At 40.4% G+C, this 72089-nt stretch overlaps 1 protein-coding gene across 2 annotated transcripts; it reads left to right on the top strand.

The window, feature by feature from the left end:
* The first annotated feature begins 20530 nt into the window (after nucleotides 1-20530).
* LOC127573161 (uncharacterized protein C8orf48-like) lies at nucleotides 20531-56588 on the top strand. 2 transcript variants are annotated; one of them, XM_052021120.1, is made up of 6 exons: nucleotides 20531-20678; nucleotides 21976-22273; nucleotides 30053-30202; nucleotides 42338-42570; nucleotides 52083-52235; nucleotides 56442-56588. In XM_052021120.1, exons 2-6 carry the CDS (start codon nucleotides 22012-22014, stop codon nucleotides 56547-56549), a joined length of 906 nt encoding a protein of 301 aa, XP_051877080.1. In that variant the 5' UTR covers nucleotides 20531-20678; nucleotides 21976-22011; the 3' UTR covers nucleotides 56550-56588. The 2 variants fall into 2 exon arrangements, with proteins under 2 accessions (XP_051877080.1, XP_051877079.1); XM_052021119.1 differs by having other exon boundaries at nucleotides 20572-20785.
* The last annotated feature ends 15501 nt before the right edge of the window (nucleotides 56589-72089 follow it).

The following is a 72089-nucleotide window of genomic DNA, read 5'->3' as shown; positions in this document are numbered from 1 at the left end:
AATAATAAAATTTGTGATTTGGACTTTATATTTCACTTCACGTTGAGCTCCTACACCTTCTCCACTGCTAAAGTTTTTTTTTCATTTTAGTTCCTTAGGTAAAAAAAAAGCTATACACTTTGACATCATTGCAGGTTTCATGCTTCTCTGATTTTTCTCTCTGAAATTTTATATAACTGCACTCTAGTGGTTTTAATTGCTCTTATATCTTTAACTGATTCCTATCTCCATGAAACCAGTAGGCACAAAAAAAATCTTCTGCTTTCTAATGAATTATCAATCTTTGGAGGAACTATCCTAGATGTTCCACTCACTCCCATTTTTGCCTTTTACTTTAAATAATTATCCAATTCCATTCCATCATTCCTCTTCATTCTTCCTACCAGTGTCAGTATATACCTTTTTATGCTGAATTTCATCTGGTGTATGTTCTCCCATTTCCCCCAGCCTTCCATGACCCCTTGAAGTCTATTACCATTTTTCCCGCTGTTTACTACAATTTCAAGTTTTGTGCCATCGACAAATTTTGAAATTGCGTCCTGCAACAAATAGCCCAAGTCTTTAATATATATTGAAAACAGAAATAGTCATGAGAGAATGGAGAACTCAGTTGCAAGCCTCTTTCCAGTCTGTGGTGGTGTTTCCCAAGCTATGGAAACATCTCTCCTTTAGCTAATTTTATATCCATGTCACAGTTTCCTTCTTTTTGTCCCTCGGACTTCAATTTTACCAATGAACCTATCAAAATAATCAACAGAAGTATATTGACCAAATTACTGCTTATATTATGATCTTGTCAGAATGGCTTTTGGTCCTTTCATTACTTCACCTAGATTTTATTTATTATTATCCTCAGTGCTCAGTAGCTATTGTTTGTCAGGGCTGATTCCAATGCTTTCCTCGATCAATGCTTTCCTCGCTCAATAGCACTTGCAGTGCCCACTGGAAAATGATCAGAATTGTGATGCCTGTTATAAAGTCCTACTACACCCACTAAAATTGCCTGTGAATTTGGAACTAGGTGCAAAGCCCAAATGTCCATAACTGGGCTGATGTGCTCTCTTGCCATGAAATTGATGCCTTTTGCATGTATTTTTCTCTTTCTCACTTCAGAAATGCTACAAACACAAGACACTTATACCTCCTTAGTATATTTTGTTCTATCATTTGTTAGAGGGAATTTAAATAAAATGTACACTCAGTTCTGTGACTGATCCCTTTATGCCCTCTAGAGAATTTCTTTGGCATTCTAATCGCATCAGCAAGATTAGTGAAGCCAAGAATCATGCAAGAGGTAGCCTGTTTCATCCTGGAAACTTAAGCCTCTATATCAATAATCTGATTACATGGAGAGCCAACTGCAGATTTTTTCAGTGTAACCACATTGTATGTGGTACTCTTTCACCACGAAAGCATGCACAAATGCAGATAGAGAACTCCCAAAGGCAAATGAAATCTTCAACATGCTGTCCGGCACAATTATTCCCTCATAATAGTGCCAATGTATCAAGCTGAGAAAGCACCCTTCTTTTGAAAGGAGTGGTAAGTTGTCTACATCCCTCAGCTGATCTACTGAAGAGTCAGACATGATCCCCAGGCAGCAGTTTCCTGCTGCTCACACCGCGCAACTAGTATCTTCTGCTCCCTTGTGCTCTCTCTCCACATTACCCGCCATCACACGTTCCATTTCTCTGACGGCAGGCACGGTAGTGTGGCAGTTAGCGTAATGACATTACGGCGCTGGCGACCCAGGTTCAATTCCGGCCGCTGTCTGTAAAGAGTTTGTACGTTCTCCCTGTGTCTGCGTGGGTTTCCTCCAGGTGCTTCTGTTTCCTCCCACATTCCAAAGACATACAGGTTAGGAGGTTGTGGGCATGCTATGTTGGCACCAGAAGTGTGACGACACTTGCCAGCTGCCCCCAGAACACTCTTAGCAAAAGATGTATTTCACTGTGTGTTTCAATGTACATGTGACTAATAAAGATATCTTATCTTATTTTATCTAAAGCATGCTTTAGTACCTTTTAAATTCTTTCAATTTTCTTTTTCTCTAGAGATGTAATCATTTAATCCTTATTAATAGACTCTACCAATTTTCTTACTACTTAACCAAACTGCCTATAATTAACTGGTTTAAATCAGCTTGCCTCTTGAAAACTAAGGGCCACAATGACCACCATCACATCTTTGCTCCTAACTCAATGCTGGCCTGAAATTCGAGGACTGTGGCAAATTTCTCCATCCTAGGCTCTGGGTTTTGTCCTCCTCTAGCCAAACTATCTTGATGAAACCTTCATTTCACAAGGTTGAGTTATGTTGATTGAAATGTATCTCAAATTTTTCATTTAAGTTATTTCTATCTTCAAGTGGAAATATTTTTGTACTTTGCACTTACTTATAGTTAAGTTGAGGGTCTTTTCTCCTGGCTTTGCTGAAGGTGTTGGCATCAGATGCAGTATGGTTTCCAAGTAGTGACAAGCCACAGTAACTCACCTACTTTATTACTCTGGACAGTTAGAGTTAGCACACTTCTGCAGAGAGGGAGAATCACACAAGTTTGGTCCTGTATTCAATCAATTTTCACATGCATATATTTTGCAACAGAATGTGGAGTTGGGATCCTGGTTAATTTTCCACTCTTGAATCTGGGAATATTGAATGCTATCCCCTAAGGTCCAACTGCTATCCTGGCTGAAATAACATTGCTTTGCAGACTTAGTATCAAACCCAGCCACACAGCAGGGCTCAGTCCAAGTTTTTCATCTATAACTGTTCTACAGGCTCATTGACTACTTTCTGAAAGGACTGGACTGAAATTGAATGAGGTAGGCTGTACTATTGAATGGTAATGTTCTGCTTTGTGAATCGGCTTCTCAAATGGGATATATCCCAAATGGATTTTCCTACACGCAGAGAGGAAAATAGTCTGACGGCAAGCAACAGAAGAGCATTATTGGCCACATTCCAATGGGTAATAGTAAAGTCCCCTACTTACTCAAAGAATAAAAGACAGGGATGTAATCTAAAAAATTCAACCAAAAATAAACTACCAGTCCCTGTATAATTGACTGAGTACAAAGGAACCTCTGAAACTAGAATATAAAAATGAACTGAGAGGAAATAAATGAAGTACCAGCATGAATGATACATGAACTCAATATTCAATGTTTCCATAAGCAGAAAATATTTTCCTTATCACTTTCTGGAAATTGATTATATGACCAGCTTGGTTGTGTTGTGCCTATAACAGGACATATATCTTGTACCAGTTGCCAGAGAGTTATAAATATAAAATGTGATCTTGATCATGACTGTAAGAACTGTGTGTGTTTACATATATTTCAGCAATTTTTCTCTGCCAACCTTTGCTGCTACTGTTTTGAAGTGACTTTGCTCTGGTGCAACACTTCACTGGTGCCAATGAACACCACCTCCTTGTTCCTACCCATCTACCAACCACCAATAACCACCATCTGCATCATCTTTGCCAGTGTGTTGCCCAATTATCTATTATTGATGTATGAGGCTGAGGAGGGGTGATATTGAGCTATGTATTCATGGTGGGGGATTGTTATTTTGGCTAAACTTCAACCTGGTTTCATTACCATCCCCTCCATCAACACCCAGCCCTCACCTAAAGCTATCAGCTCTGGCTGCAGATGGCACTTGGCACTTAGTCACATGACCTTATACCTTTAGTTGAACCACTCAGTCAAAGAACATTTTTTTCCATTTTATAACTGGAAACTTTGTGTTTAAAAGTATGATTTTTTAAACATGCACCTTTCAATGCCCCCATGATTTTTCTTCCTGTTTTGCCCACAGGAGTGTTCAGGAGATCAATCTCTCATTCCAAAAGGAAGGTATTGGTATTAGTTTATTATTGTCACATGTACCGAGATGTAGTGGTTAGTTTTGCAGAAGTGTGGAGGGGTGACAGCTCCCATCTCCACATACCGCTTTGTTAAGAGGTTTGCTTGATAGCAATCAGCAGTCAGTCTCCCCCTTCCTAACTCAGATGTGTGATGGCTCCAACTGACAGCAGTTTACTTCATTCTGACTAGGGTTCAAAATTGGCTTGTGTCACTCAGCCTCTCACAGGATGAAAAGAATAGATCCTTAAAATATATTTGTATTTGTTTAAATTACCATGAAAATGATACTAATCAAAAAACATGAAACTGAAGCTGAAATGGTGGTGCCTTTTTGTTAGGTGCACAGAACAGTCTGGTTGCTATGACAATAGACAGTTGGGCCTCCACATAGGAGGTCCAGTTTGAATACTAATCTCAACTGATTCTCCCTTGTTTCCCTATGACCTTTGGCAGCTCAGACACTCCCTCTGGTGACTGAACCTGCAGCACAACACACAACCTGAAAATCAAAAACTGCAGATTCTGGAAATCTAAAACAAAAACAGAATCAAAGTTGAGTCTTGTTTCTCTTCCTGCAGATGCTGCCTGACTTGCTGGTATTTCCCAGCATTTTCTGTTTTTGTTGTAATATGCAACCTGGGCCACCTGAATACCCCATCTAGCACTCAAACACTGGGTAAACGTAGTCCACCATGAAATTTTACTTCCATCTTGTCTGAGTACTGGTATCCTGACCTCCAAGGTCATGTGTCTCTGCGAACTGGAATCGATGTTGATCGAAGGATGAGTCAAAAGGTCATCAATTCAAAACTACCTACAAGAGAAAATGGATCCCCACTGCTGCTCGAATAAGCTAAATTCACATTTTTCTCTTTTCTGGTATGGCTGTTATATATGATTATAATGCAATTGTGGCTTTATGTAAGCTCAATTTTGGCAGTAATTACTTGCTACCACATTCTAGGACATGTTATTGTTAAAAATGAGGAGGCATTAGATGTCTTAGTGGGTTTAAAGGGTCCTGAGGAGCTGTATCCAGGCTGCAATAGGAAGCAAGGGTGGAGGTTTCAGGGGCTCTTACAGAGATTCTTAAATCTTCACTGCTGCAAGTGAGGTACCAAGTGACTGGAGGACAGCAAATACCTTTATTTAAGAAGGGCAGCAGGGTAAGCCAGGTAATTATAGGCCTGTGAGTCTAATGACAGTGAAAGGAAAGTTATTGGAAAAAATTGTGATAGGCGGGATTAATCTACAATTACAAAGACAGGAATTAATCAAACATAGCATGATTTTTTACGGGGAAATCCTGTTTGGCCAATTCAATTTAATTTGTTGAAGAGATAATAAAATGTAGCAACGAGGGCAATATAGTTGATGTAGTCTGCATGGCCTTCAGTAAGGCCTTTGGCAAGGTCCCAGATGGGAAACTAGTCCAAAAGGTTGGAGCCCGTGGGATCCAAGGCAAGTTGGCAAATTAGATACAAAACTGGCTTGGTAGTAGGAGGCAGAAGTTTTTGTGTTTGGAGGTCTGTGGTCAGTGGTGTACCAGAGGGATCAGTGTTGGGATATCTACTTTTTAGGGATCATGGGATAAGCTCCCAGTCACACTGGATGATTTGTTTTCCTGAAACTCTTTATCAGGTAATGCTACATGAATTTCTAGACCATTGTGTTTGAGAGTCCTTTTTTCTATTAGCTTCTCTGTGCAGACCTAACATTTATGTAGCACCTCTCACAACCACAGTCTCTCTCAAAGAATGTTATAACTGATGGAAAACATATGAGGCTAGCCATTTTTGTATTGTTAGAAATCCAGCAATCACGTTATATATAAGATCCCACAAACAATAAGTTAATTAAAACCAGATAAATTGATCCAATGATCTTGTGTGAGTTACGTATCGGACAGGACTGAAAACAGTTCCTCTGTTCTTAAAATTAATGTCATGGCATCTTATATGCCCACTTAGAGGGTGGAGAGGGCTTTGGTTTATCCAAAAGACAGGCATCTTCAACAGTGCAGCATTCCCTCACCCAGAATGGAAATGTTGCTCTTACTTCAAAATCCTGGTATGCTCCATCTGATAGCATTTAATGAGCTCCTGCAGCAAATGGACTGCATTGGTTCAGCATTGTCAACCACCACCTTCTCAAAGAAACTAGGAATGTGTTGCAAGCAACAGCCATCATTTAACGGTAGCCCCATAGAAGTTCTATCAGAATGCTGCCCTGGTACACCCCATCCTGATTTACAACAGAGTTTAGAACGCTATGGGATGAATTGATTGAGAACTTTGAAAGATAGTGACAGGGTATTTAGGAAATCAACCTTGCCTTTGGTTGACACAATCTTAAATTTAGCATTTGCTTGAATAAAAGTGACCTGCCGGGCATTGGGATATCTGACTAAGGTGCATTTTCACTTGGGCTGTAACATATTGTGGAGGAAAGGCTGGAAAATGGAAATAAAAGAAACAGGAGGTGATGCATCACAAAATGGATGAGTGTGCTCAATAATTTTGAAGGCCAATCTCTGTTCGAACATTACTACACAGAAGATAGAACAGTACAGCACAGGAACCTGTCCTTTGGTCCAAAATGTCTGTGCCGACCCTGATGCCAAATTAAACTAATCCCATCTGCCTGCACATGAGTCATATCCTTCCATTCCCTGCACGTTCATGTTCCTGTCTAAATGCTTCTTAAACATCACTACTGTATCTGCTTCCACCTTCTCCTCCTTGTCCCCCCCACACCACCACCCCCCCCCCCCCCAGCAGCCCCAGCAGCACATTCCAGGCACCTACTACTCTCTGTGTCTAAAAAAGCTTGCCTCGCACTTTAAACTTTCCCCCTTTCATCTTAAAGTTATGCCCTCCAGTATTTGACATTTAAACCCTGGGAAAAAAACCCTGACTATCTACCCTATCTATGCCTCTCATAATCTTATAAACTTCTTTCAGGTCTCCCCTCAGCCTCTGACACTCCATGTTTGTCCAATCTCTCCTTGTGGCTAATACTCTCTAATCCAGGTAACACCCTGGTGAACCTTTCCTATACCCTCTCCAAAGCCTCCACATCCTTGCTGTAATGCAGTGACCGGAACTTCATACAATACTCCAAATGTAATCTAACCAAAGTTTTATACAGCCGCAACATGACTTGTCAACTTTTATCTCAATGCCCGACCGATGAAGGCAACCATGATGTACACCTTCTTTACTACCCGATCTCCTTATGTCGCCACTTTCAGGAAGCTATAATTGGTTAACACACAATGACTAGAGTCTTAAGTGAAGAATGATTATGTGGCTAAAGAATTCCCAGAGAGCAATTGCAATCCCACAAGAGTCAGAACTTTCAGGAGAGGGGGGAAATTGGAGGCAAAACACAAAAGATCCATAAGGTACTTGCTCATGACAATGTTGTTTTCCTACATTTATCACCGTGGCTGAGATTGGAGTTGTCATGCTTGATCACAATATTTCGGGAAGTTTTAATACATGATGATGAAAGCTTGTGTCACACTGGGCATTCCTCAACACTCTAGCTGCACTGTGAAACCCATATCAAGCCTTGTATGGTTCCAGCAAAGAGCTGAGACATCCTTTGGGAAGAGGATTATAATGTTTTTATTTAAGGCTAGACAGCTGTATACTGTCAGAATGAAGTTTAAGTACACAGAGACTGAAATTGACTGTGTGGACATTTATTTATTTTGGTAGATTAATTCTGCAGAAACTCCGAGTAACTTGAGATTCAAATAGAAACAAAAATTACAAATAGCATCAAACACAGCTGGGAACTTACAATAAAGAGTTCCTACACTTTGTAAGTTTTTTACAGGATTTGTGCATCACTGGCAAGCTCAGCACTTATTACTTATCCCTAATTACCCTTTGAAAATTGAGAATGAACTGTCTTCTTGACCGACTGAAGTCTGTCTGGTGAAGGTACTCTTACTATGCTGTTGGGTAGGTCTCTGCAAGATTTTGACCCAGTGACAATGAAGGAACTGTGGTGTGTTCAATCTAAGTGAATCACAAAGATGACCAGTGGATTTACAACATGCAAAATGTTTTCAAGAAAAGAAGAAAGATCAGGGCCTACATAATTCCAGTGCGGTAACAAACAATCTGCTGGAGGAACTCAGCAGGTTGAGCAGCATCTGTGGGGTGAAAGGAATTCTTGACATTTTGGGTCAAAACCCTGCATCAGGACTGAGAGTGGAGAGGGAAGATAGCCAGTATAAAGAGGATAAGATAAGATATCTTCATTAGTCACATGTACATCAAAACACACAGTGAAATACATCATTTTTGCGTAGTGTTCTGGGGGCAGCCCGCAAGTGTTGCCATGCTTCCAGCTCCAACATAGCATGCCTACAGCTCCTAACCCATACATCTTTGGAATGTGGGAGGAAACCGAAGCACCTGGAGGAAACCCACGCAGACACGGGGAGAACGTACAAACTCCTTACAGACAATGGCTGGATTTGAACCCAGGTTTCTGGTGCTGTAAAGCGTTATGCCAACCGCTACGCAGGGGCCAGTAGTTGATTGGTGGATTGAGGAGGGGTGAAGGGCGATGGGCAGATGGAGCCAGGTAGGGGAGTGGGAGGGGTGGAGTTAGGAGACAGAGGCAAATGGATGATTGATGAATGGATGCAGACAAATAAAGGCAGATGGAGCCAAGTAGTGGGAGGGGAGGGTGAAGGTACATGTGAATCTTTGCCTCATCTGGAAGGGATGTTTGAGTTCTTGGAAGGTAGTGAGGGCACTGAGTATCAAAGGGATTATAAAGGAAAATAGTCGATGTGACCCTGCCTATTTAGTGCTACCCGTCAGAATACATTTCTGCCATAAAGAATTTAGTTTTTTTATTATTTAATCTTGTATATCCGTGGACTCCACAACTTTTCCATTCTCCTAGCTCTGTACTATTCTCTTCAGCTAAATATTTAGTATGATATTTCACTTCTTTAGGTTGAATAGTTCTGAGATCAAATATAGTCCTCCAATTGCTGTCCAGGTCAGATGAGCTAATTTAGCAGATTATTCTGCTTATCCCTAGTAATGGTCACAGATCCAACAGCCTAAGTTATGGAATATTTTACAGGGTTGAGTCCAACCAAGGAGCAATACAACCTGGGCAATTGTTTCAAAAATCCATCAGTAAACAGAAATGAAAATATCATTGGTGTGGGGCTTAAATAACTAAAATGAAGTCTGTGGCTTATGACTTCCTGTGTCCTGGGTTTGTCCTCCCTTTCCCAATTCTCATAACCTCTGGACCCATTTATCAGTTCCCACACTCCCCATCCAACACTACCTACTCAACCACCCCAGACTTGCTTTGCCTGATTACCTGCTCCCTGTCCACCAGGTAGGCACTGATTCAAATGTCAAGTTTTGTTGAAAGTCCAAGCCTAAAAGGGCTGCAGCATCAAAGTCTCTTGTGTTTTGATGTGTAACTTGTACACATCCAAACGCCCTACACACCCCAAACTTGCCGTGACATAACATCAAGTCAATGGACCTGTCCTCTCTTTCTAAGGCAATAGATTAACATATTTTCTGTACTTTAAACTTTTAACTATTTTTCTACTTGTGGCTTATTTTCATAGATTATGCATTGCTGATACAAATTACATTTGCCTAGAGTACATAGAATTTGCAACAAACAACAGGAAGCACAGACAGAAGTGTTACGCACATCCATTGCGATCTTTATTGAACGTAAGATTTTCTCCCAAGTGTTACTTCTTGTTTAATAGTTTTATCCCTTCCTTAACATGGTACCTGAATGGCATGTCCTCTTTGCAATATCAAGGCTGAAGGAATATGCCTCAGGCCTTTCAGTTACTGTTCAGTTACTTTAATAATGGCTTGGGGCAATTCAATCCCTTTATCTAATTATTAATCCCTTCTTATGGAAGCATAGCTATGTTATGAAAGTCTGCCTGAGAAGATCGAGTCATGACTCTGCCTCTTAACTTTCCATTAACAACCCATTGGTGGTTTTACATGTTGTGTCACAGAACCCTTCCAAGTGAAAGCCCCAATTAAATATTGCAATTGAATTACTTTCCCTTTGGTTATTTATTTCTTCTTTTTCTCCTAAGGGTTTATTTCTTGCTGAATATATAGAATGACAGTTGCCCTAAGCAGCCATTCACTATGTGTGGCCATAGACAGCGAGTGTGTCAGTCTATTTCTCAGTATGGGAACTAAATCCAAACCTGTCTTGTAATATCCATATGTGTGCAGCAGTTAGTGACAGAAAGCAATGGGGGAATGTGCCCTTGTCATCACTTCAGTGGTTATAACTGAGCCAACACTCAGTCGACACTCATTCATGCAGAACTACTTGAGCCCAGTGTCAGTAGGTATCTGGCATCCACAGAATGGGAACACAGAACTAGTCAACTCCTTGGTGAGAGAAGAGAAAAAGGGAATAATTGCCAGCAAACAACAGAAGGACAGCACATGGTAACAGTACATTCCAGCTCAATTAATCCCTACCATTGAATCTCATTTCATATCAGCTCTGAGTTACAGAAGGCCTCAATAGACCTTGACCCAATGATGTTCACTGTGGGTGGCCTTTAATTCGTTCAAATAAACAGAGATCAAGGGCAGGGAAGCAAAACATTCAAATAGTGTTTATTGTGGAACTGTGGCTTTGAAATACCCAATCTGTCACTCAGTCCTTTAAAACACATGAAGCATGCTGTTGCATTTAAGTACTGATGTCTTTATGCATAGCATTGTTTATTAACAGGAGCCTGTTACAGCAAGCAACCAGTTCCTGATGATGTCAGCTCCTTTTCAAGCTAGTGGTAGGGCATGGCCAAAATGTAGTTCAAAGGAAACAAGCTTGCTGTATGTTGACAGTCTCTATTGTGCCTACAGTGGGATATAATACAGATGGTGACCCATGTTTGGTACTGCCTCAAATACTAGCTTTCAGAATCTACTGCACTGGGCCTTGGAAACTGTGAGAGATGACGAGTTTGCTTTCTTAATACTGGCAACTGTTGCAAATGGCAAATTTTGATTTCCCATCCATTAATCTGGAGTGCACTACTGATGTCTTTGCAGTCAGATCCAATTGCAGATTGCTTCCCCAAAATCCATTTTGTCCATCATGTAGGTGCTTAATATTCTGTCATCTTCCAGCTGATGGTTCATAGAGCAGGGAAACAGGTCCTTCGGCCCAAATCGTCTATGCCGATGATGTTCCCTGCCTGAGCTGGTCACATTTGGCCCATATTCCTCTAAACCTTTCCAATCCATGTACCTATCCAAATGTCTTTTAAACAAGGTAATTGTACCCGCAGTAAGTATATTTACTAAATGCTTCAGACAAATGGCAATTACTTGCATTATGTAGTCTCTTTAATATAGAAAATTGTCCCAAAATATTTCACAGAAGCATTATTAGACAAAATGGATGCTAAGCTAAATAAGAGAATAATTTATGGATGAAAGCTTACATGGATAGACTAGAGTGGAGCTAGATCAGCATGATCTTATTAAATGGCGAACCAGACTCGAGGGGCCAAATGGCCTACTCCTGCTCCTAATTTGTGTGTTCATATTAATCCTTAGAGGAAATTCATGAGCATAGGGCTTAAGGAATTGAAGGGAAGGTGGGATGAAACAAGGGAAATACACAAGACCTACTGAGGGTCACAGTCAGTGGTACAGCAGTCCAACAATGAAATTCAGATCATTGATAAGCTGCGGTCCTATGTGAGTGTAGTCCCATGGGTGGTATGTAAGTATTTTGTTTCGAGACACATCACATGACAAACTGTAACATATCAGAATGTTTGAAACTGTTTCAAAATAATTGGAATTAGTAAATATATTCAGAGATAAAACAGCATTTAAATCTTTAAAATAGCACAAAATATTGATGTTGGATATGCTTGTCGGGTGTTGACCATAAACTGTTGCTCATTTGATTTTGGTACAGGTACAGACAAAACGATAGTTAATGGCAGATATAAACAAGAGTTTAGAAAGATGTCCAAGGCCATTGCCAATTGAATCAATTCTGCTCTGGGGCTGGTGATTCATCCAGATCAGATCTGTACCATATCAAGCAGGACAATCTCTGGCAGCCTTTGGATTAATCAGTGATATGTTTACACTTGTACAGGATAAGTGTTGGCCACTTGCCTTTTCAGCTTGGAACAAGAGAAGGCCTTTGACATGTTCATGATGGAGAAATTAGGGTTTGGAGAAGGAATTTGCAATTGGATACGACTGCACTACGCAGACATCAGTGGTACGGTCCAAATGAATGAGTAGGAAAGCCACCCTGTTTCCTCTATCTTGCCTGTGTATTACTTCAAACCTTTTACTGAGTCCATCAGGAAGAACAGATGATGATCCCAGGCAGTGAAAATATTCAGGTCAATACATCCTTGTACATTGGTCAGAAGGGTCATTAATCTGAAACATTAACTCAGTTTCTCTCTCCACAGATGCTGTCTGTCCTGCTGAGAATTCCCAGCATTTTCTGTTTTTATTCCAAGACCTTGCTTGGCTGGTAATGAGAAGAGCCTTTCCTGCCAGACCCTTCTTGCATATTCAGAGTCACAGCACCACCAAACACTACCCTCACGAAAGCCATGGTGGGCACAAGACTGTCGGTTCATCTCCTTCTGGAATGTGCTTTTGCCAAGAAAGTATGGAAAGGGAATGTCGGGCTGTTTGTCAAGGTCCATCTTGTACGGCTGTGTAATGCAGGACTCTCTGTTCTATGGGCTTTTCCCAAGAAACAAACACACACTGATATTAGATGATTAGCAACTCAGTGAAATATGCCCTCTGGTGTGCCCTAAACCTGCTGGTCTTCCAGTGCAAGGAGCTGTCCAAGACAGTGTTGAGGACTGCCACATGCTGTGGTCTAGGACGATGTGCTGAGGGGGGTACTGACGCTTGGCGCAGCCACTGCAAAGGCTCCAAGGAGAAAGAAGCTTAAGGCCCTACCAGAAGTCCAAGGGGCTGGAACTTGTGTAAAAAATGGCACAGATTGTTTGCTCAATGAACGTATGTAAAGGAAAATGAATTCCTTGTCTTGTATTGAGAATGGCAATATGTGAATGTACTGTATCGTATATGTGCAAATTTTATGAATAAAATCATATTAAAAAAAATTCTACCACGGCCTCATGGACAGGACATCAAGAGAGTGGAATGTCTGAAAAATTCACATCACCTATCTACTCTTTCTGCTTTGTTCTCAGTGTCTAAGACAAATCATATTTTCCTGTTATGATATGTTGACCTCATTAAACTCCATCCCAATGAAAATAAAACTGAATTTAAAAAATGACTGTGAGCTATAAATGCGAAATAATCAGATTTTTAAATCCCTAAACTAATTTATTTTTTGGACTTCAAATCTACGGTTACAAATCATTAATATGGGTTGCTTCATTGTGTCTTCTAATTTCATATTATTTCAGAATAATAGCTGGTTACAAATAAGAATTTTGGGCTTCCATTCATGTCCACAAGGAAATAAAATAATTTGATAACTCGTAAGAGTGGTGTGGTATCAAGTTGGTACCTAATTAATAGAAAATGTGACCTGGTTTACTCACTGCACAGTTTATGAAAAGCGGGTACAAGAGTTGAAACAAACAGTTCTCAGAACTTTAAAAAATATTTTTACTTCTACAGAGTGCTGGATTTTCTTATATAAAGAAGACCCTGGAGCTGTTGGCTTTGGTTGAGGATGAAATATTCAAAATGAATCAAAATGTATATTAATAAAGTAATTGGTGAAATAAGATTAACAATTGATTTAGGCTTAACCAATCTACAAGATCCATATTAGAATCACTGACCAAGAGATTCCAGTCACCCGTCACTTTAATTCTCCATCCTACTTCCACTGTAGTTCCTCTGTCTTTGGCCTTCTTCATTGTTCCAATGATGCCCAACATAAGCTCGAGCAACAGCAACACGTCTTCTGTCGGGGTACGGTATTACTTTAACAATTTCAGGTAACCACCTCTTTTTTATATTCTCTTCACAGATATGGATAAACCTTCCTGTTTCAACTTGTTTCTTTTTTTTCTTCTGACTAGATGCTGCCAGGTTTTACAGTAATTGTTCAGAATCAGAATATCACTGACATATGATGTGAAATTTGTTGTTTTGCAGCAGCAGTACAGTGCAAAGACATAAAAATCAATAAATTACAAATAGTTAAATAGTTCAAAAAAAGGAATAATGAGGTGGTGTTCATGGGTTCATGGATCATTCAGAAATCTGATGGTGGAGGGGAAGAAGCTGCACCTGTATCGCTGAGTGTGGGTCTTCAGGATCCTGTATCTCCTCCCTGATGGCAATAATGAGAAGAGGGTATGTCCCAGATGGTGAGGGTCCTTAGTGATGGATGCTGCCTTCTTGAGGCACCGCCTCTTGAAGATGTCCTTGATCATGGGAAGAGTTGTGCTCCTGATGGAGCTGGCTGAGTCTACAACCCTCTGCAGCATCTTGCAATCCTGTGCATTGGAGGCTCCATATCGGGCTGTGATGCAACCAGTCAGAATGCCCTCCACCATACAGCTATAGAAATTTGCAAAAGTCTTTGGTGACATACCAAATCTCCTTAAACTCCTAATGAAGTAGAGCTGCTGTCTTCTTCGTGATTGCATCAATGTGTTGGGCCCAATGTGTTACCTTGACAACTTTGGTCTGCACCTTATGACACACATTCTCTCCGGTTCCCTCCCACATTCCAAACATGTACGGGTTAGGAAGTTGTGGGCATGCTATGTTGGCGGCAGAAGCGTGGTGACACTTGTGGGCTGCCCCCAGAACACTTTGTGCAAAGATGCATTTCACTGTGTTTCGATGTACTGTACATGTGACTAATAAAAGATATCTTATCTTCTCTCCACCCTGACTATCTCTGCAATCTCTGTATTCTCACTTTGCCAGTTCTGATGAATCCTTGGCTGGAACATTGACTCTGTTTCTCAATCCACAGCTGCCATTTGACCTCCTGAATGCTCCCAGCATTTTCTCCTTTATCTTGGCTTGTTTTGGATGGATTAGCTTTAAAAACTCACATTTTTCTGCTCTCCCAGATCAAACAAAAAATTGCAACACTGAGGATGATGCATTGCAGTGTTTCTCTGTCCTTTTGCTTCCCCTTCATACACCAAAACAAACCATTTGCACTGCTTACACACAGTGAAGTCCCCAGGTTTCTCTTATATCCTGCCTGTCATTCACAATGTTGCTGCAGCAACAGCTTTTGGCCCTACGCTACGCTGGCCCTACCCTGCCCCTTTTCTGCAGCCTTCTCTTCCCTTTCTCAGCTCTATTTCTCTCCCTTTGTCACCAGTCGCATTCTTTTGGGCCCTAGATTTTGTTCAGCTTCTTGCAGTCCAGTCCCACCCTGCATCTGATGCCTTCAATAGCTGGTTTACTTTCTAGGCAGAGCTAGGGAAAGGAGCTGCTCCAGTGCAACATTCAAAAGGTGGAGTTGTCCTGGGCTAGGAGACACCTTGCCTTGAAGATTCAATTCCGACTCCAGGATATATGACACCAGACAGATGAACTATTCCATGGGTATCACATTCCACACACTTACTCTGATGCGGGTAGGGTGATCACATTTACAAAATGATAATGTTGGACTTATGCTACTTAAAAATAACTGTGTGCACAGTCTAGCCAATTTTATGGGGCTGCTGTGTTTTGGCCTGTCCATGTGACAGTTTTATGGCAAGGCATATCCTGTTGACATGCAGACCCTGCTACAAGGAGCCAATCCATCTTCTGACCATAAATTCTAGTACAGGGGCTCCCTGGATTATGAATGACCTGACTTACAGAAATCCAACTTTACACAAATTCTCTTATAGATTTTTAAATTTTAAGCTCATAATAATAATAATATAAAATGGTTTATGGCATTCATTAATGACTGAATACAGCATATATTCATTAGTTTAATTATGGGAAGTGTTAGGGTAATTATTCAATGAAATGAAAGAAATGTAGAACAATACGATATGGGTTACTATAGAGAACGGATGTTCCTGACTTACGGAGAAATCGGCTCATGGACAGTTCTCATGGAATCATAGAGTTATACAGCATTGAAACAGGCCCTTCGGCCCAACCCATCCATGCCAACCAAGAAGTCTACCTCAGCTGGTCCCATTTGCCTGTGAGTGGCCCATATCCTATAATTGGCAAGGTGGAAGTGAGTATGGCCAGGTTTCTGATGCTGGTGTTGAGCGATCAGGCCCCTGTAGGTCAGGAAGCAGGGAAGATTTGGCCAGTTGCTTCAGATGTTGCTCCAAATTCTGCCAGCATTAGTTTCACCAAATGTCTGGCCTTGGACTGCAGCACTCAAAGCAACTGGGCACTCACTCACTCAGACAGAGAAGGAGCTTCAGGTGGAGGCTGGCCTCCAATACTACCTTCACTCTCCTGTCTGATACCACGGAAACGCCACTTCTTCCTCCTGCAATGAGCAAGTGGAGGGAAGTATCTTTTGGAACTTGGGGTCTGTGGAACACATGGCATCTGTCAGTAATTCAACATGGGACAGTGACTGGATCCTTGTAGTTTGGATTGCCTGACCAAAGATGGATGGCTGGTCTCCCTGAATTAGTGCAAACTATCTTGGGGAGGTTTAGTTTCCTGAAGCCTCTAATAAGCGTTGCTTATGATTGTAGGCCAGGCACCCAAAATCGTGTTATACTTGGCCCTACTAGTTCTGTCACAGGTTTTAATCTTAGTGCCCGAGTGTTACTGATACATTGGTGAAAATCAATTTCTAGACTGTATAACTGTTTAAGAAACCTGACCAAAGATTGATTGGTTGCAAGCAGGAAATGGGCAGTCAGTATGCTGATTTCCTCAATAATGGGAAATATTTTTAAATGAAAATGAATTTATCTGGCACTGTGTATACTTTTTTAAATTTTTGTGGAAGCTGCTTTGTACCTGTTGTTAAAGCAAGAATGGTCTTGTATAAAAGGGTTACCTACAACTTGAAACATGTTTGCCATCTGTTGGTCACAAGAAGAACTGCAGAAACTGGACAAAGCTGAAGGAATAAAGAACAGTAGACCTTCAGCCTGCTTTGCCAATTAATATGGCTAGGGTTGCCAATGCCAACAGTTCCCTATTACAAGAGAAGACCTATATTCAAATAGAAAATTGGCTGCTGCCCTAGTTTGCAAGGGTCGCTCTTTTTCCATATTTGACCATTTTCACACACAGGCTTTTTTTGCAGTTGCTGTTTTAAGATTTTGATAATACTTCCCCCAGATTCCCAACATGCATCAGGCTTTATTAACATGTGATCTACTTCACTGGGCAAAACACTCTTGAATATCAGTGTAGAATGGTTTTCATTTAAGATTGCTGTGACAATATTTCTCAGTGACAAAATGAACATTTAGGAAGAAGTGGATAAACAAACGTTTAGATTGGACGGGGAGGGAGAAAGAACGTCCTTAAGATGGATACTGTCTCTGATATTTATATCTTGCCATGAAGGCAATAAAGAACCATGAGGGCTGCTAATCAAATGGCACTTGAACCAACCAGCATAACCCTAACCTTACCTCAACAATGGAACCCATGGACCACCTCTTGCACTACCATGACTTTGTCTCTGTATTTTTTCTTTTTATTTTGCACTGATGTCGTGTTTTGCACAGTCTTTTTTTTCTCTTCACTGTCTTGTATAAATTATGTATAATTGATGTATAATTTATATTCTGTGTATTGTCTGAACCTAGGTGCCTGTGATACAAGGTTTTCATTGTACCTGCACCTCACCGTACTTCGGCATGTGAGCCAAACTTGATTTGATTTGACTTGACTGTCTGGGTTTTGTTTATTTTTACCATTGGAGAAAAGGTTTTCCAGGCTTATTTTGGAAGTTCTCTCCCATTTCTGATTCTTTCTGAGCTCCCATTCTCTCCCCTGCCTCTTTGGATTTCCCCTCATTTTCTTAGCTCCCAATCTCTCCCTGGCCTGCTCCAGCTTCTGGCTGCTGTCTTCAATCTGCTCGGGTTTATGTTTACTTATATGTCAGTTTTGTCCTAGAAGCTGGGAATCATTTCCAGGATCTTTGCTCCCTGGTGAATCAACTATCCCTCAAAATCTGGCAATTATTCCCAAGGTCTTTGTTCTGAGTCATGGCTAGTACTTGATCTATGATCTTCATACCCCTTGATTCTTTTAGAGTCTAGAAGTCCATTGATCTGAACTTCTTATATGTTCAATGATACTTAATACTTAAATGGGTGATCCTTTTATGATATAGAGCTATACAGCATGGAAAACAGGCCCTTCTGCCCAACTCATCAATGCCAACCAAGTTGTCTAACTGAACTGGTCATATTTGTCTATATTTGGCCTATATCCCTTTCAACCTTTCCTATCCACGTACCTGTCAAAATATCTTTTAAATATCATAATTGTACCCGCCTCTACCACTTCCACTGGCAACTTGTTCCATATACACACCAACCTCTGAATGAAAAATTTGCCCCTCAGGTCCCTTTTAAATCTTCCCCTTCTCACTTTAGAACAATGTCCTCTAGTTTTAGACTCCCATACATGCCTCCAGTCTGAAAAACAACCCCCTACCACCACCCTCCTACCATCAAGCCAATTTTGTATCCAATTGGCTAGCTCACCCTCGATCCCATGCTACCAAACCTTCCAGACCAACCTATCATGTGGTATCTTGTCGAAGGCCTTGCTGATAAAGTCCATGTTGACAATGTCAATTACACTGGCCTCATCTATCTTCTTGTCACATCTTCAAGAAACTCATTCAAATTCGTGAAACATGATTTCCCACACACAAAATCATGCTGACTATCCCTAATCAGTCCTTGCCCTTGCAAATGCATGTAGATCCTGTCTTGCAAAATCCCCTCCAATAACTTATCCACCACTGATGTTAAGCGCACCATTCTGTAGTTCCCAGGCTTTTCCTTGCAGCCTTTCTTAAGTAAAGGCACAACCTTCCAGCACCCCACCCATGGCTATCAATAATACAAATATCTCTGCTAGGCGCTCCACAATTTCTTCCTGAGCTTCCCACAAGGTCCTAAGATACACTTGAGCAGGCCCTGGGGATTTATCTACCTTTACGCATTTAAGGCCTCCAACACCTCCTCTTCTGTAATGCAGACTCTCTTCAAGACTTCACTACTAACTGAGACCTCATTATTATCCTACTTGTAACTTCATTCATGGTCAGTAACATTAAACAAAAATTTACATTGTAGAGACAATACATTTTGTTGACATCTATGGAATTAAGGGAAGCAATCATCCTTTATAAATATTTAATTCACACTTGCTCATACCCTTGAGGACTGGCAGATGAATTAAAAAAACATCAGGTCAATTAATTCCTTCAGTGAATATTTTTCAAAATTATTATTTTATCTGTAAAATTTGAAAATATATAACACAGTACATTCCATCAGTTAATCTGATAAGCAAAAATTGCAATGCATTTGCTCTTTGAGCTTACAATCATGTGTTCATTGCAATATACAAGACATGTTTCGGAAAAGATAAACAACAGTCAGAAGTTGTTTGGTCACATTTGTATGCAAACAATTGAGTCAAGGATGTGAATAAATGTCCATGTATAAGGAACGAGGAGAGCTGCCAAGGGTTTCATGTGGCATAAAATGGAACTTCTGATGCATGTTGGCATATAATTGTGAGTGGATGGCTTAGAAATTCCTTGGGAGTTATTTCTAGTTTGGGAGGTTTCCACTGCACTCCTCGTGGAGTAATGCTTGTAAAGAGGGGGAGTAACCTGAGGAATTTCTTGTTTGTGATGTTTCACATACTGTGGCTTCCTTGGAAAACATACCAATCCATCTACACTTCAAATGTTGAATAACAAACATGATGTAAATTGTTTTGGTGATGTTGATGGAAATGGGATAACATATCTGGAATTCTTACATTTCATTAAATCTTGCCATAGGATCTTTACTAGTTATATGACTCTTGATTCAACTGGGGGAAGGTGCCTTTTTCAGTATTACACTGAAAAATCAGGCTGGGCAACGCACTCAAATCCTCACATGAGACTCAGTGAAAGAAATCTGCGTTTGAATGGGATATGATGACATCAGAATGTTTCAAAATGTTTCATTTCCATTATATTAGCAAAGTTATTATTATTACTTTTGGGCCATCCATAGCAGCTAATTTTAGCCCAGCAAAGTCTACAAGTGTGCCAAACCATTATTAAATAAATTCATAGAATAATTGCAAAAAGGATTTTGGAGCTACATCTCACGCAGTGGTTAGTAAGAGGGATTTATTTACATTCTCGAGAGGCATGTGGGAGTCTAACTGTTCCCATGCCTTGATACAGTGAAGGAAAACTCTTTTTTAGTCTGTAGGAAAGATTTTCTGTGTTAATATTGAGACATAATGCACAACGTCCATTTAAAGCTGTTCTTTATTCAGCTGATTGTAAAATCAAATGCTTTGGTTGAGACTCTGGGGAAATTCCTCCCCTTGAAATAAATAAGGAATGGAACATTCCTGCTGCTGGTGGAACTTTGTGCCAGTGTGAGGTTGGGGAGAGAGTGGAGCTGCTCAAACACATACACAGATATTTATGGCTGAACTTCATGTTTTCAGCAGCCTGAGTGAACTTTAGACGTACAGCACAGTGCATAATCCCCCAGTGAAGGTGAAGCAAGCCACCCCCTGTTTGTGAGGGCCTGAGGGTCGCAGTTCACTGAGCTGAGAGGTGAGGAGAGATAACGCGCCTGTTACCAAGACAACACCTTCAGACCACAGAGGTTTGGAGAAGGGAACGGAGACAGCAGTAACCTCTTCACATCCCTGCATTTGTGTGTGAGTGTGTGTGAGGGAGCAAACAAACCATCATGGTTAAAAACAAATTGTATTTTCATTAGTAGTTTTTCAGGCCTATAATTCAGGCTTCATTGATTTTGTTATATTGTAGATTTAACAGTTAATTGTACTCTGTTCCTTCGTGACACTTTAGCTAACATCACAGTCCCAAACTCCTTTTGGGAGGCTGGGAGAATGAGACACACAATCAAATTTGCCATACCCTCATCTAGGTTCTTGTATTTGTGGTAACGAATCAATGATGAATTACTGAATTAACCCCCAACTCATTATTTAAAAGAAAATATTCCCTGTGCCATCATCACAATTTCCAGTTATCCAACAATAGGAACTTACTAGCTGAGCCTGTTTCTAAATTTATAGACATCCATTTCCATCCAGGGAGCTATACAGAGTTCAAAGGCAGGGATCTGAGATTAGTTTTTCTCTTCAACAGTGCAGGACTGTTTGCTGAGCTCGCTCAATGTAGTCTGTATTGTAAAATGAACTCGATCCACGGTCCCTTGCATGCTCAGGGAGCCTCTAACAAACTCAGTCCCTCAGTTTTATCTCAGTTTTATCTGAGTCACAGGTAAGCCTTGACCCAAATACAGGCAGGCTATTTAACAATCGAGTGAGGCCACAATCAAAGCTGATCTCGATATTGATATACCAACAGGGGCGCCTGGTAAGATGAACCCAAGCTGATTTTTCCCTCCTTCTTCCTAGCCTGGATAATGTGCAACTGGCTACTTACTATCCCAGTGAGATCAGCTGAATGTGCACATGCCAGGAAATTGAGATAAGATAAGAGATAAGATATCTTTCTTAGTCACATGTACATCGAAACACACAGCGAAATAAATCTTTTGTGTAGAGTGTTCTGGGGGCAGGCTGCAAGTGTCGTCATGCTTCCTGCGCCAACATAGCATGCTCACAACTTCCTAATCTGTATGTCTTTGGAATGTGGGAGGAAACCGGAGCACCCAGAGGAAACCCATGCAGACAGAGGGAGAATGTACAAACTCCTTACAGACAGTGGCCGGAATTGAACCTAGGTCACTGGTGCTAACCATGCCTGTATGCTGTAGGGTTCAGTGTTTAGAACGAATTTTGCTTTAAACAAGTGATCCTTTAAAGGAAGCTGTGCCACTGTCATTTACAAGAAACCCCTATGCTTTTTATTTTAGGTCACCCATTAGTTGCATATCACAAGCAAAACAGCCATGAGTGAAGGGCAGATCCTAGTCCAAAATCCTGAAGATGACTCCTGTGAAGCTGGCAGCAGTTGCATGAACAGTACAATGAAGTACTCTGATGAATCTTTTGCGACCTACACTGGTGAGAATGAAGAGAGTCATCAATCCTACAGTCAGTCATTTGAATCCTATCAGTCTCTCGATGAGGATTTTGAGCGAGAAACAGTATCAGAAATCTCTGCAATCAAATCTGAATTGGAATTCATGTCACCTCAGAATTTCAAAGAAGGTGAGAAGGAACGATCAAGTATTTGCCGAGATGCTTAGATATTCTATGGTTAATTATTTTTCCCATCTGTGTTTATTCCTCTTTTTTAGCCGGTGACTTCTGAAAAATATACTGTATGGACATAAGATGGAGTTAGATTTGGCTTCTTGGTTGAACTGCCCTAAATTATTGTCTGGGCTCGCACTTTTCTCAGTGGCCCAGTGGGTGGAGTCCCAGCTCTTAGCTGCAGGTTTGGTCTTCCAGTCTCGAGTAATGAACTAGCCCGGCTGTTAGACCATCCATTGCAGATTGGAATACTGCAAACCTTCCTGCATCCAATCACTGGGTAAGGCCACAAAACAACAAGTTTCATGTCATACGTCATTGATAATAAATCTGATTCTGATCCTGATCTGGCACAGAATTGGATTTTTAGGGCACATTTACCAGATGCCACCAGATTTGGGGCAACTCAGTTTTGCCTGTTTCAGGACTGAGGTTTTTTTGTTATTGATATCAATATGGCAGGTGATGCATTTTCCAGTGTTAATCAGTCATGTCTGAAAAACAGGTGGCATATGGATGAATGTCTAGTACAGTTTATTTCCCAACATTAACACAGTTCACCCTGAGGAGCACCAAGCTTCCGAAAAAAAAGAAGGAATTTGTTCTTCTGAACTTTCTTTACCAAAGTTGCATGGCACCTTATTATACATGATGGTAAGCATAATATTTACACACTAATTAGTTAAGTTCCAGGTATCTTCACTCCTGACCCTTTCTGAGTTCAGCCTTCCAAATCGATAGTAAAACCAATTACTCACTGTCACCATCAGAGTGTGTCGACTTCACCTTCAAATTATCAATCATTGCAATTGCTAGATGGCCTCGCCTTGAGGCCTAGCCCTTCCCAATAGACTTTGACATTATTTTGTTGAGCCACCTTCAGAATACTCCAATATAATATCTATGAAATTGTGCAGCAATGAACTTCTGGTAGATTTGCAGCAACACAAGAAGAATGCATTAAATTTTTTTGCTATCTTCCACACATTTTCACCTGTCATATAAGTTTAAACGGCATAATAACAAGTACGTGTACCAATTGAGTTTTGCAAACTAATAATATGTTATTGTTAATTGAATAAATGCTAGACTTTAACCGCAATCTTAACAATGCTTTTGTGTATAATTATCTAAAGATTGTAGGTATGCAGGTGACCCCTGAGTACGGCAGTTTGGGTAATGGAAATCTACCTTTTCAGAATTCACAAATCATTATCAAAAACTCTGGGATATGGAATAACAATTTGGTCTTATAAAATTTATGTGAAAAAAAGTAAATAAATAAACAAAATTTATCTTTTTTCAACATGCATTTCTTGACATATGCAGACTTGACACGGATTTGCAATACAGAAAATCGCGATGTGAACCGTTTTTTAGGAACACAACCCCCTCCCCTATAATGTGGGGTTTGCCTGTAGTCTTATAGTTTTTAAAAATTTTTACTTGTCACCATTTATTATACAGAAGTTAACAGAACACAGGCAGTTTGCTCATTTTGTTAATTTCTAGAAAAATAAACAAGCAGAAATTTAAGGGCACAGAGCGGGAGAGGGTTGATGGAGCTAGTCAAAGATAAATTTAGTGGTATTAATATTGATCTTTTATGAAGCTAGTCAAGCAAGTATAGTTGGTAACTGCAATTAAACTGGATTAGTATTTCTACCTATGAAAAGTAATTGGGACTCATAAGTAATTGGGAATCCAAATTTAGCAATGAGAAAAATGGTTCAACTGGATCGTACACAGGAGAGATGATTGTATAAGACAGAGAGAGGAAGAGAAGAAATGAACACTGACATAAGTGGAGGAGCACAAATATAGACAGAACAAATATATTAGGAAGGCATGACAGGGGACCATAAGTACACATTAAGTTCTAAGATAGGAAGAGCAAGAATCATAGGCACATGTGGGAACAGAGAGAGAACCACAGGTTTGCAGGAATCGAGGCTGTCTTGTGGATGAAATAGTGTAATAGGATGTTGCATGGTTTCAGTTGTGGTTGCCAGGGGACAGGGTAGAGAAGGGTTTGGCTGCACCTACTTTGGTGGTATTAATGCCCTGTCTTGTATTTGTGAGGAGTGGAGAGAAAGGGAGTTGTCTCCTATGTAACAATCATAGAAAGTTTGAGAGGCATCACAAAAAAATGAGGGAATGATCAAGAACATTAGATAAAATTAATAGAAGTTGCAACATTGAAACAAACCATTTGATGTAAGTTGTCTGTTCTGGTGATTATGACAGCTCCCATTCAAATTCATCTAATCCATTTTGCATATCCTCCTATTGATTTCTCGCTCATGTTTATCCAATTCTTCTTAAAAATATGGTTCAATTTTATAGCAAGTTTCATTTTTTAACTATTTTCTGGTAAAGAAATTTCTCTTGAATATCTTATTGGCTTTATTATTGGCTATCTTCTAATGGTTCCTGGTTTTGGAATCCCTCCCAAGTGGAAACATTTTATTGACATCAAACTTACCAATCCCCTTCATAATTTTTTAAAGGCCTCTATTAGGTAATTCCTTAACCATCACTATTCCAACAGAAGTAGACACAGGCCATTCAATTTTCCAAATAGCTATGTGCCTGGAAGTTCAAGCCCAATTGGTAATGATAATGGAGTTATATAGTCCTGTCAATGGTAGAGTCCAACATGCTAATATGATTATTTCCAACAAGGGTACACATTTCCAAGCACTAATCTTTAAATGCTGTTTTCAACCTGGTGAGTTATTTCTTCAGTGGCTCTGTATCTTTTGTGCAATTATGGAGACCAGTCCTCTCAGTGTAGTCTAATCTATACATTAATTACAACCTTTCTGCTTTCCAACAGAATTTTTATGGAAATTAACCACAGAGGTTGGTTAGCTATCATTCTTGCAATACAGAACATAAATGGCAACTGAGATTCAGTAGGTCAATTTTGAACCCAGCTCCAGAGCCTGGTAGATGCTGTGTTTAGGCTTTAGAAGTGAGATCACTCATTACTTCTTGGAGAATCAGGATATAGATTGTTGAAGAAGGTGTAGAAGATCAATGTCACTGGGGGGCTGTCAAACTGAGGATTATCTAAGGTGGGAAAGACGTTCTTTTTTTAAGCAGGTGAAAGAGCCTTAATTTTTTTTTGCAGTTACTCTGAAAGCTGTTGTCTGTTCCTGGTGCCATATTTCATGCTTATTGGGCCAGAATGTAACAAGAATATCTTTCTTTTAATCTACTATCTATTTATTGCCTTATTTTTCTTGTCACTAGCCTTTTACCAGAAGGTGACTGGATTTAACAGGCACGTTTATGTGAAGGGATCCTATTTTTCAGCAGTCCACTGAATATGTAATTAGTGGGTTGACAAGAGTGTAAGTTTAGAAAGAATTCATGTATGTCTCACTTAGCTGCACTCTGCACTGCAGCTTTTGTCAAATAAGATGATGATTATTTAATGTTTTCTACCAAGCCTTTTATTAGAAAGAATCTTTTTCGCAATTGTCAGACATGAACCTACATGCTTCACATATGAAAGCACTTATTTTATTCCCACCACCCCAACAGAAGAGGACAGAGGCAGATTGTTCACTAGCATCAAAACCTGTCCAATCTTATTCTATGTGGGAAGCAAGGCATTACTTGTGCCCAGACAATGGCTGTTTTGCAGGCAAATATTTCCACCATCCTCAATGTGGCATGATCAATGAGATAAGTGACCAGTTTTTGTAGTGGATTTGATTGAGCAAGGAATTGTTAACCAATGTCAAAGAAAGCTTCTTGTATATCATTTAAAATGATTTTGAACTGGCAGTAGAATGTTGTCATCGTCATCTAAGTAACGAAGATGCAGAAAGAACTAGCAGCAGATTGCAGCGACTCATTGTGCTGTACAATAGTGGTAATAACTGTATTTTGCATGTTTCCATGAAAATCCTTTAACCATTTATTTAAAAAAAACAATTTTCCATTTAGTCATAGGCAGTGAAAAAGGAAAGTTCATCTGAAGATATTAACATATTTATTATCATGTTGCACTGTGCTCTTTCCAAGCTCGGGTTAAAAATTTCAAAGCAAACTATTGCAGGCGGATTCTTCTGGGTTATTGCTGGACCATACCAAATGAGATATTGGATCAGGGCAGTCACTGGAAGTCTTCATCACTTTTTTTTGCCTAATGTAGTTTGTTTGGTAGAAAAGGATATAGAAACCTTATATGGATTTCCACCTGGAATGGCGAACTTCGCAGGCTTGTGGCACAGGTTATTGTAGGAGCAGAGGTCATTATTAATTTCCATCCTTGAGTTCCTAATCCCTGCTTCAGGCAAATGGAACTTTGTGACCTGAGTGCAGAGACTCAGAAATCATTGGAAAGCTGAAATCATGCAAATAGTTTTTGAATCTGGTAATGCTGACTATGGAAAGAATCAAAACATTATGTTGAGTTCATGGTATAAGAAAAACTGTTTCCAAAAGTACACTTTTTTCCTCCTTTTTTATAGCTTTTACTCTCAATAGATATCATTTCCCATTCAATGCATGATTACACAGGTGTCAAGAACCCTCAGATCATTAAAAGATCATTCAACCATAGTTTGAAATGGAACTAAGACTGTAAATGCCTTTAGCCAATATTCACAGATTTCCACACGTCTCCCCAAATGCTGAAGACAATTGTGCTGCTGCTTATTGTTACATGGTTAAAATCATCCTGTCTAGCACAGACTTAGAACTGAACTAAAAATCCCTATCCAGTGAGTCTCGCTGGAAAGCACTCATTGGGTGAAGATAACACTGGACCCACTTGAGTCACCATCAGCGTTGAAGTGGGAGCCTGCAGTTTCCATCTAAGAATGATTTGAGTGAGGCATTGGAGAGTTGCTGACACAATGGAAACAGAACTTGAGTGAAGCTAAACATTGAGGGGCATGAACAAAGGGATGAAACAGCGATTGATAAACATGATCTTCTATTTTATTTTCTTTCAATTTTGAACATTTTCCAGGGTATTGAGAGTGTCTGCTTTAGAAAGCAAATTCTCATTAACTGAGATGGTCATTGACGCTGAGATGATTGAGCTAGGAATGTTAATTTACCATCCTCATTGCCTCAGGCTTATTAATTCTTGCAAGTCAGTTTCCTATATTATCAGCACTTGAGAACTATCGATCAAAAATGTACAGAAGAGAAATAAAATCACTGCATTCATTCTTTTGCAATTTCCTCTCCTATGCACCTGAAGGCCTGGACTCCCCTGGAGCATGGTTTCATATGTGCCATGTTTAAGTGACTATTCTCCCTGGATGCGTCTAGACAGTCAGATCAATAATGCAGTCTTCTGACCTGAAAACGTTATTATGCTTTGACCATTGGGATCCATGGTATTAAGTACAAAAACATGGGGCTGTCTGTGGCTGATCCATTTTTTTTACTAGGTAGTGTGGCTGAGAAGAGTACAGGGTGCTCTAATCCTCTGCACTGATCACACAACAGGCTGATGGATAATGCCTCAAAGACCATTTTATTTCCTCTTAGAGGGTCATAAATTTGGGATCCTTTTCCTCAAAGGGCCATGGAGACAGAATCTTTGAATATTTGCAAAGGTAGATAGACACTTCATAACCAAGAGAGTGAGAGATTATGATACACTGGTGCTGGAGGAAATGAATGTTTAGGGTGGTTAATGGGGTGCCAATCAAGCAGGCTGCACGTTTTGAGAGTTGTTGGTGCTGTACTCATCTGGACAAGTGGAAATTATTCTATTACACTCCTGTCTTGTTCCTTGGGGTATCAGGAGTTGGGTCACTTGTCACACAATATTCAGCCTTTGGCCTGCTTTTGTAGTCATGGTATATATGTGGTTGGTCCAGTCAAGCTGGTCAGCCCCAGGATATTGAAGGAAGGTGTATTGTGGAGGGTCATGGCTGTCACGTGACAGCACTGCCCATTACCTGGTCGGAAGACACACCGGAAGGTACACTGCAAATCAAGGTTTGGCCCTGCCCCACCCATCAGCGCACGGCTGACCGTTGGCCCCTTTAAGTACCTTTGTACTTGGCCTTGGGCCGTGAATTACCTGGGCTGGACCCCTCAGCCCTTCAGCACTACAAAGGGCGCCACGTGTGCTTGGCTCACTCTCTTTTGCCATCTTCGAGGGACCACCCTGTTTCACTCCAGGCCGAGTACTGTGGAACAGTGCTGGAGAAATCATTGGTGAGGTGTGCACTGTTGAAGGATTGGGAGCGTTTTAGTTAGTGTCTCTAGTAGCATAGAGCTGTGCCTGCACTGAGTCAAGGGGTGGTGGGTATCGTATTGTTTTTCCCTGATTGTATGTACCTAGTTTGTTGTTTGTGTGTGTGTGTGTGTGTGTGTGTGTGTATTTTATCCCTGGTGTGATTTTCCCACGATCACTATAAATTGTGCGCATGTTGTGTTATTTCCGTTACCATTTTCCCATGCTCGTCGTTTGTAAATGAAATCATTTACTGCCAGACTGTGTTCAGAGTCCTTGCTTTTGAGACCCATCAGATCTGTTTTCTCACTCACAACAGAAGGGAACACGGGATATTAATGGTGAAGGACCTGGCAATGGTAATGCCATCGAAAGTATCTCTCTTGTTGCAGATGGCCATTGCCTGGCGCTTTTGTGGCACAAATGTTGCCTGCCTGAATGTTGTCCAGGTCTTGCAGGGAGGTACAATTGCTGTATATGGCCTCCTATGACCTTGCTATAGCCTTTGACTCCATCGACTGGGACTATGGAGCCCCACTTTCAAATTAAGCTGCCTGCAAAACCTTGCCTTATGCTGGCCACAGGATGGCAAGCCAGTCATAATCCAAAGTGAAGGGTATAGAATTTTTATCTTCCGGAGGGTGGTTCAAGTCTGGAATGCACTGCCTAAGAAGGTGACAGATGCAAGTACTCTGGCAACATTCACAAAGCATCTGGATAAGAACTTGAATCACCAAGCCATAATAGATAATAGACCAAGTACTGGTAAATGGGAATTTGTATAGATAGGTACTTAATGGTCGGCATAGATGGGATTGGTGGAAGGGCCTATTTATGTGCTGTATGACCCTTTGACTCTCTGACTCTCTGTGACTCTGAGAGACAATCTCAGTGCAGACCCGTCAAGTAACACTGCATAATTGCTGCAATGCTTTTCTCAGTCTTTCTTGCCACAATGTTGCGCATCATATCTAACAAGCTTCCTGGTGGAATGGAACTAACTTGCTAGACTAATGGGAAACTGTTCAACCTATGTTGCCTCCATTGCAGAACCAAGGTCAACACAGCCTCAGTAACCAAGCTGCATTATGCAGACAGTGCTTATGCATGTTCATGTATGGAGGGTGAGCTCCAAGCCATCATTAACTCATTCACTAAAGCATATGAGAGGATGAACCTGACACTCAATACATGTAAAACAAAGATCCTTCATCAACTTTTCACTTTGGTTATTTCTAGCCTGAAAGGAAGACTTGCATTTATAGGGGGCATTTCAATGTACTAAAGTGCTTTACAGCCAGTTAAGTATTTCCCAAGTGTAGTTAATGTTGTAATGCAGCCAATTTGCATACAGCAAGTCCACAAAAACAGCAAAGTGATCATATTTTTATCTTTGCAACCTTCTTCAACAGTGAATTCCATTCAATGCTTTCAAATACTCTTTTCTTGCTGAGTATGTCAATTATATATTTTAAACCTTTTTTAAATAATTGTTTTTGATATATTAATATCCTTAGAAACAAAAGAAGAATGTGCATGCTGTGAGGACTCTGAAGGCTTACTTGCAAGAGAAAGACTTATAGAAAAGCTCCTTGGGGTATTGAACAGTAACAGATTTGTTTCTACTCCATATCATCAAAAGGAAAAATACACAATGTCCCACAGAGGTAAGACATCTGGGAAAAGTGTTCAAACATATAATTTCAAATTGCTTTAGTAATATTAATTTAAACAGCATATTAATTGTGGCTATTACTGAGACGTGGCTGACATCAGGCCAGGAGTGGATATTGAATATTCCTGGTTTTCGGTGTTTTAAGAGGGATAGGGAAGGGGGGAGAAGAGGAGGAGGGGTGGCGATACTGGTCAGGGACACTGTTACGGCTGCGGAAAGGATGGATGTTGTAGAAGGATCATCTCTAGAGTCCGTATGGGTGGAAGTAAGGAACAAGAAAGGAGCAGTTACTCTACTAGGAGTATTCTATAGGCCCCCCGGTAGCAGTAGAGATATAGAGGAGCAGATTGGCAGGCAGTGTTTGGAGAGAAGCAAAAATAACAGGGTTGTTATAATGGGAGACTTCAACTTCCCAAATACAGACTGGAACCTGCTTAGTGCCTAAGGTTTAGATGGGAAGGAATTTGTTAAATGTGTCCAGGAGGGATTCCTGACGCAGTATGTCGACAGGCTGACTAGAGGGAATACCATGCTAGACCTAGTTTTAGGAAATGAACCGGGACAGGTGAAGGATCTATTGGTGGGTGAGCATTTGGGGGACAGTGACCATTGCTCCATAACCTTTAAAATTGTCATGGACAGGGACAGGTACAGAGAGGACAAGAAGATATTTAATTGGGGAAGGGCGAACTATGAGGCCATAAGGAGAGAACTTGGGAGTGTAAATTGGGATGTCCTTTTTGAAGGGAAATGTACTATGGAGATGTGGTCGATGTTCAGGGATCTTATGCAGGATGTTAGGGATAAATATGTCCCGGTGAGGCAGAGAAGGAATGGCAGGGTGAAGGAACCGTGGGCGACGAGAGAGATGGAATGATTAGTTAGGGAGAAGAAGGTAGCATACATAAGGTATAAGCAGCAAGGTTCAGACAGGGCCCATGAGGAATATAGAGTAGCGAGGAAGGAACAAGAAAGGGCTGAGGAGAGCTAGAAGGGGACACGAAAAGGCGTTGGCTAGTAGGGTTAAGGAAAATCCCAAGGCCTTTTTCAAGTACGTGAAGGGTAGGAGGATGGCTAGGGTAAAGGTAGGTCCGATTAAAGACAAAGGTGGGAGAATGTGCCTGGAGGCGGCGGAAGTGGAAGAAGGTCTCAATGAATACTTCTCCTCGGTATTCACCAAGGAGGGGGGTCTTGATGACGCGGAAGGGAGTGCTGGTAAGGGTAATGTTCTCGAGGTTGTAGATTTCAAGAGAGAGGATATGTTGAAGTTGTTAAACAATATCAAGACAGATAAATCTCCGGAGCCTGATGGGATATTCCCCAGGCTGCTTCGAGAGGCGAGAGAGGAGATTGTTGAACTGCTGGTAAGGATCTTTGAGTCCTCATTGTCCACGGGGATGGTGCCGGAGGATTGGAGGGTGGCGAATGTTGTCCCCTTGTTCAAAAAAGTTAGTAGGGATAGTCCAGGGAATTACAGACCGATGAGTCTCACGTCTGTGGTGGGTAAGCTGTTAGAAAGGATTCTAAGGGATAAGATCTATGAACACCTAGAGAATCATGGACTGATTAGGGACAGCCAGCATGGCTTTGTGAAGGGAAGATCTTGCCTCACAAGCTTGATAGATTTCTTTGAGGAGGTGACGAGAAAGATTGATGAGGGTAGTGCGGTGGATGTGGTCTATATGGATTTTAGTAAGGCGCTTGATAAGGTTCCTCATGGTAGGCTTCTTCAGAAGGTCAGAGGCCAAGGGATCCAGAGAAGCTTGGCTGTGTGGATTAGGAATTGGCTTGCCTGTAGAAAGCAGAGGGTTGTGGTGGAGGGAGTGCCTCGGATTGGAAGGCAGTGACTAGTGGTGTCCCGCAGGGATCGGTTCTGGGACCTCCACTTTTTGTGATATTTATAGATGACTTAGATGAGGGGGTGGAAGGCTGGGTTAGTAAGTTTGCGGACGACACTAAGATCGGCGGTGTTGTGGATAGTGTGGAGGGCTGTCGGAGCTTACAGAGGGATATTGATAGGATGCAGAGCTGGGCTGACAAGTGGCAGATGGAGTTCAATCCGGAGAAGTGTAAGGTGGTACACTTTGGAAGGACAAGCTCCAGGGCAGAGTACAAGGTAAGTGGCAAGGTACTTGGCAGTGTAGAGGAGCAGAGGGATCTGGGGGTTCATATTTACAGTTCACTGAAAGTTGCCTCACAGGTAGATAGTGCAGTTAAGAAGGCCTTTGGGATATTAGCTTTCATAAATCATGGGATTGAGTTTAAGAGCCGCGAAGTGATGATGCAGCTTTACAAAACTCTAGTTAGACCACACTTAGAGTGCTGTGTTCAGTTCTGGTCGCCGCATTATAGGAAGGATGTGGAGGCGTTGGAGAGGGTGCAGAGGAGATTTACCAGGATGCTGCCTGGATTAGAGCATATGGAATATGAGGAGAGGCTTAAGGTGCTAGGGCTTTATTCACTGGAAAGGAGGAGGATGAGAGGAGACATGATAGAGGTATATAAAATACTGAGAGGATTAGATAGAGTAGACAGTCAGCGCCTCCTTCCCAGGGCACCAATGCTCAAGGCAAGAGGGCATGGCTTTAAGGTTATGGGTGGGATGTTCAGGGGAGATGTCAGGGGGAGGTTTTTCACCCAGAGAGTGGTTGGTGCATGGAATGCACTGCCTGGGGTGGTGGTGGAGGCAGATACATTGGACAGGTTCAAGAGTTTGTTGGATAGGCATATGGAGGAATGTGAGATAGAGGGATATGCGGGAGGAAAGGGTTAGATAGTGTGAGAGTGGTTTGATGGGTGGCACAACATGGTGGGCCGAAGGGCCTCTTTTGTGCTGTATGGTTCTATGGTTCTATATTATTTGGCAGACAGTATTCTGTATTGAAAAGCAATAGTTTACTTTCAATTATTTGATTTTTGTTCTCATGAGAGTAAAAGCTGTTGATTACTAGAAGAGGAAATACCTATTATTTTAGAAAGACAGGTATCTGCACAAAATTTCCACAGAACATACATCACTGGTTAGTGTAGAGACCAGCAACTAGAACTTCTACTTACAAGAAACAGACCTGTTTGCCCCAAACACATCTCATAGCCAACAGACAGAGAATTAAGCCATCCCATTCTCATAGAGTCATAGAGCTGGAAGCAGGCCCTTTAGCCCAACTTGTCTGTGCTGACCAAGGAGTCTTCCTGAGCTAGTCCCATTTGTCTTCATTTGACCCATATCCCTCTAAACCTTTCCTATCCATGTACCTGTCCAGTTGTTGCTTAAACATAATTGTATCCACCTCTATCACTTCCTCAGGCAGCTGGTTTCATATAATCATCATCTTCTGTGTGAGAAACTCCCCTTTAAATCTTTCCATCTTAAACCTATGCCCTCTAGTTTTAGACTTCCCTACCCTAGGAAATAGACTGTGACAATCCATCTTATCTATGCCCCTCATGATTTTATAAACCTCAATAAGGTCACCTCCTCTCCATGACCACCCCCCCCTTCACTCCAGGGAAAACACTCCCAGCCTATCCACCCTCTCCTCATAACTTAAGCCCTTCTGTCCCAGCAACATCTATGTGAATCTTTTCTGTATCTTCGCTGGCTTAACCAGACTCTCCCTATAGTATGGTGACCAGAATGATACATAATATTCCAGGTGTGATCTCTCCAACGTTTTGAGCTCTGTAACATGATGTCCAAACTCTTGTACACAATGTCCCATCTGATGAAAGCAAGTGTACCATACACCTTGTCTACCTGTGTCGCCACTTTCAGGGAACTATGTAGTGGTACCCCTAGGTCTCTATGTTCTACAGAACTCCCCAGGCCCTGGCATTCACTGTGTAAGTCCTGCTCTAGTTTAACTTCACAAAATGCATCACCTAGCACTTGTCCAAGTTAAATTCCATCTGCCATTCCTTGGCCCATTTTCCCATTTGATCTAGATCCCGTTGTAACTTTAGACAACTTTCTTCATTGTCCATCACACTACCAAATTTGGTGTCATCCACAAATTTTCTAATTTTATACTGCTAGATAAAGGTGATTGTCTAAATCATTGCCATTGTCTAAACCACCACAGTAATCTATTCCAGCCACAACTGTACCTGCTGTATCTTTCAGAACACCAAGCATCACTGGTGAAAGTATCCTTGAAGTTTGTATTTTATTCTTCTTCTTAAGCTGTCTCTTGAGATTGAGTTTAACTTAGTTCCACTCTGGTTTTGTGGGTTATGTGGTGACCCATGAAGACAATGTTCGAACCACAAGCTCTTCTACAGATGGGGCAGGTGGAAGCTGATGGGCAGATGGGTGGGTAGTTTGTGAGGTGGTGAGTTCTTTCTGTTGCTCATGCTGGGCCCCTGTGTGCTCCTAATTCATAGTGTTGATGTTCTCAATGCCATTCCAAATGTTCCCACTGCACTTGGAGCAGTCTTGGTCTCGAGATTCCTTGGAGACAGTGGGGATATTGCATTTTTCCAAGTCTTGGAGAACAGCCTTGAATCTCTTCTCAGTGACAGAGCCTGGAACAGAATGTCTGTTTCAGGAATCTGATGTTGGGCATACGGACATTGTAATGTGTTCCTGGAATGCAAGTTCCACCATCCCTCAGGGAAAAGGGAACAGTTTCACAGGAACCTGAAGGCAGAGATCCAGCAGACAAAGAGGGACTGAAAGAACAGATGGTGAATGGAGAAAGCACAGGAGACTCAATAATTAGCAGAGAAGCATGACATAAGTGGTCTCTTCACCCTTGTAAAAGCCATCTGTGGCTCCAGCACCTAAAGCCTCAATTCACTCAGAGCCAGGAACAGGGATGAACTCATTAGGAACAGAGACGGAGTCAAGACCCTTTGAAAGTAATACTGTAAAGATATCATCAACCTGAACTCTGCCCTTGACATGGGTTTGACTCCATTCCACAGCAAGTTATCTAGGCCAGCCTTGCCGATAAAAAGTTGAAATGTCTATGTCCCAGCTAAAATATAATAAGGCTTCGGGGAACAGACAACTGTAAGGAGGTGAGGAAAGCTTTGAGAAGAAGGAAAGGTCTTTACAATGTTGTTTGTGGTCCAGGAGGGACAGGAGATCTTCTTTCTGGCCTCTCAAGTACACACCATCTCTGTCAGATCCCTCTCCCATATAAATATGTTGATGTTGATTCACTTTTCCTCACTCCAGGTTCAACACAGCATCCCAACCAGGCTAGATTATTGGAAGTATTTAGAAGTATAGAAGTGTTTGAAAAATTTGAAGTAAATTTTTGGAAAGTCAGAGAGTAGAGGGCAATGGAAAGCTAGCATAGAAGAGGAGGTGAGGTTAGTGTAGATTAGGGATGATCATATTGAATGGTGGGGAGGCTTGAGGGATAGGCGTCTACTCCTGCTCCTATTTTCTTAGTGTTCTTGCAAGAAACCTCCCACAACTTCCCATCTCCCATTTGTGGACTTAGGGAATAGACCAGATCCTGCAGCCTTGCCACCCAAATGGATGCCAGTCCTGACAATCAGGATGACTTCTGAATAGAGAATTTGTCAATGATAAAGGCAGAGCTCCCGATATCCTATCCAGAACTCCAGAGCCACAACTATCTCCCATCTCCTGTTTGCGTGACCCTTCCAACTAAAGATCCGTACAACTGCTTTTTTCCTGAACCACAAGTTACTTTGAGGGAACTATTTAAAAATCATTAAGTCTCAAAATATCAAGTTAAAGCAGAGAAAAACAATAATGATTTAAATTCGTATGCCTAAGTTATGTTGTACTTCAATTTATGGCAACTCCAAATCCTAAGTAATTCTTTATTTGATGTTTCTTTCAGTGGATTAGTCTAAACAGCTTGTGAGACTTGTTTGACATTCATTCCTTCCTTCAACCCTTTTGGTTTCCAGACTCTGATGTCATTTACCATTCCCTAGCCTAAAGACAACTGTCATCCACTGGGGACAGTTCAGCATGCATTAACTGGTGTGAAATGTGATAGTTTACTTCACGCCTAAATTTAATTTACTTCCTGTGTGTAAACTACTGACAATATAAATAACAAAAGCAGCCAGAGGATATTATGCACTTATTGAGGAGCTTGTTGATTGATTTTTTTTTAACATTCTCAATGAGCTTGTTGAAGTTGCTGCTTTCCTCAGCGCAGAAGTAATTTGATGATATCCTCATTAACTTGCACCTGCTGCTAGAGTGAAAATGTTGAAGCTGCCAATCTCAGAGAATTTTGTCAGTATCAGCATAACACTGAGAGCCTGTTAGTAGCTGTGGTACTGCCAGCCCAGCAACCCTCATTTAACCACCGCCACCATAACATGACTCACTAGCATAATGGTCCTTGATAGCTCCTGGTACTAAGCCAATTCAACGAGGGTTCAATGGCAGAAACTGCTTTTTAAAATTCATTCATGAGATATGGTGTTACTGGAAAGATGAGCATTTAGCCCTCTGGTTGCCCTTGTGAAGATGGTGGTGAGACACCTTAATTTGCTTCAGTCCTTGTGGTGAAGATACTGCATCTGTGTTGTTAAGAAGAAGTTCCAGAATTTAGGCCCGACATATATGCAAGAATGGTTTCCAAGTGAGGATGTTGTGTGCTTCAGAGGGGAACTTGGAGATGGCGACATTCCCACGTGGCAGCTGCCTTTGTTCAGCGGGTCTTGTAAATAATTACAAATGATTTAAAGTAGTTATAAATAATTAAGAAAGTAAAACTTCGTAATAAAAGAAACATACCTTTTCATTTTTTCCTCACAGCTGTTACAATCCGCAGGGAAAGTAATGGGGTCAAGGATGCTATGCCTGGTATAAACTAGTACATGGTCCAAGAGCCAGTTCCTATGTGTAAGTGCTGAGGAATCCCAGCGAGACTGAGGTCCATTGCTGATCTCTGTGGGGAGTGTTGTGGTGGAGTGTGTTCACAGAAAAGGTGCCTGGTATTACTCAGTAATATAATGACTTCTCTGCTTAACAGCCTGTGTGTAGATGTCTGGGATAATCACAGAGTCATAGAGCAATACAGCACAGATACAGGCCCTTTGGCCCAACAAGTCCATGCCGACCATGTTGTCCACCCAGCTAGTCCCATTTTCCTGTGTTCAGCCCATATCCCGCCAGGCCCCTCCCCTCCATGTACCTGTCCAAGTGCTTCTTAAATGATACTATTGTACCTGCCTCAACCACTTCCTCTGGCAGCTCGTTCCATATACTCACCACCCCCTGCATGAAAAAGTTGCCCCTCAGGTCCCTTTTAAATCTTTTCCTTCTCACCCTAAATCTATGCGCCCTAGTTTCGGACACCCCTAACCCAGGAAAAAGACTGTTATCATCCACCTTATCTACGCCTATCATAACTTTAAACATTTCTATAAAGTTGCCTCTCATTCTCCTACGTTCCAAGGAATAAAGACCTGGCCTGGCCAATCTCTCCCTATAACTCAGGCCCTCTAGTCCTGATAACATCCTCGTAACTGTTTTCTGCACTTTTTCCAGTTTAACTACATCTTTCCTATAACAGGGTGACCAAAACTGCACACAGTACTCCAAGTGCAGACTCACCAATGACTAATACAACTGCAGCATAATGTTCCAGCTCCTGTACTCAATGACCTGACTGATGCAGGCCAGCATACTAAATGCCTTTTTCACCACCCTGTCTTCCTGCGATGCTGATTTCAATGAACTATTCACTTGTACTCCTTGGTCCCTCTGTTCCATTACACTCCCTAGTGCCCTACCATTCATGGTACAAGTCCTACACTGGTTTGACTTTCTAAAATGCATCACCTCACACTTATCTGTATTGAAATTCATTTGTCACTCCTTGGCCCACTTTCCTAACTGATCAAGATCCCCCTGTAATCTACAATAATCTTCCTCACTATCAACAACACCTCCTAATTTTGTGTCATCTGCAAACTTGCTGATCAAACCTTGTGCATTCACGTCCAAATCACTTATATAAGTAAAGAATAACAAGGGTCCCAACACCAACCTCTGTGACGCACCACATTGGTCTCCATTCCGAGAAACAACCTTCAACCACCACCCTGTGCTTCCTACCTCTGAGCCAATTTTGATTCCACCTAACTAACTCTCCCTAGATTCCATGCGACCTAACCTTCCAGACCAGCCTGCCACGTGGAACCTTGTTGAAGGCCTTGCTAAAGTCCAAATAGACAACATCCACTACCCTACCCTAATCTACCTTTTTAGTACCTCTTTAAAGAACTCTAAAAGATTCCTCAAACATGACTTCCCACACACAAAGCTATGTTGAATCCTTCTAATCAGACTCTGCCTATCCAAATGCTGGTAGATTCTGTCCCTCAGAATTCCCTCCAGTAACTTGCCCACTACTGATGTCAGGTTGACTGGTCTGTAGTTCTCTAGCTTGTCCTTGATACCTTTCTTAAACAACAGAATGACATTAGCCACCTTCCAGTATTCAGGAACTTCACCAATGATGAAGCAAATATCTTGGCAACAGCTTCCACAATTTCTTCTTTAGCCTCCCACAAAGTCCAAGGATGTACTCGGTCAGGCCCTTGGGATTTATCCACTTTAATGCACCATAAGGCTGCAAATACCTCCTCCCTGGTAATATGAATGTTCTCCAAAACATCTCCACTTGTTTCCCTTATCTCTTGAGCAACCATGATTTTCTCCTCAGTAAACACCAAGGATAAATATTCGTTAAAAATCCCACCCATTTCCTGTTGCTCGAGACTTAGGCAGCCCTGCTGATCTCTAAGGGGACCTACTTTCCCCCTAGCCACCCTTTTTCTCTTAATATATCAATAGAACCTCTTAGGATTTTCCTTAACCTTCCCTGCCAGATCCATGTCATACTCTCTCTTTGCCCTTCTGATTTCTCTCTTAAGTGTATTCTTAATCTTTTTTAAGTCATCAAGGGATTCACTCATCCCTGACCTCCTAAACACAATGTATGCTTCCTTTTTCTTGACCAGAACCTCAATATCTCTTGTCATCCATGGTTCCCTGAACTTGCCAGGTTTACCTTTCACCCGAACAGGAATGTGCTGCCCTTGGACTCTTGATATCGCACTCTTAAAAGCATCCCATTTGCCATTTGTTCCTCTCCCTTCAAACAGGCTCTCCCAATCAACCTGTGCGAGATCCTGCCTAATTCCCTCAAAATTAGCCCTGCTCCAGTTTATCCACTTTGGAAGGAAGAACGAAAAAGCAAATTATTATATAAAAGGAGTGAGATCACAAAGAAGTTGTGATAGTAGAGGATCTTATGGGTCCAATATAATATAAATTATATGCAGGTACAGCAAGTAATTAAGAAGATGAATGGAATGTTGCATTTTATTGATAATGGTGTGGAGTGTAAAAGTAGGAATGTTTTATTGCAACTTTAGAGAGTAGTGTTGAATAAACTGCACTTGAAGTACTACATTTGGTTTTGGTCTCCATATTTAAGGAATTACAGACTTGAATTGGAGGCAGTGCAAGCATGGTTCACTTGGTTGATTCCTGGGATGAAGCGATTGAAATGTGAAGAAAGGTTGAGCAGATTGCCCGATATTCCTTTGAGTGTAGAGAGGTGATCTCATTGAAATGTACAATATTATGAGAGGGCTTGATGGGTAGATGCTGAAAGGATATTTCATTTTAGAAGGGGTATTTAGAATTAAGGAGCATAGTTGCAGAGTAAGGGATTGCCCATTTAGGATGAAGAGGAATTGCCTCACTCAGAGAGCAGTGGACATAGAGTCATTGAATATATTCAAGGTAGCGATTGACAGACATTTGAACAACAAGGAAGTCGATGAGGAGAGAGTGGGACAGTGGTGGTGAGGTGAAGATTGGATCATTTATGATCTTATGGAATGGTGGAGCAGGTTTGAGAGGTCAATTGGCCTGCTCTTGCTTCTTATGTTCACATGACGCTGTCATTTAAATGGGCAAATATCTGCATTTCTAAATGGTATTACTGGCATGGACCAGCAAAATCGAGGCCAATGATTGCACATGAACTTTCCAGCAGATGTCACTGCAGATTGGGATGTGATTCCCAGCTGATTTCTTTCACCCCCTGTGGCCTTAGGCATCATTTGGTAACCTGCCCAAGATTTGTACAGGATCTTTACATGGGACTAACAGCCCAGCATGGCTTAAGATGCCATCTTAGCTTCTTAGCTGGGCGTAGCTTTCCCATCAGGAATGTAAACTGATAAAATTATCCACAATCGACCATTAAGAAATATTGCTTTTCAGGACATGGTTTTAATTTTTCAAATAAAACCTAATTATAAAAATGCAGAAAGTAAGTTCATATAAAAAAGGAAAGATTTTAATTTCAAAACATAAGCTATTTCTATTCTTCACAAGATCATAAAAAAATTGTCATTGCACCTGCTGGTAGAAATTTTAATTGAAAAATTGAAAAATGCAACATGCAATAAATGCAGCTCAAGCTCTGGTCATTTACCTCTTTGCCATTAGTCAGACCTTACTGTGTCTAAATTGGTTGATGTGTTTCCATGAATTATAATACTGACAATTTAAAAGTACATAATTTCTCCAAAGCATTTTGGGATATCCTGAATTGTGAAGTGTGCAATATAAACACACAAGTTTTTCTTAGTTTAAAGTAATTTTCAAAATTTAATTCAATGACTTGACAAGGGGTGTATTTTTTCTTTAAATCTTGAAAACTGACTTATGGATACCCATATACATTGCAATGATAAGGGGAGACTTATTATTTCATATAGCATTTATGCAATTTCTTGATTTGTCTTAAAGTGTTTTACATGGAATGAATTACTTTTTAGTGTCATAATTACATTTATATGGCTAAAAGCTGGGAAGTGGACATTTGAATGAGAACATGGGTAATGATGGGAAAATTTGCTCAACCAAGAATTGGAGCACCATCAAAAATCATACTGGACTATTGAATGATACTGAAGGACAAGTTAAAAAGGATTCCCAAATATATGACATCATGATTGCTGTGAATGTTTGTGTTGGCCTTCTCTCCAGAACATGATATTCAACTTGACAGCATTATATGATGTTGTTAATAATGCAATTGTTAACATTACTATAGATGGGAATATTGTGTTAGATAGTATAAGGAACATTCCAAAGAAGATATTGAGGCACATCTTTATTTGTTAATACATTTCTGAAGGTTCCTGTACACAGGAAAGATGCCAACACATTTTCAATATTTAAAAACTTGGATAAGGTAGAACCAGGTAACTGTTGGCCCATTATCTGACTTGGATAATTGGTAAAATGCTCAATTGTATAATTAGGGATGCCTTATATGACTACATAGAAGTATAATATCAATGATATTCAACACAGTTTCATGAAAAAAGTAATATTTTACCAATTTGATTAAACATTTTGGAGAAGTCATTGGATACTGGATGTGGGTGAACTGATGGAAATTGTATTTTTCTAGGCAACCGAACAATAGGCTTTTCTACAAAATAAAACCTTGTAAAAGTAGTGATAATCTGAATTGAGATTGACTGAATGGCCAGGGATAGAAAATTGATATCAGTGAATTTTGATCTACTTGTAAACCAGTTATCAATGCTTCCTTGAGAGATGAATGTTAAGGGCTTTGATATTATTTTCATTAATGATATAGACTTAGATATTCAGGAAATGAAACAGAAGTCTGTGGACAATGCCAAAATATGCGCAAGAGTTCAAGCTGTAGAGGATGCTCACCTACTCAAGAGAGAGATCCTTTTGTGTTGCAAAATGCAATCATCTTTGGCAAATGATGGATAATTTAGAAATTTTTAATATTATACATTAATGCAGCCCTAATGATAAATGTAAATTCTTCCAACATGGAATAGTATTGAACATAGTGGGATTCTGTAAAACATAAAGCTCAGAAGATTCATGGACTATAATTTGGGTGAATAACTTAAGCCAACTAAGGCATTTAGAAATGTGGGCCAGTTTTAATAAGGGATGTAACTCTGCACTTGTGTTGAAAGGAGTAGGTAAATTTATGTGAAGCAAAACTCTTCTTTCCTCACCACAGTGGCTTTTGTTTCTGTGAACTTTTTAATCTGTGAATTTCTTTCTCCACATAGAATTTACCTTGAACTACTTCTTCTACAGAGGCTATTCAGCCAGTCCAAGTAGAATCAGCACCTGTGCAAAAATACTGCAGTATGAAAATTGATCAGATTCAACGGCAAATTCAACAGGAGCAATTGGAGCCTAGTAAATATGGAAGGCAACAACTGAACAAGCCATTGGGGGGAGAAACTGCTCCTCAGCAAAACTGCATAGTACCCCAGCACCTGATAAATCGAGTACGGCTCAAATACATCACAGAGACAGTCAAACAGGTACTGGAGTTTGTATTAATTAAATCCATTGTATGTTCATCTATTGGTTGCAGTGAATTGAGAATAAAAGGCATTGTATTTAGGGCCAAAGTGCATGAGTGGCAACTAAAAAAGTTAATTTAGTTATGATTGACACTGCTCCTCTCCTGTTGCAACAAAGATCTCATTCATCGCACAAAATCTCATTCATTTGTTTTAGATAGCCTTAACTGTGGCAGCAATTGAAGTGCTCAAGTTGGCATCAGCAATGTGAAGAAAGTTTAAGGGAGAAGTAATCAGTGGAATTACTTCATCCACTTTGCTGGAAAAGGGGTCAAATACCTGGTTCACTCCTAACCACCACTGAGCTCTGATGTAGGAGTGCAATAGTGGGAGCAGGCAGTGAAACATTTGTTTTCTCAGAGGGTGACCTGATGAGGTTTTAACTACCAGAGAGTGACCTGGAGAGGCTTTAGCTCTCATTAGCAAGCTGACTCCCAACAAAAGCTGGCAACAACAATATCACTATCACTAAGTGGGAGTTGAAATTTAATATGGTGTGATCAAGTTGACACATGGGTCCTTCAAAAATGCTTCTAGGCAAAGTAAACCAGACTTTTAGTGGGTGAGGAACTCTGAAGGTGCATGACAGAAAGAAGGAGATAAAACCAAAGCTAACAAAAGGCCAAGGTATCCTTTTGGGACCAGCAGGAACATGCTTCCCTGAGCCTCCTTCAGCCAAGAACTTAACTACTGCCAGATTTTACAGCTGGGCGCATAAGGGAGCATGACTGCAGCGCTTGGTTGGGCCTGCATTCAATATGGTTTATATCCTCTGTCATTGTGGTTTAAGTTTTCCACTTCAATTTGCTCCCCTTCCTTCAGTCTTTCTTGTGCCTGAATTTAGGAAAGTTAAGATGTCCAAGCACCAAGGTCATCTTAAGCCCGTTGCTCACACCATTCCCTCTGGGAGGTGGGGAACGAGTTAAAGTCAGGCCTCTAAATTCAACTATGCCCATTTTCCAGCCACAATCATTAGTTAGTAATCAGGCCAAGGCTAATTTCCATACTAAAGGGAACTGATGTCAACATTGCCTGCCTTAGCTAAGATTAATTAAATCAACAAAACTGGGATTCAAATATGGAATTTCTCCAGCATATGACATTTCATTAGGACTCAGGATAAGCCTTGCAAGCTACCCCTAAGTAGATTTTTTTTGCAGCTAAACTTTAAAGGTTGCCCTGTGGCAACCTTTGTTGATAGGCACTTTCCAGCTTGACTCTAATTGGTTTTGATACATTCGTTTCAGTCTGCATTCCACATAATCAGCCTTAATCAAACCTCTTTGTCACTTCATCAGCTGGCAACCAAGTATCACAAGCACCTCCATGATAAGGAGACCTCGGTGGTGAGAAAAAATGAAACGGGTATTTAGCAATCTTGCAATTATACACAATTAAATTTGCACTGGCGCATTGCTTTAAATGGAATATTGAAATCTGAAACTAAGCTGTGCAGCTGCGATGTACCTTTCTTGTGGGATTATCCAGAAAAGTGTAATTAAAAAATTATTGCAAATCATACCTATATTCCATCGTTGGCACTATTGCAGAACCATCCTCGTGAGGATTTAAAACAATTAAATTTGCAATGCAGCCTAGAAGAGAGACTAAAGTGGTGGTCTATTTTTAAACACTGCTGTCATCTACAATGTTCAGAATTCCAAGAAGCAAAGCTAAATCAGTAAAAAGAGATCAAATTCAGAGAAACTTACTTCAGTGCATTGCAGAAAATTTGGAACCTTGTGTGTGCCAGGCAAGAAAACAATCACTGCTTGCAAGTAAGTCTGAAAAGCTAGTGATATTTGTTTTGATCTGTTGGACTTTTCTCTCAGATTATTTTCTTGTGTCAGTGCTGCAAATTATTCCAATAAACAAGTCTTCACTCTCCCATGAATGGAGAAAGCCTTTACCTGCTAGATATTCAGTTCACTTTAGCAAACACAAGAGCTGAATACAGGTCTTTGTCAGTGTATCTGGTTCAGTGAATATCTTATGTCCTCCCACAAATTTTTTGACTTTGCAAAACAGTATAATAAACATTCTATCGCCATGTAACTTAAGTAATGAAATTCCATCAGGTTTATTAACATTAAATAGATAAGTAAGAAGTAGCGAACAGTAATACACAGACCTAGCTATTCAATGGTGGAGTGTCAAAATTAATAAACTGCTAGGTATTATTTGCTAAAGCACAGCCTAAAATTATACGAGAAGTGCCATCACTTACCACTATTTGTCTCAGTGTCTCCTTTATTCTCTCTCTGATACTGGAAATATTTGGTAATTTAAACTATCAACAAATATACTTTTTTCATAAAACAGCTTAAAAAGATAGCAGGTATCCTTGCTATTTCATTTCAACAGTCTGCTTCTGGAATTTTTGTCACAAACATTTTGCAACACCAGCAAGGAACAATTTTTGTCCATGGACTGCTATTACATATGATATAGAAGATATAGAACATGTTGCTGGTTACATCATTAACCACTGAATTTAGTGGTATACAACACTGAAACAGGCCATCAAGCACACATGTACACGAATCCCATTTTCCCTTTCACATTCTCATCAATTCCCCCCATCCAATTCTACTGCCACCCACATACATGATGAGTAATTTACAATAGCCAACAACCTACCAACTGGCACATCTTGGTATGTGGGAGGAAGCTAGAGCACTTTGGGAAATATGCAATCTCCACACAGCAAGAACAGGATCGAAGCTAGATCTCTGGAACTGTGAAGCAGCACCATTAAGCACTGCATCACTGCCGTATCCAAAACTTCATGTTTAGTTTTCTCTCTGGCTTCAGAAGAACCATGCAATTGAAGAAAGGCTTTGCCAAATAATGGGGCTGATTTTCATGTCTCCATTGTCCATATGCAGCCACTCATAACCAGGGAGAAAAGCCAGCGATCAATAACACCCATTTCTGTTGGGCCCATGGATAGGTTATTGCTTGAAACATTAGTATATTCAAATGGCTTTAGAATCTCATCATAATAACCTATCCCACCATTTATTACTCAGGTCCTTATATATATGCAACATCATTTGAAAATAGTACCCATTTAATTGAAGTTCAGAATTATTAGGGGTCAATTGTGGGCTAAAGACAGTGGTCATAAAATATAAAACTTTTTTTTCCCTTACGGAGTTCTATTCATTGTATAAAATTGTAGTACAGCATGGAATGATTATGTTTGCATGTGATTGTTAACATATGGAATGGTAGCATATTGGTTAAGTTACTGACTAGCAACCAGACTTCTGGAACATTGATCCACAGATATGAGTTTGAATCCCACCATGGTAGCTGGGGAATGTAAATTAATGTAATACCTACTTCTGGAATTAAAAAGACTAGTCAAACTAATAGTGACCATGAAATTGCCAGATTATAAAAAATACTATTTGGTTCAAGACTGACCTTCAGGGATTGAAATCTGCCAACCTTTGGGGTATATGTGATTCCAGATTCACAAATGTGCTTGACTGTTAACTGGCTTCTTAGTTCAGGAGCAAAAAAGACTGAATAATGAATGTCACTGTTGCCAGAGATGTCCACATCACATAAATAAGTAGCAGTTCCCAGTTTTCAGGAAGTTTTCTCTATGACACGACAGATCCAACAACTGCATCAGTTGTAATTTGGAACTACTGGGCAGTCATACCTTCATCTGCAATGCTAAATTACAACAAACTCCTGCTTTGTTATCCACCATTTCCTACAAGAAAGAAGGGAGAGTTTTAGTGGTAGACTGGTGAGTCATTTTGAGGACCTGTTAACAGATGTGAGGTAGATGGCTTAGGTATGGGAAAGTGAGACAAGTGTTTGTGAGATTAACATCAGGCACAAAATGTACCAGAGTGAAAATTTTGATAGATAGATTATTGATAGGTATTAATAGATTATGCAGTATGACCAAGTAAATGGAAGTAATACAGAGATCAGCCACAACCTAATGGCAGAATAAACTTCAATGAAGGAAGGTAAAATGAAATAGAAACAGGAAGGTTTGTGAGCACAGTGTTATGAAACTTCTTCCTTCATAGCTGGCATATACTGAATGGAAAACTTTCTTAACTGATCCATTCAATAATCTCTTCTCATTGTTGCCTAATCCGCTTGGAGGAACCTTTTTTTACTAATTGGGAAAAGTGGCTCCCTCCCTCCTACCAATCTCTTCCTGGCATCCTACGCGGCACCTCTTTATATGTGACTGACAAGCTTTTTAGCCATTGTTAATGATTGCAATTACAATGTACCTTTCTTTAATAGATCTGGCTGTCTTTAGAAGGAAACATGGATGCCCCATTTCTTATTTCACCAGTAGATCATGTACCAATAAACAGTAGCAGAATCAAAATTCAACCATTAGTCATTGCAAGTTCCTCAACAATGAATGAGATCATCAGCTGAGCTTCAGCCATCACACATTTGATAATCCTGTGTGTTTTCTATCTGGAGGTCCTAGGTAACTGTCAAGATTAAGAATCATAAATTGATTCCCCCTTATTATCTGGAATCTCTGCATCGCTGACCAATTGCTACTTCATTTAAGCTGAGGCAATAGCATGCAAACCAAGAGAAGATATATTTTTGATTATTTTGAGCTCAGCATCTGCCAGAGAAGATAGAATATTCCTGATGGCTGGCAATGATATTCAGCCAGAAAAATGTAATATTTTATTATAATGTTTAATTGCTGTGCAGTTCAATAATTAAAATCTACTGATGAAATAGCACCCAAACAATAAATAATGAAGACCTCCATGATCAATTGAGAATAGTTTTAGTGGGGCTAGTGCCTAAAAATATTCAAAAATGATGTTAAATGAAGAATGATAAGTTCAAACTCCATTATTTGTATTTTAACAATCCCCTCTAATGTTGATTGGATAAGGCTTTTTGCAATTCTGTAGCAGATTACAGCTTCAAAAAAGGTCATTCATCTCACTGTTCCCTCCCGACTCTTTGCTACAGCAATTCTAAGCTGATCCAAATGTCTCTTTTGTTCCAAAATTATCGGATGAATTTTCCTTTGAATCTTTGAGGAGAGATTCATATTTGGTCACTAAGCGTGTATGAGGATATCAATTGGCCATTGCACTCCTCTCCCATACATTTGCATCCATTAAAAGGTGGAACCAAACGTGTGGAGGTGGGTACAACTAGTGACTGATACTCTGGCATTTACTGCTCATGGCCAAAGATAGATATCAACTCAGTTTGTTTCCTAATCATCTCTGCAGCAAAGCTTTCCATGTTTTAACTATAAAGGATTATTTTAAAAACCTCTTATCTTTTTAATAACAGTTTTCATTTGATGGCTTCTCAACAGCAACTCCACAATGGGAAAAGTTATGGGCCAGAAGTTGCTGCAGAAATAATAATGAGAATAATGCCCATTATTATGTATGCAGAATTTGGATATTTGTGCAGTTAAATGTGAAAATCTGGAAGTTGCTGTCTGAGATGGGTAATTGCTCTACAAGTAAGCTGCACAAAATGACAATTCAGTGAGAAGGGATAAAGTCCCTGTACTGTAGACACAGTACTAAAGTCACCACTGAATGTCAAGATTTGTCACCCTAAGTACCTCCTTTAATGAAGTAATGTGTTAATTGCAAACAATCAACCTCTTGGGCACCAACAATGAATCATTATGTTAAAAATGCTAATTGTCACTCAATCCAACAACTTTTAATTGATGTTAGGGATTTATTTTCATTTAGTGCTCAAAGCCAAAGACTATTATTCAACTTGCTTTGGTCTCTAAGGTTTCTGTGGCAAAGCAGCCTGGTTTCAATTTTTTTTTACTTCTTTCCCTTTATTTCTTCTCTCAATCAACTTTTCTTTACCTTTTTGTTTTGTTTTTTTTGTATATTCATTTCATTCCATCTTGCGACACCTGGATCAAACTCTGCATTGCTTAATCCTGAGTTCATCAGTTGAACAGATCAAAGAAATAACTTCTAGAAATTGGTTGGCACTTGTGAAGGCACTTTTCTCAGTCAGTTCACAAGTTGTTCCTTGGGCCATCGCCAGGAATTTCCTACCCTTGACATTAAATGACATTTCTATCTCTAGGTCCCCTAACATAAATATCCTGGGGTTCACCATTAACCAGAAACTGAACTGTACTAGCTACATGAATACAGTGCCCACAAGGGCAGGTCAGAAGGTGGGCATCCTGTGGTGAGTGGCACACCTTCTGACACCCCAAGTCCTTTCCACCATCTATATGGAGTGATAGAATACTCTCCACTTGTACCAATAACTCTCAAGAAGCTCAACACCATCTAGGACAAAGCAGCCCACTTGATCGGCATCCCATCAACCATGCCAAATTAATCATTCCCTTCATCACCACTGCAATGTGTACCATCTACAAAATGCACTGCAGTTACTCACCAAGGCTATTCTGACAGCAACTCTCAAGCCCATGACCTCTGGCACCAAGAAAAACAAGAGTAGCAGGTGCATGGGAATATCACAACTTGGGTCAGAGGGTCAGGGATCAGAGGGGTAAGGATTGATCAGTAGAGTGATAGAAGTGAGGGATAGAAAAGGAAGTCAAGGTGGTGGTTGTTGCTGAGATGTGCAGTTGGGTGGGGTCAGCAGTTAAGGGGGGGGATTGGTGCAGTTGTCAATGGTGGAGAAGTTGATATTGGGTGTGATCACCAATAGGAAGGATTGGGGTTGGGGATTAGGTGAGTAACAGTGATGGATAGTATCAGGTGAATAGTTAAAAGAGAATGGTTCATGTGCAGGGAGTGGGCATAGTACTTGCTATGGATGGTAGGGTTGGGGCAACAGATTGAGGGTGGAAAGGTTGAGTGAAGCTGCAGGGCTTCAAGGAGATGGAGGTGGGAGAGGTGCCTGAGGAATGTTCAGGTATGTAAAGGAGACCTCATTACCTTGGACCTCCTGCCATTGTTGGACTGGAGCTGCTCAGAAAGGTTCCTTTAGATCATGCTGAAGAAGGGCAAACAGGAACAATTAAGGCTGGCTTCCGCATGAATGGCCAATGGATGACGTGGGCTGCACATACATGAATGAAAATTATTGCGGTGGTGTCAGGGTGTGTCATTGAATGCTGTTGTGCATGCTCGTGTGCCTCTGTTCTTTAGTGTATCAACCTTACTGAGGAAAAAAGGCAAACTTTACAATCCACATGGAAAGATCCCATTGTCAATTATGTTTTAGTTTTCATTGAAATGGAATTGTATAGATCCCAAAGGTGCTGCTACATTGTTTAATTTCTAGAAAATAATGGTTTTCCTTGTGCACACATTCACAGATGCTGCAGGGAGGCTACTATGATATTTCCATTTCCCACTAACAGCAACTTCAGTGCTAAGTCTCATGGAAATTCAGAGCAAATCTGAAGAACTATAAACACTTTTTTCCTAGCTATGGTATATTCTGGCTAAATTTCTATGAATTTGTCAAAGTCTATTCTGATTGTAAAATGCTCCATTAATTCTGCTTTCAGTTTTACCTGTTCCAGTGGAAAAATCTCAAAATTCTCTTCACAATTATTGTTTCACAGACCCTGCTTCATTCTGTTCTCCCTCTCCAAATTCAAAATCCTTTCTATAATAGGGTTCCCAGACGACTTGAAAACTGGCATAATTATTTCCTGCTTAAATTTGCCATGAGTTCTTCATCACTTTTAAAATTCAGTCTTTATTAGTTTTACAGTTTTGTTTCTCCTAATGCACAAGAAGTCTCTGCAGAGTTTCTATTTTAATATGTGAAGGTCATCAATATGAAGCCTCAGTACCTTGGTGCCGGCTCCTGATGTGAAAGCAGTTCAACTTACACCACAGTTCTGTGAGTGTTTAGCAGATCAGCTGGATTTACAGTGAGGTTGAAAATATCAATTGAAGGATAGAAATAGGAAAGTACAAGTAAAATGGCAAGTTCTAAATAGAAAAAAAATTTCAATGGAAAATGGCAGAGAGATGGGCAAAGTGTAGTGGGTTAACATCTTGAAAATCGATTTTTGGTATCTGATTTTGAATCTAGTTCAGACCCAGGCTAAAAAATGTTGTTCTTGAATTACAACATGCTCTTTCAGGTATCTGAAACCATAGGAAAGAAACTACAGATTCAAAACACTAACAGTGCCACTTTGCTGCCAGTGCAAAAGTAGCAAAGCATATTATAACCTACACATCATCTCACTAATGCTCGTGGGCTGATCTGGAACAGAGATGGTAGCTCATTGGGCCAGCTGATATGTTTCTGTGCTGTAGGCTCCATGTAACACCAATCATCTTCCATCTGATATAAGCTGACATGACATCCCATAAATAATTGTTCTTGGAATCTGTTTTCTGCTTTGTTTTCATATTCTTTCCTGTGCCAAGGATTTTGCTGTAGAAATAGAAAAGAACAGATTAAAAAAAAAGCAAGATCAAAATTTAGCTACTCTTAATTATCTGCAGATTTTCAGATTTACTCTATTGGATCTTCACCATAATGGAAAATGATGGAGGCTACTCTATTTTTTAATTTATATTGAATTATGGATCTCTTTATCGCTTAGTATTTAGTCTTGAAATGAGGATGTTTGAAGAATTTTGAACATGTGACTTATCCCTTATAAGATGGACATAGGCATAATGTTAAGTGAGAGTATACCAATACTTTTGAAATTATTAATTTCAAGAATTTACTTGGTCCAATATTTTAACTGGTTATAACCCATTTAAGTTAACTGGGATATTGCGTCTTAGAGACATGATATCTTAGTTAACTTAAATGGGTTGTAACTTCACCTCAGCAAGTGCTCATGGGCTGATCTAAAACAGAGATGCTGGCTTGTTGGGCCAGGTGATTTGCTTCCATGCCCATTAACTAATTTCAGCTCAACAATTTAATTTTCATATCACTATCACATAGCATATTATCTAGATTATAGGGTTTGATGGATATCTATTCAGATTCTCCCCTTCCACATGCACATTTTCTCTTTGGACCATGTTTATAACACAAATCAATTGAAAAACTTGTAAGGGAGCAGCAGTGAGATGAAAGATAATCAACCAAGATTTTCCACTTCTAATTGTTATCTAGCTGCACTTTATTCTACATTTTGTTATTGCTTTTTCCTTGTACTGATGTGACGAAATGATCTGTATGGATGGCATGCAAATGAAAGTTTTTCACTGTACCTCGGTACATGTGACAATAATAAACCAATTTACCAATTTATCTATTGGGACCTGCTGGAAGGTATACACATATGGACAGTCAGTTAGCAATACCTTTTGGTGGTTGAATAGTTTACTGACTGCCCTTGCTCACTAATCTGTACGTGTCTGTATAGTTAGAAGTTCAGCAGTGCTTGTGGAACAGTGACTCAGTAAAAATGCACATCGTAAAGGGAGAAGAGGTAGAAGATCTTGGCATTTGTGCATGGTTGCCATTTTTTTCTATTATTTTGATCTTAGGTTGTTCAAACAAATGTGCACCAACCCTCTAGATGTGCTGCCTGCTTGAAAAAGATCAGTAAACTGGCAGAACACAATTTCCTCCGTATCAAGAAGATACAATTGGAAGAAGCTTCTATGCAAGAGAAAATAGAAGAACACATTTATACCAAGGTACACAGCTTTAATTTTGCAAAGTATCTTGCTTGCTTTCTTTCATATTCTCATCAATTTCTAAGAACAATTTTCTTCCTTCCATAGTCCACATGGTAAATGTAGTGTACCTGAGCTATACAAATCAGAAAGTCCCAAGTTTGATCCACAAGAACACAAGAAAAGAGGGGCAGGAGTGTGCCACTCAGCCCCTTAAACCTGCCCCATAATTTAGTGTGAACATGGCTGATCTATGCTGGCCACAACTCCTCTTCTGTGCCAGTTCCTCTTGACCCACAATTTCTTGATCTTTCAAATATTTATCTGTCTCCACCTTAAATATATCTAATGATCTGGCTTCCACAGCCCTTGGGGGCAGAGAATTCCAGAGATTCACCACCATTTGAGGGAAGAAGTTTCCATACATCTGTTTTAAATGACTAGCCCTTTTAGTTTGTTGCTATCTCCCCTTGTTTGTGACTTTCCCACAAGTGAAAACATCTCAACATCTACCCCGTCAAGCTCCCTTAGGATCTTGTATGTTTGAATAAGGTCACCCCTCGTTCTTCTAAACTCCAAACTGTCTAGCATCTTTAGATGGGACAGCCCTCTCATTCAGGAATTAGCCTGGTGAAACTCCTTTGGACTGCCTCCAGTGCTACCATATTCTTTTTTTCAGTAAGGGGACCAAAATTGTGCACAGCATTTTAGGTGTGGCCTCACCAACACCCTGTACAAAAGTAACAAGATATCTCTATTCTTAAACCCCAACCCCTTTGTAATAAAGGCCAACATCCCATTTGCCTTACTAACTACTTGTTGAATCTACCTGCTAATGTTTTGTGATTCAGGTCAAGATTTTGTCCTGGTCCCTAGAGCCTCATAAATGCAGCCTCAACAACTCTCAATAAAATCAAACCATCCAGTCCAAAGCTGCCCATTTGATTTACATCCCATCCAGTATCCTAAGTCTTCATTCCCCATACTACTGGCTGTAATCTGTACCACCTAGCACATCCATTTTAGTTACTTCCCAAGGTTAATCCAACAATACTCCACAAAACCTACACATTTTGCCTACAAAAAGGATAAGAGCAACAGATTACAGAAATACCACCATCTCCGGCTTCCCCTCCAAGTTACTCACTATCCTGATGTGAATATATATCACCACCCCTTCGACTTCACTGGTTCTATATAATAAAAATCAACATTCTGAAGTACCTTTATCAGAAGTACTGCAGTGGTTCATGAACGTGAATCACCACCACTTTTTCAAGGGCAGTTAGGGATGGGAAATAAATGCTGGCCTTGCCAGTAATGCCTATCTCCTGTAAATGAAAAAAATAAAATGAGTGATCAGAAAAAGATAGCAAAAGTCCTTCATTCTTGAGCCCTCCATTTGCCATCACAATTTCAGAGGAAAGCAAAATAGGTATAGAAATATCGGACACTTCAACCATCTTATTTCATCCACTCAGTCCTAACATTCTTTATGTCTACACATAATTGGTTCTTATGAGATTTGAAGGTTTTCTCGCACACTGTCTCATATATTAATTGCAGTTTGTTTAAAGTTGAATTTCAGAAAATTAATCCAAAATTTGCATTTTGCTCATTTGAATCCCACTCCTAATCAAATGTACATTTTATGTTCTTTAACCAATTCATATAATTCTCACAAATTATCTTTGAAATATCATCTTTCCACATTGTAAAGCCAAAGTCATTACCTCTTAACTCAGACATCTAAAACAAAGGAGCAGCCGTGTTTTTTCTGTACAGCTATCTGGTGCCTGAATGATTCAATTTTGTCTAAGTGTTCTGAATTGGATGTAGTAGTCAAGGTACAATCTAATCACAACTTCCTCTGGCTTGCATTCTATAGTTTTGGCTGCATATTTCATCATTTATTAGTTTGATGGTCTGCTTTGGATTGAATTGTTTAGCCCTGAAAATGCTAAGATTCCTGGATTTTTCCAAAGTCATCCTCAATTATTTCAAAAGCAACAAAGAGCATGTGTCATTGTGTTTTTATATTTCTATGCGCAGTGCTGTACAACTGTCTGTGTTAAATTTCAACTGCCCACTGAGATAGTCCATCCAATTTGTTCTGTAATTTCTGACCCACATCCTTCTGCAGTAAAATCTTACTTGGGTGACATCTGCAAGACTGACTACATTTCTATTAGTTGTAGCAAAGACCCAGTTGTTTAAAGTGGTTATATGGACATGAAGCGGTCAGGATGCGGTGAGATAATGTGTCACATTTTCTGTCATTTCTGTCTCCCTAGTACCCATACCATGTTCCCTCCCTTATAAAATTGCTGCTCACAGTTTCTAGAAATGGCTACAAAGTCAGACAAGAATGAAAATTCACACCACATCTGGTGTGAATTGAGGTCTGCTTCAACACTCCCAACTCCTCATACCAGAAAAATGTGCTGCCCACCTCCAACCCCCACTGCCCCAGTCCCCAACAGCCAGCCTGCAATTGCCCACCAAAGTAGAAATTATTTTCCTTATTTTGATGACATATAAAACTGTGATTTCTCTGTTGATTTTAAGGAATTTTCTTTTTTTTCTTGCCAATGACTTTAACTTTTGTTTTCAATGTTATTGGGTCTGCTACTTCCACCATTTTCTCCCTGAAATTCCCTCAGCTTTGGTTCAAGAGGGGATGGTTGGGGAAGCCAAAGGTTTGAGGCCAGGTTCTTCAGATGCTTATCCAACAGTACCTACACAGCAGAACTGTCCTTGCCTCTGCATGTCCATAAATTAGTGTCTGTACTTTCTTTTAATTAAGTGAAAATTGTCACTGAGTGGAGGGACATGCATCCCACCTTCACCACAGCCAAAAGGCTATAATGCTAAATTCCATCCTAGGGTTCTTGGCATTCTGTAATTTGAGCCTGCTGGCTGCAATTTAACTAAAATTATTTCATCATTGCTGTTTGGTTACTGGACTTCTAGACCATTGATCCATGGACGTGAATCCAAATCCCACCACACCATATGGGGAACTGAAATTCAAATAATTAAATAAATCTAGTCAATAATAGGAAGTACGAAACTACAGGATTGTTGGGAAAACCCATCAGGTTCACTGATGTGCATCTGGAGAAGAAAACCAGCATCATTACTTTGACTGGCCTATAGGTGGCTCCAGACCTGCTGATGTGATTGACGCTCGATTTCCTCTTCAGTTCAGGGGCAATTAGAGATGGCCAATAAATGATGGCATTGCAGGCAAAATCCACAACAAATAAATATGAAACAATAGCAAATCATGGGTTCATCATTTGCCAGTACTAGAAATTTCATCCCTTCCTTCATTGTTGATGATCCCAAGGGACTAGAATTTTGCAAGGTGGCAAAGCACAGAAAGGTGTGAGTGGTAGATTACACTGACCTAGCCATTCTGATGAGCTCTTTGGTCCGGTCTCATAAGCTGCATGAGGCCCAAGGGATGTAATTTCAACAGCAGAAGCCAACTGCTCCATTCGTCCTCCCATCAGAAGAACTGCTTGCTTTCATTCAACAGAACGAAGGTTTATGTATCTTTAAGTTCTTGCCTTTGCATCATTTGTAAGCAGAACGTGGTTGTTTTTTCTGGAATAAGGCAACAGTTCAATCAACACATGTAAAGAAAGTATCCTGAAATTGTGGTGCAACCCTGGAAGAATACACGTTATAGTTGTCTGATGGGGATGAGAGCAAGACCTCGCAAAATTGGTCAGTCTCATTTGTATAATATTGATGCCAGCTGTGGCTTCAGAGACACAACCAGGACATAAGATGACTCTGGGAAGGGAGAGAGTTGGATAGTGAGGAGACAATTGGATGTCTTTACCAATAAGTACTGTAAGTTGGTTTGTCCTGGAGTAGAATATGTGAAGCCTTCAGCATTTTAGGGACTCCAGTGTACTTTATGGGTTTAAAACAGGTATGATGTCTATATATTTCTGTGACAGGCTTTAATATTTTGGATATACCTCTGTATCAGAAATAAAGGTTGAGGGATTAGAATTTTATTATTTGGACAAACTACCTTTCAAACCTTATTGGAATATCTGTTTTTGTCTTGGTCTAAGTTCAAATGAAAGGTGTACAGCTGAAATGTCATAACGTTTCCTTTCTTTATATTTATACTGGCTGACCTGTATTACATTTTCATGCTTTGTAAGTTTACATCAATTTTGCTTTTCCATTTGTTTTCTTTTGTAGGATGCACTTACATTGATTGGAGAAATACACAACAGCCTTCCAAAGCATTCAGATGTTGCTTCTCTGGTGTGGAAGAGATTATTCGATAAAATAAATCTAAGAAAATGATGTAATGATTAGGCCTTTCAAAGCAAGAAGACCTTTGAAAACTGAGTCATAAAATATAATAATAAATGGTTACTGAATACTTGGGGCTTCTCTGGATTCAAAGAGTCTAATAACTACCTAACCAAAGTTATCTTTTCCGAACACTATTAAGTAAAGGTTGATGAACTAGTCCTGGATCAAACAACAACATCGCTTCCCACACAGGTGAGATGGTAAAAGTAGAACAGAGCTGCAAATGTTAGAAGGGCAGTGTTTCAATGCCTGGTCATTGCTGTATTTGTTAATGTTCGCTGGCACAATAATTTAGCTACAAAAATGCTTTCAATAGGATAAAAAGTGGAAAAGAACAATGAGGTTTTTGCCCATGCTTGTTGTCCAGTCATGAAAACTCTGTGTACAAGTTAGATGAGGACAGGTTTAGCTATGACATCCCTTTGGTAGGGTTCAAAAAGCTGATTGAAAAACAGCAGAATAATAACATTCATAAGCAAGTGATGGAATTGAATTTCAGGTTCTTCATTAGAAATGGTATTTCATTAGAATCTTTTATCTTCTATTTCACACTATTTATACTTCAAAGCATCTCACGACAGGAGTAATTATTGCATATGCTCTCACTGCTTCAGATTCACATTGCCAATTTGTTTTTCCTCCCACCCTGTGCTTTTCCTCCATCTGTCCTTTCAGGTACCAATGTTTTGTAATGCCTGTTTCATCTTTTTTTTTTGCAGCCCATGGGGATTGATGGTAACTTGCTTCCACTCTAGTTCTGTGTGTTCTGAAGTGACTGTTGAAGCCACTACAGGAAGCATAGGTTGTTCCATAGATGGGGATGCCTGACAGGGAGGGAGGAAGGGTAGCTTGTGAAATGGTGTAATCCTTCTGCCATTTACATCAGGCTTCAATGTGCTCCTGTGCATGGACTCAAGATTCATAAAGACATCCTAAATACTCCTTCTTCACTTTGAGCAGTCATGGATCAAGGATTCTTAGTAGTCGATGAGGATATTGCATTTTCTCAGGATACTCTCCAAACATCCTTGAATCATTTATTTTGTCCACTTGGTAATCTTGAAGAGAGTGCTTGTTTTGTGAATAGACATTCTGGCATGCAAACATATTGGCCTGCCCAGCAGAGATGACTAAGTGTAATTAGGACCTCAATGTTGGAATTGTTGGCCTGGGAAAGGACACTGACAATAGTTTGCTCAACCTTCCAGTGGATCTGGAGGATTTTACAGAGACATCTGATAGTATCTTCCCTGTGTCTTGAGGTGCCTGCTGTAGGTAGTCCAAACCTCAGAAGCATATATGAGGGCAGGGATCACTGCAGCCCAGTAGATGATGAGATTTGTGATAGGTTTGAGACCTTAATCTTCAAACGCTCTTTTACTCAGTTGGCCAAAGGCTGTGCTGGCACATTAAGGTGATGGTTAATTTTTCTTTCATATATGCTATTGCTGAGAGATTGATCTTGGTGTGATCCATTTTGGGAGGTCAAATACAAGAGAAAAGTATACAGAAAATGGCAGGACCCTCAGAATCATTAATTGGTTTAGATTGGTATCATGGTTGATGCAGACATGGTGGGCCGAGCACTCTGTTCCTGTGATGTATTGTTCTATGTTCTCTGTGAGAAGTGGTCCATATTTTCCAGAGTCTCACCCTTAATCATTATTATTGGAGGGCAGGTTGGTGAAAGACCTCTGTATTAGATGTTAAAAGAAAGGTCCATCCTCTCGTATTCTTCAGCGAATGAGTCAAGAATAACTTGTAGCTTGGCCTCCAAATGCACACATATGCATTTGTTTTCTGCATATAAGATGTCTTTATTAGTCACATGTACATTGAAACACACCGTGAAATGCATCTTTGCGTAGAATGTTCTGGGGGCAGCCCGTAAGTGTCACCACGCTTCTGGTGCCAACATTGCATGCCCACAACTTCCTAACCCATACGTCTTGGAATATGGGAGGAAACTGGGGCACCCGGAGGAAAGCCACGCAGTCATGGGGAGAACGTACAAACTCCTTACAGACAGTGGTGGGAATTGGACCCGAGTTGCTGGTGCTGTAAAAGCATTATGCTAACTGCTACACTACCGTGCCTGCCCCATGCAGCCTGAATGCTGAAATTCAGGTGACCTTGGTTCTGAAGTGTCGGAACCATAGATTGAACAGATTTTCACATTATTCCTGTAAATTAGCTCCACTCCAGCAGGAAGCTGGTCGGGTGCAGCATTGTGCTAAGTGTTTTTGTTAACAATAATGTGGGCACCTGTGTTAAAGGCTACAGAGGTGGAAACCTGTGAGTGTTACACCACAAGTAAAGAAGCAACAGAAAAGAAGATTCAGAAAGTGAGAGTCAAGAAAGGAATTTAGCTGAATATTTCTTTGCTGAGAAACTAAAGGACAAAGGCCATGGAACTGAAGCAACATACTTTTAACATAAACAGTTCTAAGAAATTCAGTTGACATTGGTGCCAGGAAGGTTAATTGAATAGTCAATATTTTAATGGAAACGGGGTCAAGGAAGCAGAAGATGAGTCAAGGTGAAATCAGTGGGGACAAGAGAGGAGGTAAGAGAGATTAGGCAATGAAGAACTGTATATAAAGGAAAATTAGGTGAGGACGTTCACAGGCCCAAGGGACTATTTGCAATGCAGTTCTGGGTTGGGTTAGGGTGGAATGTGGGGGATTGAGGGCTCTGTGGAGGTTTGGTTTGTTAGGAAAGCAGAAGGATGTAATAGAAGCAGTTGAACAAGTGTTCCACATTTCATTGGCAAGGATGGAAAAGGTTTAATTGTGAAGCAATTAAGTGAAAGCTGCCTTTCTGATAAGGACTTCCATCATTTTAGAATCTTGGAAAATAAGGAGGTAAATTATCTACTGGCCTTTGGGTCTGGATTTCAATAGACTGAGGTTGGGAAGAGTAAAGTTACAAGGTGTTGTGCATTTAGTCTAGGAGGAGCAATGAAGTCAAAGAAGCCTAACCTCTTGGAGCTGCCTGGATGAGGTCTGCCTAAATTTGCCAATTTTAAGTTGTAATTATGGTCATAAATTGACTGGATAAGACTATGCTATCAGTCAACATATCTGTTGGAGCAAAATCTAAATCCTTACACCCTTGAAATAGAGCAAAAATTCATTTCACACTGGGGGAGCCTTTTACTTCAGTCTGAAAGTGGGTGTGAGTGGTAATGCTGCAGTGGGTCCTGCCCAGGCTCACAGTCAGAATGCCTGAACCATTTTCATGTTAAGAAAGGGGTGAGAGTAACTTCATTTTTTTTACTGGTGCAGTGTTGTAAATTTCTTACCGATATAGTCATATCACAGACATAAGTTCGACCACTTTCTTACCGGTACACAGAATCAGCTCATACGAGTTTACTTTGACCTCTGGCTTAAGGTTTTATTTATGGTTTGCCGTGGAATTGCAGATACCACATGTGGCTTTGCTACAGTTTGTCAGTATAACGCTTACTTCTGCAGTGTCTGTTGGCAGGTGGAGCCCAGTGTGACAGAGAGCAGGAGGGGCTGGTGGAGCAATTCTGGGGAACCCGGAGGCATGAAACATGCAGAAGCTGGAATTAGTTTTTCTTTCATGTTCAGCTAGTGAGCTCTTATAGCCCTTGGAAAAATTGCGTTTTGCAGGCTCTGACCTACAAAACCTGGAATCGTGGGACCACAATCAACATAGAACCTTGGTTTTCACTTTAAACAGACAGGTTGGACAGGTTACTTGGAATCTTTTTCTTATTCATTCATGGGATGTGAGCTCTGCAGGCTGAGCCATCATTTAATTGCCCATCTCTAGTTATCCTTGTGAAGGAGGTGGTGAGCTGCCTTTTTCAACTGTTGCAGTCTTTGAGGTATGTGTATACCCACAATGCTGTCAGAGGAGTTCCAGGATTTTGGCCCAGCAACAGTGAAGGAACGGCAATATGTTTCCACATCAGGTGTGTGGCTTAGAGGGCAACTCCCAGTTGGTGGTGTTCCCATGCGTTTGCTGCCCTTGTCCTTCCAGCTGGTAGAGGTTGTGGATTTGGAGGCTGCTTTCTAAGGAGTCTTGGTGAGTTGCTGCACTGCATCCTGTAGAGGATACAAACTGTTGCTACTGTGCGTCGGTGGCTGAGTGAGTGAATGGTTGTGGATGGGGTGCCTATCAATTGGGCTGCTATGTCCTGTATGTTGTCAGGCTTCTTGAGTGTTGAAGCTGCACTCATCCAAGCAAGTAGGCAGTATTCAATCACACTCCTGACTTGAGCCTTGTGGATGGTGGACAGAATTTGGGGAGTCAGAAGGTGAGTTGGTTGCTGCAGGATTCCTAGCCTCTGACCTGTTCTTGTAGCCATATTGTGTATATGGCAACTCCAGTTCAGTTTCTAGTCATTGGTAACCCCCAGGATAGTGATACTGGAGGATTCAGTGATGGTAAAGCCACTGAATGTCAGGGAGTGATAGCTGGATTTTCTCTTGTTGAATATCATTGTCTGGCGTTTCTACAGCACTAATGTTACTTGCCACCTATCAGCCCAGGCCTGGACATTGTCCAGGTCTTGCTGCATTTGGATACAGACTGCTTCATTATCTGAGGAGTCACAAATGGTGCTGAACATTGTGCAGTCATCATTGAACATCCCTCCTGACCTCATGACTGAAGGATGGACATTGATGAACTGCTGAAGATGGTTGGACCTCGGACACTACCCAGAGGACCTCCTGCAGAGATGCAAGATGGATTGTGGCTGAGATGATAGATCTCCAACCACCACAACCATCCTTATTGGGATCTGGGATAAGAATCACATGGATATTTTCCCTCTGTAGTTTAGCAGCACAAAAGTCAACTGGTGCCCATGCTGACAAAATTGACCAATAATTCACCTCTCTTATGATTCCTTTGAACTCTACAAATCAAGAAGGAAATAACACTTTCACTTATTCTTGAGCATCCTCTGGAGAAATTGTTCTCAAGTAGCAAAACTATTGATGCACCATGTGTGGCTTAAATATGACAAAAATACCAACAAGTGACCATAACTCTTTGGACCAGTACACTTTGAGTTTAGGAGTGCTCAAAAAGCAGACTCCTTGTCTACCTATATGACAAGACAGGTAAGTCTTGCCAACTTCAGAGGTTTAAAATTCATCAAAGGAGAGAGGAATTTAGAAAAACGAAAATCAATCTCATTGAGACACAGAAAATTCTGAGAGCCTATCCCATCAAGCTGGAGAATATAGACATATAGAATTAAACATCATTGAGTAGGGGGCCTGCCATTTAGGACTGAGATGTGAAAAGAAATAGTTAATCAGGGCTTTATAAATCTTTGGAATTCCCTACCCAGGTCACTAAGTACATTCAAGACTAAGATTCTTCGGACAGTAGGAGAATTTGAGTGTTTGGGATTTGGATGGGAAAGCAGACCTGAGATCTAGCATCAGCATGATATTGAGGAGAGGCACTAGGTCTCCAATATCTGCTCTGCTGGATCGAGGTGCTGGACCTTGAGCCCTGTCAATTAATGGGGTACTTTTGGAGGAGTAGCAAAGAATGTGTGATGCACTGGGAGATGGCCCACTACACTCAGTATGCTTGCAGAGAGATTGAGGTAAAATGAGCCATGGTATTGCAACTGTCCCTGAAAATGTCTTCATCCATAGAAAAACATACCCACCTGAATGGAGCATTCAGCCATCTTTTACATAAAGTTAAAGTCTCAGTTCTATGGACTTGCATATTTGTTGATGGAACCTCCTTGTGCACAATTTTAATTGGTGCCCAACAAGTGGCTTTTAAATTTGTGGAATATGTGAGACATTGATTGATGGCAAGTATTGGAGTCCAAGGAAGTAATACGTGGTTAGTTGCAGGATTGGTTTGTTTTATTGAAAGATGGGAATAAAAAGTGGGTTTGGAAGATTTGAGATGGATGATTTGATTGAGCCTAAGTAAATCTCTCGATAACAGCATCCCAGGCAAAATAGTTTATTTCTCTTCTTGCATTTCCTGTACCTTCTCTTTCTCCTTCTTCAAAGCAGCTCTGTCCTTCCTGGTTTGTGCCTTTTCAAATCCTGCTTCTCTGCAAAATTGTTCAGGGTGGAGGAGACCAACACTCCTCAGGGTTTGTGCACCTCCAAGGTGTCTCCAATTCAACACCGCAAATTGAAACACAGTATGCTCATGGTCTATTCAGTAGAGTTTCTTGTTTTGGTTTCCTTTGGTTGTACTGTTCCTGGCCTTCATCAGTTGGGTTCTTCATGGGGTATTAAAGGAGTATCCCTTATTGCCAAGAAGTTAGCATCTTGAAGAAGTGAAGGGATCAGAGATGGTTGACTGCACAAGACAAAAGCACCATTGCAACAGCCCAGGAATTTTGTGTGCATCTGCACAAGAATCAGCTGCTCCTTGATGGAGTGGAAACCCTTCCAGATTATAAACATTCCTGGTTGATCTGGAGGTGTTTCAGTTGTCATATGCATGTTGACAATTACACTCTGCACCTGGGGGAAGCCAACTAGAGCTATAAACCCCAGCATCAACTCATTCTGACTGCACCCCTCTCCCAGTCCCCACAAGAAAAGCTAATACAATTGGTTTGACTGCAAGATCCTGAAAGTATCTCCAGCAGAATTCTGGAAGGATCATGAGGCAAAACTTGAGGATGGTAGTCATTTTGACAGCCACTGGGAAAGCTTGGTCACCAATTCCAGCAGGCAAAAGGTCTTTTTCCAATATGGTGAAACTATCTGACAGCACGGACATGATACAAAGCCTGCACAGACACTGAAGGTCAAACATTTTAAAGAAACTTTAACAGTTTGGGCACTCTGATGATTGTCCCTCTCCCAAGCTGCTGCATTCTTGTGGGGACCAACCTGTGCTGTTCCTAAATTTCCCAGTGTTACTGATTCTGGTCCTCCTCTCGGTCATCCAGCCTCACAATATGAGGAGCATCCCTGACGATTTAGCTGTGAAGACCTACAAAGTGTAATCAATAAGTTGGCACTTTCAGAGTTGGAAACAAAACAGCAAAGTTCACAAACATAACTTGTATTATAATAAAGCTTTCTCCAAAGTTTGTTACACAGATCCTTTCACAAGGTCACTCAGGAAAGTGGCTGTGATGCTGCAATACTCATTGCCATATTGAACTCTTCAACCCTCATCCAATCCTTTCACTTTGGTTTATCAGGTGAGATCCAGTGGCCTTGAGAAGCATGAGTGCACTGAATTAAGCTCCCAGACTGCAACTAATATTGTTCTTAAAGAGCAATTACCACAACAGAATCACAAACTTGCTTTGGACACAGCCTGGCCTGCTCAGGTTAAGTACAACGGTTGGCGGGTTGTTGCTTTTAGTGCATTTAACACTCTGCCCACTTCCCAACCTGCCCACTCACAGTGTCGAATATTTTCCCCTCTGACACCATGGGTATCATGGTGCAATGGTATCTATTCGGGTATCTAGTAGCTATTTAATTGCAAAGTAATATCATTCCAGCTCAACAATATTCGTCTGACATTCAGGAATAAAGCAATGTAGAGCAGAATGTCCAATTTATTTCCCACTTGTGTATCTCAGGAACACAAAGCTGCTCCTGGTCTCAGATTAGTTTGTGGTGTGCAGACTACGAATCTACTTTCACAGTCTGCTTCCAGTTACTCACTGCTTAAACTTATCGAACCCATGAGGGGTGCACTTTGAACTCATGGGTATTAGGTATATTGTTGTGAAAAAGGAAGTTGGCAAGTTAGTCATTACTCAACTGCTGTTGCACATATATGGAAAAATAGCAGCATTACTCAAAATCTGAGAGGATGTACTCCTAGCCATTTGGTCATAGATTATGCATAGCCCAGAGCACTAGGGAGAAACATAATGGATAGCTGGGAGGGTAAGTGAAAATAAAATCAAATTCTGCACCTTGCCTTTCTAGTTAACTTTATATCATTACAGAAAATTCAATACTTAATTAGTCAGCCTCAAACGACCGTGAAGGATTGAATTTTAAGCATGCACTGGTTTGCTAGTATTATGGATTGGATTTTCATTCTAAATAGACATTATTAGGATTGCATAGTGAGAAGCTGAGCTGTAAATATTAGAAGGTTGCAGGATAGATTGGGATCCACATTGAGTTACATTGTACATACTATCTGCACTGTAAGTTTCCTACAACTGATCTTAACCGGGGCAGCAGTTGGAATTTTACAACTAGTTGAAAACACATGATCTACTGGGCAACGGTGATCCCTTGCCCCTCTATATTTGAGATCTGGGTTATCTACAGTAGATACCTCAAGGCAATGGAAAGATACCACCAATGCTATTTCTGCAAAATCCTCCAAGTTCACTGGAAGGATAAGTGAACCAATGTCAGTGTCCTCTCCTGGTTCAGCACCCCAGCATAGATTCCATTTACGCTTGGCAGGGCATGATGTTTGCATACCAGTTTGCTCTGTCACACAAAGTGATTACTCGGTAGACAGAGGAAAAGGTTCAAGCATATGCTCAAAGTCTCCTTTGCAACATCCCCACAAACCTCTGGGAATCTCTGGCTCATGACCCCTCCAACTGGAGTAGGAGCATTGGCAATGGTATTGAAAATGTCAAGCCCGTGCATAAGCAGTGGAATGAGCAGAAAACCTCTCACACTATCCACATGCCTACTTGTTAGATTCCACCTGTCCTATCCGCAGAAGAGTCTGCAGTTCCCACATTGACTTCCTCGGTCACCTCAGAAACCAAGGTGTGTGGAAGCAAGTTACCTTCAATCCAGAGGGACTCTCTAAGAAGGAAAATAAATGTCCTTGTGGGCTAAGGTAATGACAAAGGGTCTTCAACCTGAAAAATTATCTCTGTTTCTCTTCCCACAGATGCAGCCTGATCTGCTGAGTATTTCCAGCATTGCCTATTTTTATTTTAGATTTCCAGCATCTGCAGTTTTTAAAAAAATTTCGATATCATGTCTGGACTCCACTGTGGTCAAAAAACTGTCAGTTATCCACTGATAATACCTGCATGTGAATTATGGTGACTTGGCCAATGTATAGAACTTACTGATGAAATTTGAGTAAGGGGCTGTGGTGGAATATTAGCCAAGAGGCGATTAAAGGTAAATCCCCACATTATTATAAGAATTTGTTACAACTATAAAAGTGAAAGTGTTTGACATTTATAACAGAGAATTACACCCCTGCACTGTTTTTCAAATGGTAAATATGTAGGCGTGGAGAGTCTCTTCCACACTGGCTGCACAGAGCATGTTTGCCTATTTTGTAATAACCTGAACACAATGTTCTTTATAAGCTGTTACATTCAAAAGTGCTGTAGATTTACAAGACAAGTGCAGACCGAAAGTGTGTACATACTTTGAACTACGTATATAATAAAACAAAAAAAACAAGCACTGAAAGAAAAGTACAAATTAACTGTAAACACTAATCTTCAATAAGACTGGATGGAATTTGATCATGTATGGAATGGCCACATGTTGGGCTCATCTCAGAGTTCATGAGCATCTTAATTTTCACATTCACTTAAGCTGGTTGTCATTGTTAGTCATATTGAAGAACCACCACCAAGATCCTTAAGTGTTCCATGACCTAACATGACTCTCACTGTTTTGACTTCTTTGGTAATAGTCAAATTTAATTCAATATTTTTTATGTTATGCAGACCAAGGACAGCTTACTATAATTAAGAACCTGTATCCAGCTAATGGATTTGGCAGACATTAGGGTATTTGTATCCACTTAGGGAATGTAAAGATGTTTCAGTTTCACCCAATCAAATTTCCCTTGAGCAGCTATAAGAGCCAACAGAGGACTAACAGCCTGCGGTACTTAGCTTGGAGTTTATAATACAAGCTAAGTGCTGGCTCTGAGCCAAATCTGTTTGGTCAGGCTGGACAAGACTGATTGAAATGGTATCTAATTACCAGATAAGGCTCTTGGCCAAGTTTTTGTAATCATGATGTGCATTACCCTTAAAAGAGACGTCACATGAGGTTCTTGCATTTGGGAAGAGCTTCATACATCTCTGGAACTGTAGGGACTTTGTTTTAATGTCATTGAAAATAACCTCACTTTAGGAGAATTGCCTCAGCATCCTTCTATAACCTCAGATGCTTCCAAGCTTTTTGTAGCTGAATGTTGAAGGCAATTATGGATTGATTTACTCCCTTTTGCTAACTCCAATCCCCAAATGAGGCAAGAGGTGTGATCACACTTGTGTCTTTTTTTGCTGCTAATGAATATACATTGAAGCCTTTAGTAATTATAGCAACGGATGCCTTCACATTATTTCTGTTCTATAAGGGTTTTGGTGTTTGCCTTACATTTCAGAGGTTTAACAACCTACAGAACAACCAGGGTGACAGCTAACAGAACTGCAGATTAGATTTAGTGTCCTTGAATATTGTAACAAACTTATTGGGGAAACAATGAAGAATTATGATGAATTCAAAAATGATCCTGGAAAAAACATATTTGTCAGAAGAACTACAGAGGAGTGTAGGACTTGGAGTGCATAATGTGTGGTATGTTTCCATTTTAAAACAGGGCAAAAAGACATTTAGGAATAGGGTTAAGGCAGTTAACCACTCTGGGCTGCTTTATTAAGTTTGATTTAACTTAATTTATACTTGATCAATTTTCACTATTCCCTTTCACTCATTGTGATAGATCACATGAACTGTTCAATAGTTTTAAGGCCCCTTCCAGGTTGCAATTTTATCTATGTTTTTCCCCTTAGGACTCTTATTAGATGCAATGATCACATCCAACACTGTCCCTGTACAAACTATCAGCCAAGCTATTGAAGCTGTTTTTTTGAAGGCATGAGCTGCTTAAGGACTTGCTGAAAACCTTCAATAAGTACAAACGTGTGGAATATGTTATGGAGATTACTGAATGGCTTACTTACAAAGGGTTGACTTTATCAGAGAAATGAGGATTGAACATACTAACCAAAGTAGAACCCTCTCTGCAGCCAAAAAGTGCTCTCTCTGTAGAATGGAAGCATAAGATCCCTCTTTGTGTTAAAACCATAGAATGAAATTTGGAATATGAATTTTGCTGGATTTAGGAACAGGTCTTGCTGCATGTAAAAAATCAATCAAACTTTCTGTGGGACTATATTTTGCAGGTCACTCCTTTCTATGCTGGCTTACCGCCACGCAGAAAATTGCATCCCATGCATCAAGGCACATTTGATCAAAGCAATTGCTGGTTCACAAATTTTGACATTGAAGTGAATTTGTCATGCCAGCGTATTGAAAACATCATTTTAGCCAGTTGCTGAAGGATGATCCAGTCAAATTTAATTACGTTGCAAGTTCTAAACTGTTATCCATAAAACTCTACCAACACTGTGCTCCTGAATATATGAGAAGGACGACAATACTGTGTGGGTCTATGGTACAAACACACAAGGTCAGAGACTTGTGTTATTTTTTTTGTCAACAAAATCTCCACTAATCTGAATAGGATATTGACCCTGGATATGCAGAACTAAACAACTCTACCTGCAGCAGATTTGGCAGGATAGCAAAAAATTTAGCAGAAAAGTGAACAATTTGTTTCACGATGGCTCTGAGGAGAGAGGTATTGCAGCTCCAAATCACATAACCTCAGAATGGTTCCAGCTATTCATCCAATTGAGTCCCACATTCTGCTTTGTACCCCAAGCCTCACACTTTGTTTCCTTTCATGTATTTGTTCAAGGGTAGTAGTGGAAGCAGGCAGTTTGGTGGAGCTTAAGAGGCTTTTAGATAGACACATGAATATGAAAGGAATGGAGGGATATGGGTGATACACAGGAGGAGGACACTTAGTATAAGTTGGCATCAAGATTGGCGCAACATCGTGGGTCAAATGGCCTCTCCAGTGCTGTACTGTTCTATGTTTATCTTTCCCCTTTCAATACTGCAATTGTATCTGCTTCCATTACCCCCTTGACACTAACAGCTTTCTGCGTAAAACTATTTTTCCTCATGTCTCTTTTGGTTCTTTTCGCTAAGCATCTTCTTCCTGTGTCTCCTAGGTCTTGGCTCCTCTGTATCAGCTCTGTAATACCCTTCATGATTTTAAATATCTATATCATAACTTCTCATAACCTCCTCTGTTCAAAGCAGAACAATCTGATGGACGGCACGACACGGTGGGCCGAAAGGCCTGTTTTGTGCTGTATGGTTCTATGGTTCTAATCCCAACTTTTGCAGTTTATCTTCATGACTAAAATTCTTCATCCCTAGAATAATTTTGGTAAACATTTCAGAACCATCTCCAAAGTCTTCACATCTTTTCTAAAGTGTGGGGCCCAGAAACAGATGCAGTACTCCAACTGTGGCTGAACTAGTGTTTTATGAAGATTTATTGTTACTTTCTTGTTCTTGTAATTGTGAAAACCAGGATTCCAAATTTTGTATGACCACTTTCTTAACCTGCCCCGCCAATTTCAAGAAACTGTTTCAAGACAGAGGCTGGTGGGTGATAGATGGAAATGGATAGGGAAAAGAATTGGGCAGATGGAGTCATGTGGGGGAGGGAAAAGGAAAGAGAGGCCAAGGTAGAAGAAACCCAGGTGGATAGATGTGTAGGTGATGAGCAGATGGGACCAGATGGGAGAGGGAAATGAATCTAGCTAAAGGGTGGTGGAGGGTGTAAAAGGTGAACAACGGGAAAGAGAACCTTTGTGGAAAAGTAAGAATGGGAAAGGAACACAGAGACAAGGTTGTTGATGAAACAGCTGAACATGGTTGTGGGTAGGAAACTATCTTGAAGACCTTCTTCGATTTAGATGATTTTCTTCAACAACCTGAACCATTTTCCCTTGTACTTGGAATGACTCCAGCCAGGTAAGAGTTTCCTACTAATGCCCATTGACTTCATTTTTACCAGGGATCCTTGGTACCACACTTGATGCCAAGAGTGACCACTTTCACTTTAATTTATGGCTGAAATTTGGACCAAAGCTGTCATCCTTGTGCAATCCAAGCTTGGGCAGCTATGAGCAGGTAATTAGTAAGTCAGGCTTGACACCTTCCATCATTTGATAACTGAGAGTAGACTGATGGATAGTAATCAGCTGGATTGCACTTGATATGCTGTTTTTGAGTACAAGACACACCTGGGAATTTTCCACATTGCTAAGTAAATGCCATTGGCTCAAGGCACAGCTAGTTCTGGAACTGCAATCTTCAACATAATATCTGCGATGTTGTTTAATATCAGAGCTTTTGCTGTATCCACACTCTTGATATCCCGTTAAGTGATTTGAACTTGTTCTGTGACTATGGATACCTCAGGAAGAGGCAGAGATGAATTATTTCACAAAGCACTTTTGGCTCAAGATGATTGCAAACACTTCAGCCTTATTTTTGCACTGACGCAGTGGGCTTTGCCATTACTGAGAATGGTTTCCTCCCTTCAAGTGTTTAATTGTCTACCATTGTTCATGACAACATATCAGAGGACTGCAGATTTAATCCATTAGTTCTGGGAATGGTAAACTGTATCTATTGCATCCTGCTTTAATTCACATTGATATCTTCCCCTCTGGTGTTTTTAAGCATCTTTGGTGCTGCTGTTGGCATGCTCCTTATCAAGTCAGGGTTGTTCTACTGGCCTTTATTTGTGCAGTATGTTTACCGTTGGCAACAATTTAACGTCCACCTCTGAATATGCCTGATAAAATAATGAAGTGCTGCCTTCTTAAATTGCTGCAGTCCTTCCATTGATCTAACTCCTACAAGGCTGTTACATGGGGCATTCCAGGATTTACACCCAGCAACAATGACTGCACAATCATTTCCAAATCGAAATGATGTGTGCCATCACAAGAATAAAGGTAATAGGAACAGGAGTAGGCCAGATGGTCCTTTGAGCCTGCTCTGCACTTCAGTGGGATCATGCATGATCTTATCTTGCCCTCAACTCCACTTTCATGCTTTTTCCCCCAACCCTTGTAGTCCAAAAATCTATTCATTTTGGCCCTGAACAAATTCAATAACTCAGCCTCCACAACTCTCTGAGGTAGAGAATTCCAAAGATTGATGACTCTCTGACAGAAAATATTTCTCCTTTTTTCTAGCTTAAATCTGAAACCATGGCCCCATGAGCCAAAACATCCTGTCGAGCTCCTTCAGAAGCTTATCTGTTTCAATAACCCACAAAATACAAGGCTTCCACTGAATGAACAGACCTTCCCATGGGTAATGAAAAATAATTTGCCATATGAAAAATAACAAGTGAAAGTAATTTTACCATTTCTATAACATTTGTTTTAAAGATAGACTCAGATATCTTGTGTCTGTCGTCACAAAAGAGTGCACAGAAAACCTGGAAATGGCACTGGACTACTGGTCTAGAGTAAAATAATAGTATTAGGAATAAAAGGTAATAAATCTTGAAGGGCTGATCCTAGGATTTTGAAGAAGGTGACTATGAAGATAGTGAATACTATGGTTGCCATTTCAAAAATTTGATAGATTCTGGAATGATTTCTACAGATTGGAAGGTAGCAACTGTAACCCCACTATTTAAGAAAGGTGGAAGAGAGATAACAGAGAACTATGGAACAATTAACCTGACATCATAGTAGGGAAAATGCTGGGATCTATAATTAATCAAGGGGACATGGAAAATAATAGTAAGATTGGGCAGAATCAACATGGATTTACCAAGGGGAAATTGTGTATGACATAACTTTTGGAATTTTTTGTAGAATGGTTAAGGGCAAACCAGTTCATGTGGTGTATTTGCACTTGTAGAAGGCCTTTAATAAGATGCAACACAAGAGGTTATTAAACAAAATTGGAGCATACAATATTGGGAATAACATACTGGCGTGGATGGAGGATTGGCTAATAGATAGACAACATAGACTGAAAATAAATGGGTCATTTTTGTGTTTAGAGGATGTGACTGGTGGAGTGCTGCAGGGATTGGTGCTGGGGCCCCTGCTGTTCACAGTTTATGTCAATGATTTAGACGAGGGAATCAAGTGTAATAAATTCCAGTTTGCAGATGATGTAAAATTAGGAGGTAGTGCAGGTTGCGAGAAGGATGCAGAGGTTTCAGGGGGATATGAACAAGCCGAGTAAATGGCCAAGGATATGGCAGAGAGAGTATAATGTGGACAAATGCGAGATTGTCTACTTTAGTAGAAAATAGAAAGGCAGAGTATTTTTTAAATGGTGAGAGATATTGGAGTTCAAAAGGAATTGGGTGTCCTTGCACATGATTTGCTGAAATTTAACATGCAGGTTAAGTAACCATTAGGAAAGCTAATGAATATAGAGATGCAGTGTTCCAGTTCTAGAGAGCCCTATTAAGACTGCGTCTGGAATTTTATGTAGAGGTCTGGTCTCCCAACCTGAGGTAGGATATACTTGCGATACAAGGATTGGATTGAAGGGTCACCAATTTGGTATGGTGGGTTCAACATATGAGGAGAGATTAAGCAGACTGGGCTGGATGCTCTTCAATTTAGAAGAATGAGAGTTTATCTCATTGAAATATCAGAAGCTG

The sequence above is a fragment of the Pristis pectinata genome, chromosome 8, assembly GCF_009764475.1.
Source record: "Pristis pectinata isolate sPriPec2 chromosome 8, sPriPec2.1.pri, whole genome shotgun sequence".
Lineage (NCBI taxonomy): Eukaryota > Metazoa > Chordata > Chondrichthyes > Rhinopristiformes > Pristidae > Pristis > Pristis pectinata.
This window is presented reverse-complemented; position numbering and strand designations above follow the sequence as displayed.

What these genes read in the sequence shown, in the direction of transcription:
- LOC127573161 (XM_052021120.1), top strand. Translation starts at nt 22,012, where the DNA reads ATGAGTGAAGGGCAGATCCTAGTCCAAAATCCTGAAGATGACTCCTGT. An exon ending in TCACAGAGACAGTCAAACAG is followed by an intron (nt 42,571 to 52,082) that starts GTACTGGAGTTT and finishes TTTTGATCTTAG; the next exon opens with GTTGTTCAAACAAATGTGCA. An exon ending in AAGAACACATTTATACCAAG is followed by an intron (nt 52,236 to 56,441) that starts GTACACAGCTTT and finishes TTTCTTTTGTAG; the next exon opens with GATGCACTTACATTGATTGG.